This window comes from Cajanus cajan, chromosome 1 (assembly GCF_000230855.2).
Source record: "Cajanus cajan strain Asha chromosome 1, NIPB_CcT2T_4, whole genome shotgun sequence".
In the NCBI taxonomy this organism is placed as follows: Eukaryota; Viridiplantae; Streptophyta; class Magnoliopsida; order Fabales; family Fabaceae; genus Cajanus; species Cajanus cajan.
The window spans coordinates 62,220,709-62,292,797 of NC_138517.1; the positions used below are offsets into that span (position 1 = coordinate 62,220,709).

The 72,089-nt window shown below is 36.8% G+C and overlaps 1 protein-coding gene across 1 annotated transcript; it reads right to left on the reverse strand.

The window, feature by feature from the left end:
• Positions 1-16,617: 16,617 nt before the first annotated feature.
• On the reverse strand, positions 16,618-22,651 carry LOC109791459 (binding partner of ACD11 1). The gene is made up of 8 exons (XM_020350756.3): positions 22,451-22,651; positions 22,218-22,321; positions 21,624-21,699; positions 20,036-20,113; positions 19,895-19,957; positions 19,143-19,483; positions 18,080-18,203; positions 16,618-16,970 (listed from the first exon to the last, which is right to left on the reverse strand). The coding sequence occupies exons 1-8, from the start codon at positions 22,454-22,456 to the stop codon at positions 16,950-16,952; spliced, it is 813 nt and encodes a 270-aa protein (XP_020206345.1). The 5' UTR covers positions 22,457-22,651; the 3' UTR covers positions 16,618-16,949.
• Between the last annotated feature and the right edge of the window lie 49,438 nt (positions 22,652-72,089).

Consider the following 72,089-nt stretch of genomic DNA (forward strand, 5'->3'; position numbering starts at 1 on the left):
CTTCGGTGCTTGTGGTGTAATTTTTCTTCTTTCTCCTTTAATATTCGAATCTCTTCCTCTAAAGTAGCAAGTTGAGCCTCTCTTTCAAGTTTTTCTTTAAGTTTTTGCTTAGCTTCTTGCTTCTTCCAAATCTTAAGTGATCTTAATTCATGTGTTACTTTTGACAAGTCATTGTAATCACTTGAATTACTATCACTTTGAGGAGTAGAAAACTCTTCCATTATAGGAGAAAGTGGCTTTTTTAGAAATGATTTTTGAAAATCAATTGTTTTTATGCAAGGTTAAGACTAAGTACTTAGAGGATTATGTATACAAATTGAACTTTGGAGGGAGGTGAGCTACTAAGAGCCACTTAAAAACCAAGCCTCTTCAAGTAAAAATTACTAATCCCCTTTGTAGTTAATCTCTACCAAATTCTTTTCAATGAAAATGATTTTTTTTTTTTTGATGTTTTTGTGAACTATGATAAGCTAGACGTAAGAAAGCAAGTAAAACAAGGTTTAATCAACAAAAATTAAACTACCTAAACGTGTCCTAAGGTGAGAGCTTGAGAGATACCAAAGATCAATCAAGGACCACTCCCACCAAGTACTAACGAAAATTATAAACTTAAGGAGAGATGGTTGTGTACCAAAGACACTCCCAAGACACTCCTTGTAAAGGCCAAATACAAAGTACAAACAACAAAGAACAAGTGGCTGAAATGAAGTATTAAAAACAGCCACAAAGAATTAGTGATGGATTAGTGACCAAATTTTGCAAAAAAAATTCAAATTAGTAAGGTAAAATCGGTCACTAAAATCCGTCACTAATGCTTATACATTTTTTTTTTTTAAAGTCAAATACAATATTCAATTTAATCTCCAAGAATTCTCCACGGAAATGCTAGTCCAGCCACTTCAAATTTCCAGCCACAAGTGTTTGGTGTTTGATAGCCAAATCCGAAAGCCTCCTTTTCCTTTTCCTCCTCCTTTTCTTAGTCCTCTTTTGATGACCCTTGTAGAACTAGCTTCTAAGGAGATAAACTAGGTCAAGCATAGGTCACATTTGAGTTCCATGATGAAAACAAACAACACAAGTATGGAAGAGTTATAGGAAAGAAGATTAGAGTAGAAGAAGTGAATATAGATGACAAAGGACAAGATTAAACTAGGTCAAGGAAGAACAAACCTAAGAAAGGTTCTAGAGTAGATGCACAAAACCAAACACTCAAAAATAGGTGAGCTGAAAATTTCTTTGAATGAATCCAAAACAAGTAGAAACCGAGAAGAACAAATTGAGAAATTAAACTCCTTAATTTGGCTTTTTCTTTTCAAATTAGGTTTAGCATATTTTTTTTTTTTTAAATTCACTTTTGATTTTGAACTTTCTTTTTTTTTTTTTTTTTTTAAATCTTAGGAGTTGCCTTTTTCTTTAAAAGAACCTCACAAATTCTTGGTCACACCTTAAATGAAGCACCAAAACCGGATTCAAATTGAAATTCAAATGCCACACAAATTAGGTCAAAATGTAATGAACATATGACATGCTTTTGATGCTTGGTTGGTTTATATAGCACATGCACGGTTTTGGCTCCAATTTTCAAATTCAAATTACAATCCAAACACAATTTTCCAGCACACACTAATGAAACAAAATCAAACCTCACGGAATTAAAATTTTTGTGTAAGACATTTTCAAAAAATTTTGGAAGCCTAAAATTCTAAGAAAACTACTAATGATCTAGTAGTAGTTTATGAACTCAAAAATGAAACAAAATTCATGAGCTTATACCAAAGAAAAGAAATGGATCTCGGCCAAATCCAGAAAATTGTTTCAAGATGCAAATCAAAAATTAACAAGGATCAACAAGCATAGCTAAGATAGATGAACATATAAGAACTACACAAACCTACTAGACATGGATTTAAAAATAAAAGACTCAAGCATTTTCTTGACCGAATAAGATGCAAAGAAGACTCAAACAAAAGCAAAGGCTAATAGGCAGAAAATTCCTAATTAAACACAAGAAGAAATTAGCATGATTCATGAAAGCATATAACATAGGCGCATATGAATCATTCAAGCAATACAAACTAGATCCATCAAATTTTGAAACAAAAACTAGATCTAGGAAGGAATCAACTCAATAGTGACATGAACTCAAAAATTGAACAAGATGAACTCAAGATGAACACAAGAACAATTTGGAACCACGGATCAAAATTCAAGAAGATGAACTTATCTCTTGAAGACCGAAGCTCTTGATACCACTTGATGAGGTTCCACTTGGAAATCCTCAAGAATTCCCTCAATGCTCCTCGGTTCCTTGGAAGATTGACAAGGAATGGAAGCTCCAAGAAGCACCAATGTGACTCTAGCTTGCGTCTAGCTAAGTCCGGAAGAAGGAAGAATTTCCTAGCTCTACAAGTAGAGGATCTCAAGTAGGGTAGAGTTAGGGAGGGTGACTTTCGGATAGGCAATTTCTATGGAAAGAAATCTCATCAATATATCATCCAAAAGTGATTACACAATCCGGCCATAAAGGAATTTATAGTAGAAATTAGGTTAAGGGTTTAAGTTGGGTTCACCTAGAGTTAAGTAAAACCATGGTATGGTTAACTTAACTCTAGGCGCCAAAATTTGAATTCTAAATTCAAATTTTGGTGCCAACCGGCCACCCACTCCATGTGCTCTCATTTGGCATGTAATTAGGAGGCCATTTGAGTTGCATTTCGGATCACACCATGTGCATGTGTTGCACATGGCCGAAATGCACACCAAATGTGCTTCTAATTACATGCTAATGTAGATTAACATGTGACCTAATTACCTCTAAATTCACATGACCTCTAATGAAAATCCTATACTACAAGGCCGAAAATACAAGGCCCAAAAGAAATACAAGGCACTAAGGCCCAATCCTATTCTAACCCTAATCTAATGGGCTTGGGCTAAAACCCAACAAAATAAAGTGATGGGCCTTTCTTGGGCTTGGGCCCACTCTTCATGCATCCTTCTTGCCATTGCTCTAGTAGTTGGGCCCTTAGCCCATGGGCCTCCTCCATCACTGCACCACATTGAGGCGTGAAATGTGGGAACTCTATGAAGAAGAAAAAGCAAGGTTAATATTTTTTCAATCAAAACAATGTGGGAGGGTTTGCTTAACTACAGACACATGGACTTCAATCCAAAATCTAAACTACATGAGTTTGACAGCGCACATTGTTGACAATGACTAGAAGCTTCAAAAGAAAATTTTGAATTTTTCTCAAACAACAAGACATTCAGGAGAGCTCATTGCTAAACATGTTGAGGCTTGTTTGAATAATTGGGAGTTGAAGCGGGTCCTTAGTATCACTGTGGATAATGCTACAGCAAATGATGTTGGGGTCCAATATCTTAAAAGGAGGATGTTATCATGGAATTGTCTTGTCTTAAAGGGAGAATATGTCCATATGCGTTGTTGTGCACATATATTGAGTTTGATTGTGAAGAATGGTTTAAAAGAGATCAAAGATTCAATTTTGAAAATTTGAAATGCAGTTAAATATGTGAAGTCTTCTCCAGCTAGATTTGCTAGATTCAAGGCTTGTGTTGAGCAAGAGGGAATTTCTTACAAAGGTATTGTTTGCCTTGATGTTGAAACCAGGTGGAATTCAACTTACTTAATGTTAGAGGCAAGCTTGAAGTACAAATATGCCTTTGTCTTGCTAGATATGGAAGACAAGAAATTTGGTGTTGAAATGGCCAAAGGTAATGGTAGTGTGCCACTAGAAGAGGATTGGGAATATGCGAGGTCTGTTCTACCATTTTTAAAGATGTTCTATGACTCTACCATGCACATTTCTGGTACTTCATATGTCACTAGTCATATGTACATGAAGGAGGTGTTTGGAATTGGTAAAAAGATTCGACAATATTCTAAGAGTAGTGATGTGAGCATAAGGTTGATGGCATTGAGGATGAAGGGAAAGTATGACAAATATTGGGGAAATCCTAATGGAATTAATATCTTATTATTGATTGCTACTGTGCTTGATCCTAGGAGTAAGTTGGATTTTGTTAATTACTTCATTGACTATATATTTGAATCTGATATGGCTAGTCAATTGAAATCAAAATTGTTGTCATCTTTGAAAACACTTTATGAACAATATCAAGGTGTTGAGGAGGGTTCTCAAAGTCGCCAACAAGAATCACAACTAGATGATGAAGATGATGATCCTCATGGCATGAGTTTCTACCTAAGAGCTACTGGACGTAGATTTGATTATATATAAGAGCTTGATAAATATTTGAGAGAAGATCCTGAACCTTATACAAAGTTAGTTGAGCTTGATGTTTTACATTGGTGGAAAGTCAACTCAACTAGATTCCCTATCCTTGCAAACATGGCTCGCGAGGTGTTGGCCATTCCCATCTCTACTGTAGCATCAGAAAGTGCATTCAGCACAAGCGGAAGGGTGGTTAGTCTTTATCGTAGTTGCCTAATGCCTAAAATAGTGGAAGTACTTGTTTGCACCCAAGATTGGTTGAAAGGAACACCTTTCTCTATACTTTTTGATGAGGATCCTAAAGAGCTTGATAAATTTGAGCAAGGTGAGTCTATATTAAAAATCTATATATTTTTTAGTTTATATTTTAAATTTTTGAAAATGATAGAATATTTTATTTTTTTTGTAGAGATAACCTCTCAAGATGAAGTGGGACCTTCAAGTGTTATTCATTTGGATGATTGAAGATGTGCTTGATAAGTTTTATTTTATGATACTTATATTTGAAGATGTATTTGAACATACAACTTATAGTTTTATGTTTTTTTTTTTGTTTATCAGAAACCTATATAATTTTAGCTTGATTTCCATTTAATGACTCTCAAGACAAATGCTTCACCAATTACAATTTTATTGTTTTTTGTTTATGAGAAACCTATATAATTTTTTATTTTGGCTTTGAGTTCTCTCTTGTACATAATTGGGGCTTAGCTTTTTCCAATGATGGATTCAACATTTTTGCTCTCTGGGTACTTTTGAAGCCTGCATTCTTGATGGGACTTATTTTTACCAAATGGGCATGTGCATTCTTACTCTGCTATTGTCTCATCACTTATGGGGTATATTCAGGTAAGGTAAACTCTGTTAGCTCCTAAGTTTCATGCCTTATCCGTTATTTATTCTTCGAAAGCAATGCATTGAGTCCATTATCTAACTTATCTCTTGTGTTGTGTTGAATGGCCTTGTCTCAATGGAGGGTTTACACGGGAGTTCTAAAGTGAGAGGACTGAACTTAGGAGGGTGGCTGGTTATTAAAGGTTGGATCAAGCCTTCACTGTTTGATGGCATTGCCAATGGAGACATGCTAGTGAGCTACTTCACATTTTGTTTATTGATTCATTTTTTCTTTGAAAAACATGAGTCTTCTGGGGTGTTAATAACTCATTTGGCTGATCTATATGTTGATATTGAAAATACTAGTCATCAGCTTATGTGATAATCTGCTAGAGAATTGGTTCATTCTAATTGTTTTTCTATGTGTTTCTAGTAATGTTTTCTCATCAGATATGAAGTTTTATCTCAAAAACTTGTTTTACCTTTAATATAAATAATTATAATGCTGATGGAATTCCAATTCTAATACTATTAAATGATGAAGGAAAAAAGAAGGAAGAAAGAGAGTGTGAATCAAACGAATATTGTTTTTTAGCTAACGGTTGGTGCTACAGTCGCATGTGTTATTTATAGTTGATTACTGTTGAAGTAATCTTGTGCCCCTGGCATGGTTTTTGCAGTTTGATTATGATAGTTCTACTCCACCAGAACTTGGAGAAGGAGATTAAACGGCCATGCCAATCTTCTTAAAGAATTTAGAATAACTTTTATGGAAGCTATAAAAATGGCATGTGTTTTTCTCTAACTAACAGTGATTCACTAGTTTAATAATTTTCAAATTAATGTTATTCTATCTGTTCTGATTGTCAATTGTGTTTTAAAATTCCAGGTTCGACTAGGCACTCAAATTTGGTCATATGTTTAGGGAAGAGGCTTCTCATGGAAGGGTAAATTTCAAATTCTCCTTTATTTTTTGGTCATTCATTGTTCTCTGTGTGTGGATACACAAGATTAATATGTTTAAACTTAGGATTCCAGACTTCATTTTGTTAGCCTGATTTATGCAGAAAGCACCTATCGATCCTTTCACTAGAGAAAGTTACAAGCCATCTGCATCTCAAGGAGTTCCAATTGGAGGGATGAGGTATGATTTGTTCCAATTGAAAGCTACCAAATAATTGTTTGACTCACTAATAACCATTCAAATGGCTAATAGGTTACTATTTACAAATATGTTTATCTGTTGGCCATAACCTTTTTCTTCTTGTATTTATTTGAACATGACTATACAGGAGTGGCAGCATATCAAGAGGATTTAGGGGTGAGTTCCGACAATGGCAAATTATTCCTAGCTCATGTGAAGCATCACCAGTCATGGCCATTCAATTCTCTGTGAGTTCTATTTTTCCACTTACTATTGACCTGCTATAATCATCTCTAATTGCATGGATTTATTTCCCTGTGTCATATGTTTGTCACTGATGTGTTCACAATGTATCATTTGAAATGAATTATAGAGACATTAACCATTTCTAAGGAGCTATTGACTTTTATTGATCATGCAGTTTATTGCTGCTTGCAAGAAACCTCCTGTGTTTTGCATAATTACTAAATATTTGGCTGGTGGTTCACTAGCAAAATTCCTGCATCACCAACAACCAGATATACTTCCACTCAAACTTGTTCTGAAATTAGCCCTTGACATTGCAAGGGGAATGCAATATCTTAATTCTCAAGGGATTCTCTATAGGGACCTCAAATCAAAGAATCTCCTTCTGGGGGAAGACATGTGTGTAAAAGTAGTAGATTTGTATAGTTCATAAACAGTTCATAAACTGGTGGCATAGTTTAGAAGCAGTTCATAAATAGTCCAGTTCAAAAATAGTGCAGTTCAGAAATAGATTAAGGTGCATAGCAGTTCAGTTTAGTTCATATTATAGTTCAGTATAGTTCATTACAATACAGTTTAATAGAATAAAAAATAGTTCAGTTCAGTTTGTGTAATCTAATTTTCAGTTCAGTTCAGTTTAATTGAACTACTTTTCAGTTTAATATAGTTTTTAACAGTTCAGTTTAGTGCAATTTAATTTGCTCACCCCTACTTGGAGGTCACCTCTTCAGCGTCACGAGGGGCCGAGATCTCGCCAACTCTCTTCTCGCCCATCTTTCTTTTTCGGCGGGTCTCTAGAGGAGAAATCTCTTCCTCGCCAGGCTCGGAGACCTCGATCTCCTCCATGTTGTAGCGGGCTTTCAGCTCGTGCCACTTGCTTTTCCCCATTTTGCCTGCAAACACAAGAAGCCCAACACATAAGAAGAAGAAAAAAGATAGAGAGCTTGACAACTAAGTGTAGACACCCAATTTCGTCCGGGGGCCTACAAACAACAAGATAGGACATCAGAGGGCCCAAAAGCCCAAATCAACTATTTTTAGTGGCCCAGAACGGGCCGTTCCAAAATCAGAACGGGTCGTTCCCAAGTCCAGAACGGACCGTTCTTGAATTGGAATGGGCCGTTCCAGACCAGAACGGGCCGTTCCAAACCAATCAAAGGGCCTAAAAAACTTGGTTTGGAACGGGCCATTCCTAAACCAGAACGGGCCGTTCCGGCCCACATCTGATGCCTATAAATAAAAATCTTAGGCATAGTTCTCAAGGCCCCCAAAAATTTCTTCCAAGACTCCTTAGAGCTCGAAATTTCTCTCTCTCTCTCCCTCTTATTGTATTTCTTGATATTTGTGAGGCATATTGTAGTGTGAAAGGTTGCCATAAAGCACCTTCTCCATATTTGAAGATTCAATAGAAGCTCGTTCAAGAGGCATTTCAATCAATCTTCTTCTATATTTTATTTCTCATCTTTATCTCCATCTTTTATTTATAACAAACACAATCATATAGATATTTTAGGGTTAGTCGTATAATTTAAATTTTAAGCATGTAAATAATCATCAATAAAAGGAGTTTTAATATTTATATTATTATTTCTTATCACATTAACTTCATCATAGGGTACCGATTTAGGGCGCTGTAGGGGTGCTTAATACCTTCCTTACACGTAACCGACCCCCGAACCCAATTCTGGTTATCAAAGCCATTATTGGACCTTTTAAAAATCTTTTCTTTTTCCAATGTTTTGAGTAAAACATTGGTGGCGACTCCATAGAACCTATTTTCAAAATCATCAATTAAGGATTAGTTTGGTGTCCGGGCATTCCTTAATTGATGAGATCTTTAAAAGGATGTCTAAACCATAGGTCGCAAGATCGGAAATTTTCGGGTTACGATAGATGGCGGCTCCACTAGGGAATTTTAAAGAGGGTCAGGCCCATTTAATTGATGAAGTTAATAAAATAAAAATATAAATATAAATATTTTTCCCCTTTACTTTGTTTGTTTTATTTGCTTGGGTTTAATATTTGTTTTCCTGTTTAAATTCTGCACTTGTTGAAATACAAATTGTATACAAAACTTTTGCACACAACAGTTCCCCCTACACCTAGGGGCATGAGGGTATTAAACATAGGGAGTGGTTGACGTACGACCGGCCCAAGTTTGGCCTTGGAGCCTGCGAGCCTTGTCAGAAATCACACTCAAGGTGATAACCGGTTACTCTAGCCCAAAATACTGCGACAGACCTTAGAGTTTGCCAGGTGACGGCGATAGAGATACTGGGTCCCTATAATGGGGGCACCTTGGGGGCCTTAAAGACCAGTGAGATTAGAACTGTCCTATACAACGCACTTTTCTTGACAGGGACCACAGACCAAGGATTTGAACACGATCATTCGTGGGTGTACGTTGATTGAGCATGTGTGTGTGCATTTGTTTGTATTAAAAAGTAATAAAATAAGCAAACAGATAATAAAAAAAAATAAAAATTTTATACCCTTTCATACATTCTTAGGTCAGCATTCCACTAATATCATATAGGTAGTTTCCTTTTTGTAAAAAAAAATCAATAAAAGAAGTTTCTTCTTTACCATGCATCATTCCCTTTTAGATAATAGAAACATGATAACGATTAGGCAAAAAAACATGTCATGCATTCTAGATTAGCTCATTAATTTCATTCATTTTATTTTATTAGCTAAAGAGGATTAGGTTGCAGTACGTATAAAAAGTTAAGAAAAGTGAATGCTCTAATATACGACAGTACCTGCGCTCTAAACAAAAGCCCAAATCAATTTTAAAAAAAAATACTATGGTTGGGCCCTTGCTTTGATATGTTTGTTAAAGTAAGTCTTCTTAGAATCTAATATAGATTCTCGCTTAATACTGTCAAAATCTATTTGATCATTCACAGATAAACAAATCAATGAGACTGATATTTATTTTTCTCAACTTTCTCTACATTCTGCATTACATTCATTTAGAAAAAATCCCTCCTTGTAAAAGAATAAATGAGAATAAAAAGGGAAATTAACATATGTGCATTAGTCAAAAGTAATGGGATATAAGCCATATGCATAAAGAGTTTTTAAGATGCCAACTCTTGCCCCAAGAGGATAAAGCCGTGTCGTGCAACCATGAAATCCAAGTGGAATAGGAGAAACGACTAGGAATGGATGGATCCACACTCCTAACGAGTTGCAAGCTAATAAAGAGAATCTGAGAAGGACGAATCCCTCAAGGTAAAGTGAATCGAGCTTTCTCGAAAAGTGATTTCAACAAGAGAGAAATATTGCTTGTTAAGAAGCAATGTTTGTTCGAGCTAAAAATTGAGAGACAGCTTGAATGTTCCTCTTGAGAAGCAAGACTCCATGGAAAGCTCTATCATCGCTTCTACCCATTCCTACTTCTTAGGAAAGGCTTAGGATATGAGTTGAAAATGCCTTTACGAGAGAAGAAGCCAAAGGACCTCTCTCTACACGAGATCTTCTGAAGCGCCCTCCCTCTACACGAGATCTTCTGAAGCACCACATCCAAGCAAGTGGAGGACTAGCTCTATAGTTAGATGACCTAGGCCTCTCTAAGGGGCAACCTCCTTCTTTTTCTTTGTGTACGAATCACGAACTTGGGGCATGCCCGGGCGTTCAAGCTACATTAAATGGGCACACGTAAATTGAAAATTCTATTTTAATGTCATACACTTTTCTACTTCATTTTTCTTCTCCCTTTTATCTACTATGGGCCTCGTCAACAAACCTTAAATGAACAAGTACATTTGAAATAAGGACGTCATTAGAAACAATGGCTTAATACGCAATAAAAACACATAAAGATCAATCAAATTTGGCATGACTTGTGGATAAAAGTCCAAATGAAATCAGTGCAAGGGGCATCCCCCTTTAGTGAAGGAATGAAAGATGATCACAAATGCTGCAAAAACAAAAGTCCTGCAAGAAACCCATTGAGAGGGTAGCGCAAAGATTAGAGCAAGGTCCACTAGGAGACCCATAAACAAAAAGGGTAGCCTAGGCAAAAGTGACGATCAAAAGAAAATGTCCGCTAGGGAACACATCTCACGTAACCTAGGCAAAAGTCAGGACAAAGCAACATCCCGAGATGAAAATCGAAAGGCGGCTCGAGAAGATCATTTAATCAATATGCAATCCCAAGTCATCGCTTAACTTTGAAGGAAATAATAAGCCAAAGTGGAAAATGATTTCCTCACTTTGAATGTGCTTGTTTATCAGCCTAAACCACTAGCCTACCTCGACCAGCCATTCTTCTAAAATCATTTTTGAAAAAATCCTTTCTAACAAAACTTCTGCAAAAAATTATGTATATATCCTCTTCCTCTCTTTCCTCTTGACCTATATGGCATTAATATAAATTTGAGAGATACACAAAGTATGCATAATGAATACTCACAAGGAAAAATGGAGGTGTCCTAGAATAGAGTCTAGGTACACCTGATCTAAGGGCTAACATATCACATTCGGTACAAGCGAGAGGGCTGAACTACACAAACCTCAGGTTCAAGAAGCAACACTGAATTTGACAGGGCTAAAGGCTAACATTCCATGTCATTGATCAATGCGCATAGATTAATTTCTTGAAAGTAAAAATAAATTTTCATTTTAAGCATTAACATAGAAGAATCATTGCATAACATACATATGGCACAAGCGTGCACAAAAGGGTATAAGTTCATTTTAAAAAAAAAATTCAATCCATTCCTGCTTTGCATTTTCTTTTGCATTCTTGCATTCTTTGTGTGTGTCTATCCATCACTTGTTGGAGGAATCAAGAGGCCGAAGCACTCGTAAAAAAGATCAACAGCTAGACAGTTCCTTAAGAGTCAAGATCATGTCCAAAAAAAAATCTAGCCCCAACAAGGGCATTCCATACAAGTGGTTTCATATAGCCACCAAGAAAAGAAAGACACATAAATAGCAAGACGGGATAGAATCGGACAAGGAAGAATAATCAAGCCTATAAGCATGAAGAGGCCATCACGCCTTACTTCTTCACCAAGTGAAGGATAATCCAAGATAATGCCAAGACCACCAGGAATGGTTTCCTCACCAATGTAAGGAGTGGCTTCCAAAATAATACTCATCAATAAAGATTCAGCAAATAACATCATGGGAATAGATCCCTCCATCAATGATGACAACAAAAAGAAAAAACAACATGAGAAAAAGGCAAGCTTCGTAAATGTAGAAAAAATCGAAGCATTTATAAAAATAGCAAAAAAGGCAAGCTTCAACATGAAAAAGCCGAAGCTAAAAAATAAAATTCAGAAAAAAAATCCTACCACAAGCAGGCGCCTGGAGAGGCATCACAATACTCACATGGTAGGGGCAACACTAGAATCCCTGTCACCCATCAACTCCTTTGCCCACCATCACAAGGGCACCACCTACCAGCAATCCTCGTCTTCATCAGACGTCCTCCCAAAGAAAATGGGCACATCATCATCATAAGCAGGCAGCCTAGAGAGGCCAGGCATAATAATACTCAATATTTACTCCTTTTCCCACAATCACAAGGTCACCACCTACCAGCAATCCTCGTCTTCATCAGACGTCCTCCCCATAGAAAAGGGGCAATCACATCATCATCATCAGCAAGTAGCCTGGAGAGGCTAGGCATAATAATACTCATCATTTACTCTTTTGCCCACCATCACAAGGGCACCACCTACCAGCAATCCTCGTCTTCATCATATGTCCTCCCATAGAAAAAAGGGCAATCACACTCAGCATCAACAAGCATCCTGGAGAGGCCAGGCATAATAATACTCACCATTCAGCAAGCAGCTTGGAGAGGCCAGGCATAATAATACTCACCATTTAGCAAGCAGCCTGTAGAGGCCAGGCATAATAATACTCACCATTCAGCAAGCAGCTTGGAGAGGTCAGGCATAATAATACTCATCATTCAGCAGGCGGCCTGGAGAGGCTAGACATAATAATACTCACCATTCAACAGGAAGCCTGGAGAGGCCAGACATAATAATACTCACCGTTCAACAAGCAGCCTGAAGAGGTCAGGCATAATAATACTCACTGTTCAGCAGGCAGCCTGGAGAGGCCAAACATAATAATACTCCCTCTTAAACAAGCTACAAATAAAGGGACACATTATCACAAGAGAAATAATGGAGCTTCTACTCGAAAACTGAAGATCAGGTGTATAGTTTGTCAACCTTGTTACTCAATAGAGTACGCAATCAATGCTCAACTGCTCTAAAGGGTGAGGATACGAGCAAATACACCTGTCTAAGGGAAGCAACGTAGAAGCATCAACATAGAGACGAGAAGAAGACCCGGACGAAATGTCTACGTCTTTACTTGCCTTTCAAAAAGTAGCATAGCTATTCCAAAGGACAAGTAAAGAGGGACAGCTGTAGACACCCAATTTCGTCCGGGGGCCTACAAACAACAAGATAGGACATTAGAGGGCCCAAAAGCCCAAATCAACTATTTTTAGTGGCCTAGAATGGGCCGTTCCAAAATCAGAACGAGTCGTTCCCAAGTCTAGAACGGGCCGTTCTTGAATTGGAACGGGCCGTTCCGAGACTCCTAAAAGGCCTAAAAATCATAGGTTGGAACAGGCCGTTCCAGACCAGAACGGGCCGTTCCAAACCAATCAAAGGGCTAAAAAAACTTGGTTTGGAACGGGCCGTTCCTAAACCAGAACGGGGCGTTCCAGACCAGAACGGGCCGTTCCAAACCAATCAAAGGGCTTAAAAAACTTGGTTTGGAACGGGCCGTTCCTAAACCAGAACGGGCCGTTCCAAAAGGTTAAAAAGGCCTAACAAACCTAGTTTGGAACGGGCCGTTCTAGGAAGGGATATGAGTGTTAATTTGTACCCTAGAACGGGTCGTTCTAGGGTACAAAAATAGCACATAACGTTTGGATCTGGAACGGGTCGTTCCGAATCCAGAATGGGCGTTTCCAGCCCATATCTAATGCCTATAAATAGAAATCTTGGGCACAGTTCTTAGGGCCCCCAAAAATTTCATCCAAGACTCCTTAGAGCTCAAAATTTTTCTCTCTCTCTCTCTCCCTCTTATTGTATTTCTTGAGATTTGTGAGGCATATTGTAGTGTGAAAGGTTGCCATAAAGCACCTTCTCCATATTTGAAGATTCAATAGAAGCTCGTTCAAGAGGTATTTCAATCAATCTTCTTCTATATTTTATTTCTCATCTTTATCTCCATCTTTTATTTATAACAAACGCAATCATGTAGATATTTTAGGGCTAGTCGTATAATTTAATTTTTAAGCATGTAAATAGTCTTCAATAAAAGGGGATTTAATATTTATATTATTATTTCTTATCACATTAACTTCATCATAGGGTACCGATTTAGGGCGCTGTAGGGGTGCTTAATACCTTCCTTACACGTAACCGACCCCCGAACCCAATTCTGGTTATCAAGGCCATTATTGGACCTTTTAAAAATCTTTTCTTTTTTCCAATGTTTTGAGTAAAACATTGGTGGCGACTCCATAGAACCTATTTTCAAAACCATCAATTAAGGATTAGTCTGGTGTCCGAGCATTCCTTAACTGATGAGATCTTTAAAAGGATGTCTAAACCATAGGTCGTAAGATCAGAAATTTTTGGGTTGCGACACTAAGGAGGATGAAATACTCACTCTCTAAACCACTCTCCTTGTCTGCCAAGTTAGCAAGCGTTAGGACGAGCTTGCAATTCAAGGGACGAGGGAGCGCGGCCAGGTCGGCAATGGCAATAGTATCTGAATCTGACAGCTGGAGACTGCTTGACCCATTGAACTTGATCAGATTCTGCTGCCAGAAGAGTGGGAACCTCGACAACCCGCGGAAGTGGAAGACTTTTTCAATAAGTGGGTCAGCCTCAGCAGGCCGAACTCAGAAGAACTCCTGTTTGAAGCCCTTGTACGACTTGGAGTAAAGCGAAAACAACCCCCCAACCTTACTCCCATTCAAAGACACCCAACCCAGGGAGGCTCACCCAACTTGAGTTGGTAAAAATGGAGAAAAACAGGCAACGACAACCCTATCCCCAAGGCCTAGCACAAGACTTGAAAAACCCTCAAAAAACCCCAACTGTTGGGGTGCAGTTGGCAAGGGGCCATGTTGACAAAGTTCAAAAAATCACATTCAAACTGAGAAAAAGGCAGACACACACCCAAATCCCTAAAAAAGCATTGATACACGTAGAAAAAGGGGGTATTGGGAGTACCCCCATATACACACGCTCACCGGGCTGGCAAGGCTCAACCCGGATGAGCTTGGAAATGGACACTTGACAAATTCTATGCGATTTCCACATTGCATTGACCTCAAGAAATGATTTAAAGACACTCTGTAACTCTCCGATGTCCCCTCGGACCCACTCATATCCCGGGAGGGTAATGGTAGGGTGAGAATCCATAGGGTTATTCCCACCCCTCTTCTTTTCAGCAGCGACCGTCTCGTCGGCTACCGCCTTGCCGCGCGCGTTGCTCTTGCCCTTGGCCAGCGCAGAAGGTGCGGCGCTACTCTCACCAGCCATCAGGAGTTGAAAAGATTCGAAAAGGGGAAAAAAGGAAAGAAGAAGGAGACTGGCAGAGAGAAAGAACGAGGAAGAAGACAAAGTAGGGGAAGTACTTGGTACTCCTTAAATAATGACCTTAACAGCGACCTGATTGCCGGAAACGGCGACAACAGGGCACAACGGAGTCAATAAAAGAGAGTGGAGACGAAGGGTGAGCAAAAGTGTTGAGAACATGCCAGGGAAGAAAGAACAAAGTGAATGTGAGAGGGCGCGAAGGAGAGAGGGAAAAGGGGGTTTGCAAAATCAAAAACGGTAGTGACACGTGGCGGAAACGACAAAACTGAAGACACATTAAATGAGGGCCATTATAACGAGTGCGCCCCATCATTTTATAATCGTCACCTCCCATTAACACGCGGCCCACGCGTTTCGGGGAACGAGGTGACACTTATGACACATGGCGTCACGTCGAGGAAGCGTACACGAAGAGTTGTGACCCTTCGTCGAACTCGGCATTAACTCCTCGACTCACAGTCTTAGGAGCTCGGGGGGCTAGTGTACTATCCGTACTGCGAAGCCGAGCTTGAGCTCGACATCACAGCGCAGATTGACATCGGATATGTGCCACACGACATCGGCCAAGACAAAGGCCCACTACTTGAACAAATCATAACCGATCTCAGGCCTAAGGCCCAGATAAATCCTAATTCACACTAAGGTACGTGCATTACTTATACGAGACCCATACACCCACAAATACTAACTTTAGCATTGAAGTCTCTTTTGCAGGTACCACCGCCACTTTGGAACGGCGAACGTACCCATCGAAAGAGGTTCACCATTCTTGCCCAGAAGATCGTCTCCCTTGACTGATCTCTGGTAAGAACACTTTGATATTTTAGCCTTAGTGGATAATTGAATGTCAAAATATAATCTACCAACAATCGTTCTTAGGGATATCAATCAATCAAAAACCTACCTATGTAAAACAGTCGATCTAATCTTTAAATAAAAGAAAATCTTTGGTGTAAACAAATTTTTAAGACAATTTTATCTTTATATATAGCTACTTAGAAAATTATTTTTTTCTCTCTCCATAATTTTTTCTAAAAAAACTGGCCTTAGCATTATTCAAAGTTTGCTAAAATTTTAATTAACCGCTCATTTTTATTTTATTTATAGATTTTATAAAATACACAGACACGAAAATGCATTTTTTTTTACACTAGTGGACTATAAAGTACAAAAAAAATGGATCGACCCTCAACTTAGAAAGGTACAACTTCTAATAAAAGAAATAAAAAAAAAAAAAAAAACTTTAAAAATCAATAACCTAATTTGCAAAAAAAAAAAAATCTTTTATATTAACTACTCTAGAATCTAATTTTTAATTTATGAATTCTGTTAGTGTTAGGAGACCAACTTGATAACAGTTACCACCACCACAGTTTCAGATACACTTGAATATTTACTCAAATACTACGAAGGCTTCGCAAAAATCAATAAAGGGCCATAGATGTTGAGGAAACAAAGAGCAAATAAAGGAATTATAAAATAATGAAAGAACGATTTGTCAGCGGAATCTTCTCTAAGGAACATTGAAACCGATAAATAGAGGGGGAAAAAAGAAAAGGAAAATATTTATATCAGAGCTATAATTTCATTTTCACAAAAAGAAATACAAATATACAATAACACAAAAATATTAAAATACCACTGCAAAATTACAAAGCACCAAGCAAACCAGAATGAAAAAATAATATAAAAAATAGGAATAAATTGAATCACAATATTTGCCATATGCCGCTGTTGAAGAACCGAGAAAAACTCTGGTGTTGTATCCCAATCAAGAGTCTTCATAACTCCAATTTCTAAGATCAAATTCACAACCAATTATACCGAGAGATCTTCGTCAAGGTTGACCACAGATGAAAAAATTCTGGTTTATGCAGCCACTGGTGGTTCCTGCATTGGTGGATCACAAGATGCAACCGAAAAAAATTGACGATTTCAATCAAAGATTAAAAATTGGAGCACAAATATAATTCCTCTTTCAATAGAATACACTAGTTTTACTCAACCATGCAGACATAGGAAAATGGAACGAAAGCACAATACAAATAATTATTATTACAAACTAGTGGCATCTTGATCCTGGGGTCTCTATATTGAGATCTTGTGTGAAAGTTTGTTAAAAATTATTAACATTTATTAGATTAACTAGTACTATGCTTGGTTCTCGAACTTTGATGTCTCAGGTTTGTGTTTGTAAGAATAATTAATTTTTAATATTATTTTTTATTATTTAAAATTTAAGAGTAAAATCGTCTAAAAAATGTTTATACCAAATCAGACTATCATCTTTATATCTATAACATTAATAAAGGAGATAGCTTATTTTGGTGTTCATATTTTTTGGGCCTTTTTTACCTGTTAACTAATTTGTTGAAATACATTTTTTATCTTTTAATGAATTTGTATAACTACTCTACTATGTTAAAATTAACCACACATTTTCTTAATTTTATTATTTTTATTTTATTTTTTTTCATTCTTTGTTAGTATGTTGTAGATAACATTGGTACCCCGTGTAATTTTTTGAGATTGCACATTATTAACTTCCTTTACAAAGATACAGTGTAATGAGTTTTTTTCGGGTAACAGGGGTCAATGTCATTCTAAAATATTTCAAACAATTAAGGAAGGTTATTTGAGGGGTCAAAACACACAAGGGTATCGTGGATAAGTTTAGATAAACTTTTCCATAAGCATGTTAGAAGATGAAAATAAGGAAATATAAAATTAGCTTCTCCATAAATTAAAATAGTTTATGCATAAATTATTTTGGAGAAGTTTTCTCATATTAACTACTCCGAAATGTTTTTTTAGCTTATATATATAAGCTAATTTTAACTAACAGAGAAGTTTATTTTTGTTTTCTTCTCTTTGAAATGTTTATAAAGATGTTTATCCAAATAGACCAATGTATAATCTTAAGCAATGTGTAATTTTCTCATTATTACTATTATTTCTATTTAATCTAGGATGTTATAACAAGAAAAAAAAAAACCCACCTTTGCTGTCAAGTTTGATACAGCCGAATGGAACTTTTCTCTGGTTTTAGTACCAGCAACTTGTCCAACTTTTGCCACCTTACTGAAAGCACCATTTAACCATGTGGTTCCAGCAGCCACATATCTGCAGAGAACCAAGGACAGGAGGGCCATTATTAGCAACTAATAACATACAACCTATGTCAAGTTAAACCATATCCATCGTGCCAATGGAGGTGTAATTATACAAACATCTAAATTTCAGACATTTTGTTTCCTTATTGCAAGACCCAATTACAAAATCATTGCAATCACATGCTGAAATCCAAATGCAGAGGCAGAAATGGAAATCATTAAAGACTTTTCAGTTTAGCTTCTCGAGTACCAGCTTTCTTCAAAAATTCCTGCCAACAGTTTGGCCATGGGTTGCAAAAGTGTCCAACAAGAAAATTTAATCTGGCATATAATTTCACTGCCAGAGAAATTCATTGCCGTCGGGAGAAAACAAAAACATTCATATCAAGGAAGGTCCTATATACTACAATCAGTAGCATTTCAACGATATAGTATAATAGTACACAACACAACAAATATGAAGAAAAAAAGCATTCAAAGGATTACAAATTTTGTTGTAGGCACCATAATAGAATTTCTTTTTCTATGCCATGTCTATTAGGCTATAACAACGAACCTCAAGCAATCTGCAGTAAGCACACAATATACAGTCTAGCTGCCCAGGAACAGTGCTGCCTTAACTGATAATCTATTTTTCTTGTTATAATTCTACTCTGTATCTCACTTTATAAGTTCAGAAATCGGATGCAGAAGTTTCTCCTAAGAAAATTCCATCTGCCAGCTTGTTAATATGCAAACAAGCATCTATTTATTTTTCAAAAGCTCTCATAAAATTGACAAAAACAAGCAATTATTTCTTTTAACCAACCATGCCATAGGTTGATGGATTTCAACTTTCATCAGAAAAGTATTCTAATTAAGTATGTATGATAAGACTTACTTCTAAAGTAAATCTACACCCTATATATATAAATTAGATTACATTGTATTTATAAAAGACTTGGCTAACCTGCTTGTTTTGACAGCTGATCCAGTATCATTTAGTTTTCTCTCAGCAGAAAATATTGCTGCCATAGTCTTATCTGAAACATGCAGCCTCTGATCAACAGATTTCACTTTCTCATTCACCACAGAAATGCCAACTGTTAATTTCTCAGTCAGTCCTACTCTTTTGTCAAAAGAAATGACCTTTGCAGATGCATTTGCAGTCAACTGATGTTTTTCATCAAATGCTTTAGCTTTGCTCAAAGCATCTTGTCTTATTGCTGAACCTTTTGCCAGCACATTCGTAACTACATCTTGTGCTCTACTAATGTACACTCTTCCATTGGTGAGGTTAGCCTTGTCCACCTGAGAGATGTAGTACAGCAAACCATAAGTTCAATTTATGAAAGAAAATTTTATAACAATATTAAGTGAACAGTACCAGTAATATTTGCCAGCCTTCAAAATAATCGGAATGAGCTGTTTAAGATTATAAATAAATGATTCAAGACTGACACTATATGAGAAACCCTATAAATAGTTATTAATATAAAAATAAATTACTTAAGAATTCATAGTTGCAGCTTTCATCTCAAACAGTTATCTTAATTGCAATGTTGAAGTAATATGTGTATTAAAATACAGGCAGATGCATAGGCAAAACTTTAGTACACTAATGATATTTTTCACTCCTTTTTAACCTTATCTTCCCATGGAGAAGACTTTGTCAGGAAAAATAGATCATGCAAAACCTTAAATCTGGATTTTGGATTTTACCTCAACATTTGGTGAAACATTTTCAGAAGGAGCTACATTTAAAGCATTTTCTATCCTTACTTCCTGCATAAATTGCAATGGATCAGTTTTGAATTTCTAATCAATATGGATGTAAGATAATGAAGATTTTGACAAACTAACCTGCATCTCATCCTCATGTTTTAGTACGTAGTTTTCAACTGGAGTTATACTCACAATCTGGTCTACTATTGTTGCTCCCTGACAGAGACAACAGAAATTTAACTTTTACACATCAACAAGTGCAAAACCTTGTCTAAGTTGGGTAAGTTCCCAACTCAATATGAAAACCAAAATGCCAAAAAACAAGGCCACAGAGGAAAGGCATTTAAACCAAAATATTAAAAGAAGCAATTAAAAATATACATTGTTAAGTACTTAAGAAAATATAGCCCTCTTCTCTAATAATGTGACGACATCATACTTTGTGAATTGCAGTTGCAAGAAATTTGTCACTGCAAATGATAACCCTAGCACAAAGCCTAATATGCTAAGGCTATCATATAAGTTTTATTTTGATACATTTTTATGTACAAAAACAGAAAAAACCATAAAATGACATCTTGAGGATTTCAATCTCATCATTTCCAAGGGACAGTTCATGTTCATCCTACTGGCACCTCAATCTAGTACACATCATTTACTAGGAATCACTTTCTTTCATTTTCGTTAAGGTTCAGGTCCACAATGTTCATTATTCAAAAGACATGATTTAACAAACAAACTTCAGAAGTAAACAAGTTCACTTGACAAAACAACCACCATTTTCATTTAGTACAAGTTAAATGGAGTATATGTAAAATAAGATTAGCAAGAGTTATGCTAATTCTAGCTTCGGGTGAAAATTGAATACCATACACCATACCGAGATTCACATGATTTAAGTGTCTCGGATCCATCATACAAGATGTCAGGGAAGTAGAGGGAGATGTAAACCATAATATTTGTGCAAGATGGATGAAATGGAGGAGTGCATTGGGTGTTATTTGTGACAGAGTAGTTGTACTCGAGCTTCAGGGAAGCTTTTACCACAACTACTAGAACTATGATGTCATATGGGACTGATAGGGTGACATACAGCCAGCAACAAAATAAGCTCAATTTTCAAACATGAGAACATTACTATGAATTAGTGGACACACAAGACAAGATAGCGTTAAAAATGAATATTTTGAAGGGGAAAATGGGGTAGCACTGTAGCACCTATTGAGGAAAAGATCATAAAATCTAGCATTGGGTGGTTTGGACATGTGTGGAGAAGGCTTAAGAAAGCCCCAATGTGGAGAGTAGTGTAGATAAAGGGTAGTCCAATCGTTGCAGCTTCGGAGGTAAAAAGGGGGAAAAAAAAAACTATAGGCCAAACCATTAAGAAGGACATTATTTACAATAAGATTCAATTTAAATAGTTTGTAATTAGACATGATTTACAGTAGAAAAAAATGCCATTATTTGATACATGCAGCCGACACCACCTAGTTGGGCTTTTGTTTTTGAACCTAAAACTTAAATCGAACTTAAAAGTTCAAAACACTTCAGAGTCTAATCATCAATCTCAAAATTGTAACGAACCTCTTTCAAAATTTGACACACAAATGAATTAAACACCAACTGAAACTGAAAAGCAATTTCCCTCTTTCAACTCAGTCAAGAAGAAAATCATAACAAATCAAACTTGACACACCAACAAATATACAAAGCAAAAGAGACATACCGACAGCAATAATGCTATTTCAAGCGCTTTTGGGTCTTTAAATGTCACAAAAGCTGTCTTTGATTTCCCAGTTACACTGCAACAAACAGACACAAGCATCCAACCATAATAAACTGGATCGCTAACAGCAAGCATGAAGAAGTGAACTTAGGTTCAACATCTTAATTCAAAGCAATGAAGCATATAACTTTTTTCAACAGCAAGCATTTATTTCTTTAATTACATTTGCTAAGCTACCATCACTATGGATGCTAAGATATAATAATATAAGAAGCAATTTGAATGAATGAACTCTAGCAAAGCACTTTACATTACAATAATAGTTAAACCCGGCCCTTTTCTGCTATTTGTTTTAAATTTAATCCATGTGTGTGTGTATAAATAAAAAAAGTTGCATTTATCACACTGTCACATATATAAATCAAAAAGCACCCCATATTATGTCCTAATTCCTACCTCTCTAAGCACCCAATCAGAAATCACATTAGAACAAGCATATATTTTGTTCCATAAATTACAAAACACAGAAAATTATAAATCAAGAAATTAAGGCATATAAAAATTAAAAATAAAATAAAATAAAATAAAAACCACCTTTGGATCTGAATGTGCTCAATTTCTCCAGAAAAGGAGAAGAACTCGTGAATCTCTCTCTCACCAGCTAGATCCGAAAGTTGCTTCACTTGCACCGTTCTTGTCTGGAATAAGAAACAAAAACAAAAGAGAGACCCAGAAAAGGAAACTGAATAAGGATCAAATTTTGAATAAAAAAACAATGGTAAGAACATGAAGGAGTTAAGGTTTGAATTCAGTGAAAAGTAAGTAACCTGCATTGTAGTAATAGTAGTTTTGTGTAGCAGAAAGTGTTTGTATTATGAATTCTGAAATTTGGTGGCTGAGAGAGAGGTTGTGGGAGAAGACAGGTTGGAGTGATAGTGTCACCAAGCAATGTTTAGTTGCACAGACAACAAAATTATGAGGAAATCAAAAAAGTTAAATATTTTGGCTTTTAAATAAATGGGTTGAAAAGTGATTAGTCACCTATTTAGCAAAAAAAATTGTGTTTCATCTATGTTTTGTATCAAAATTTGTTGAGCTAATAGCCACAGAAGAATAAAACTGAAAATATGACAGGAAAAAGAAATGGTTTTGATTTTTTGAATACTGTGATAAATTTGATTTCCTGTTTATGTGTACCTGGAAGACTTTATTGAAGAAAAAAAAAGACTATTTATTTAGGTTTAAAAATAATTATAATATTTTTATTATAAATTAAAATTTCTAAAATTACAAATGTTGGTGAGTTTTGTTTTTTATTTAATAAATTTTCCTAATTTAGAAATACAATGTATCAAATTTGAAATTTTATATTTTAATATATTATTTCGAATAATAAAAATATTTGGAAAAAAAAATGTTGAAAGAGGAGTATATGAATGAGTAAACATGTGACTGAGTGAGGAATGTAATTATGATGTCGCACCTTACTTCAATAAAGAATAAAGGTGAAAAAATGCAAGCTGATGTGTAATTCCTCAAATGCCTCCGGTCTGCTTTTCAATTTTTTGATTTATTATTATTTTACATTAAAATAAAAGTTTTACAAGAAATTATAAAAGTTGAAAGATAGCTTACTTGTATAATAATTAGGAGATTATTAAATTGATACATTATCACTAATTAACCTTTAGAAAAATTCACCAATAAAGATATCTAAAGGAGATATTTTTATTTTAGTTTTAACTTTTCATTAGATCATTATATTTTTAACTCTTAAATTTTAATATATTTTTATAACTATTTTTTCTTTCAAAATTCCTAAAAGACAAATACATAAGGTATGGGGTTTCTCTTATTTCTACTAGTAAAATTTAGAGGAGAACGCTATTGTTATTTGTTATATTCATTACAATTTTTGTTTAAATACTTTTATATTAAAAAAATTATCGCTTAAAAGATTTATATAAATTGAATAAAATATAAATAATAATAAACACGTGAAAGTGATAATAAACATTCTCCGTCTGAGGAAGGATTTTATAACTTAAGCATAGACCATGATTTTGAATAGAATCTGATTAATTGATTTCAAAAAATATAATTTTTATAACTTATCGTTTTAAACATTTTAAATATCAAAATATATTGTGTTTAATTTTTATTTCATTTTTTAAAAAAATTAATCAATTATTTATTGCAATTAAAAATACTTTGGTTAAATTATTCACTTAATCTCTATAATTTTTCTAATTTTAGGTATTAGTTACTCTACAAGATTTAAAGCTATATGTTTTAATCTTTGTGCACTTTTGTTTATTGTGGTTTATCATAACTAAAAAAAATCTGTTATTTTTAGTTTTTACGCCATTTAAATTTTTTGTAACTTTAATGTATATGCGTATAAAAATTAAAAAAAAAATTAAATATGTTTTAGTCTCTAAAATTTAAGATAAATTTATTTTTAGGTTCTTCAAATTTAAAATTGCTCTTTTTAGTTTCTGTAATTTTTTTAAAAATTTTATTTTAGTCCTTATACTCAAATTTTGTTAAAGAATTTATCAAATACTTTCGCATAAAAATTACCTATTAGTGTTCCGATTAATGAAAATATCACATTAAATCTAATTGATACTTTATAATTGTCTTAATTTGTCACTTTCAAATATGTTATTGGTGACCTAATGGATTAAAATCTTATTTTTGAAAATTACAATAACTAAAACCAATGATTTTAAATTTAAAGAATCAAAAATAAATTTATTCTAAATTTAAGGAAATAAAAAATATTTAAGCTAAATTAAAACTTACAAGTTTTCGTATAGAGACTAAAAGTTAAAATGAAAATAATTATAGGGATTGAATATATAATGTAACAAATTCTTGTTTAAGAAAACATAAACAATCATATACATTTTTGTTTTTATGTCTAAAAATTTCACATTACTTAAGAATCGTGACTAAGGTAATTTATAAACAAAATTTCTTCCTGAGGTGTCCTTTAAAAAGAGAAAATTATGATGGTCTAACAAACATTGAAGGGAACAATACTTCATATGTGTTGATTCTAACGATATTAATAGGCATATGCTTAAAATATTAACGCTAAAAAAAGTTTAAATCACTCTTACCCCCTTCTCCACGGGGTATTGTTAAGGATGACTTATGATTTGAAAAAAAAAATTATAATAATTTTAATTAAAAAGATTTTCAAAAATTTTTTTAATAAAAATGTATCATATAAAACCTGGAATATTACATTTTTGTGAAAAATTAAAAGGATAGCAATCAAAAATGTTTCTGACTATATAATTTATTGAACTAGAATTTTAAATTTTTCATCAAAATGAATAATTAATTTTTTTTTATAAGTAATTGTTTTCTACAATAGTATCAAGTATCACACTTTTATGAAAATCAAATGCTTTTTTTTTTCTAACATAAAAAACAAATGCTTTTTTAGGTACGAATTCGAAACGATGAAACATTAAATAGGTGGTCCAACAGACGCATGCTATGCTACCCACCAAATTACGGATTTTATTAAAAGACAAAAATCATAACAATGACAGTTTGATGATAGATATCATATTTCTTGTTATACAGAACATATTTTTTTTTTTCCATATCTAGGAATCATGTTTTCAGAAATCACATTTGTACATGTGGGGCATACGCCCACCCCCTCTCGGTCACCACCAAGGCCAGAAACCCCTTCGGCCTTGGGCATAATGTATGACTAGGGCGCACGCTCAACTCTGCTCGGCCTTTAACAAGAGCGAAGAGCCCTTTAGCTAAATGTTTAGCTAAATGTGACCTCCCTGGATAATACCCAAACCGAACACCCCTGGTCGGTCCAGACAGAGGCCGAAGGGATAACAGTCGTTATCAAAAGAACACTAGGTATAGCCCGACGTAAAGATCAATCGAGTACCCCCTCGATCGCAAGGTCCGCCGAAGGGGTTCGCGGCATCCCAACGTTATTAAATTAAACGAATAATAAGGGCCACATCACATCAACGTTTTGAGCTTAGCGGAAAAACATATAAAAGGGAGAGTTAAATATGTATGTGTGTGAACAAAGGTATTTTAAAAATATTTTTGTAAGAGTAGTGCTCTTTGTCCACTGCATTTTTGAATATCAGACGTTTATGCAGAGTTTGTTTAACATACGATCAATGCGTCTGAAGGGTTTATCGTCCACTAGAGAAAATGTTTTGTAAAAATATTAATTGAAGTTCTTACATTTTCCTTTTCAAGATAGTTTCGTTTAAGGATAAGTAGCAGATGAAACTTTCAGTGTAATAAGTTTGTCAAGCAAAGTTTGTTAAGTCAAATGAAGACATTCTCAAAGAGGTTTTGAGTGAGACAAATATAATATATGTTGTTATCTCTAACAAATAAGTTAGTGTTTCAGAAAGACGTAAGAACAGGTATAAAGCAGCATCTGACGATACAAGACAAAAGGCCAACATAAATAAGACTCAAACGGAAGAAGATCAACGACCAAGAAGAAATGAAAAGACTAATCATATACCAGGTTGACTAAGACGAAAGAAAAGTCAAAATACTGAAGGTCAAGGCATTATACTACATGATGACTACCAGACGCAGACGAAGAATGACACATAATCACCTAAGAAGTCATGGTTCAAAAGAAACCTTGAACACCATCTACACTCATAAAAAGAACACACGAAGTCAGACGAATTATGACAAGAGAAGAAGAAAGAAGAAGAGGATGGTCAAACGCTAAATGATAAAAATGTTAGAAAAAGTACATCACTTTTTCAGTCAAGGACAAAAGCTCCACAACTATAAGATTAGAAAAAGGACAGAAGTTTCCTAGGACTCTGCTACATTCAAATACAGCTACCAATTGAACAGGAAAACTTCACGCATTGTCTATAAACAGGAAGCAACATTTAATGCAAGGATCAGAGCCTTAAATGAGAAGATTAAACTAGTCATAAACGACTATATCTGCTTCAACGGATATATGCAACGGAGCAGATTTTACAAGAGCCTATATATATCACTACCTCAAACCTTAAAAGGTTGGATTTTCCTGATCAAGAAATAGTGACATCAAGCCCAAGAAACTGTGATACCATAGATGAGCATTCAAAGTCATATGTACAATGTATTATTGTAGTTTTATCTCTATAGATTAAGGTATTCAAAATGTTAGCTATGGACAAACCTTAGTGAGTGTTGTAAACCTTTGTATCCTCTCCATGAGAGTAACCCAAACACTCAAGCTTAAGTCTCTGTAAAACTAGGATAGCAAACCTTAGTGAGTGTAGATCATATATGTATCCTCTCAGTGAGAGTAACCCAAAACACTCAAACTTGACTATACTTTTGTCAACATTGTAAAGCCTGAAGAGGCTAGGAAAAGAATACTTGTAAAACCCGGAGGGGCTTGTCAAAGAATACTCACTACCAGCCAGAAGTGGCTGATAAGAAAATAGTAGCATTGGTGAGCGAAGCCGACGGGCCAGAAGTGGTCGAGAATACTTGGAAAACAAGAAGTGGTTTAAGAATACTAGCGTTGGTGAGTGAAGCCGACAGGCCAAAAGTGATCGAGAATACTTGGACTAGAAGTGGTGTAAGAATACTAGCGCTGGTAAGTGAAGCTGGTAGGCCAGGAGTGGTCGAGAATACATGGACCAGGAGTGGTTGAGAATACTCATGTCCAAGAGTGGACGAAAATACTCATGTACTTCATTGCATATATAGTGGAACCCTTCAGTTGAAGGAGACTGAACGTAGCTCAGATTGAGTGAACCAATATAAAAATAATTGCATCATTTTATTTAGTCTTCAGACGAGAAAACTTCCTAATTGACAAACCATGTTGAAAACTGTGTCTAAAGTTTATTTCTCATTAACACCATTTTTCAGACGAAGACGCAAAGTTTGGTTACCAAACATACTATATTGGAAGTTTTATCTGCTGCTTATTCTCAAACGAAACTATCATGAAAAGGAAAATGCAAGTACTTAATCATTATTGTCATATAAAATATTTTCCTACAGCAGACGATAAATCCTTCAGATGTAGTAAACTTGTATTAAAAAAAATTTGTATCAACGTATGATATTTAACGAAGGAACTAGACGTAGATCATCACTTTTGCGAAAATGGTTTCAAAAGATATGAAATAAAGAACATTGAGTATTATCATCCACTCCTGGACCTGAGTATTCTCGATCACTCCTGGCCTTGAGTATTCTCGACCACTCCTGGCCCTGAGTATTCTCGACCACTCCTGGCCCGTCAGCTTCACTGACCAACGCTAGTATTCTTAAACCACTTCTGGTTCTCCAAGTATTCTCGACCACTTCTGGCCCGTCGGCTTAACTCACCAATGCTAGTATTCTTAAACCACTTCTGGTGTCCAAGTATTCTCAACCACTCCTAGCCTTGGGTATTCTCGACCACTCCTGGCCCGTCAGCTTCACTCACCAACGCTAGTATTCTTAAACCACTTCTGGTTCTCCAAGTATTCTCGACCACTCCTGGTCCATCAGCTTCACTCACCAACGCTAGTATATTCTTCTCATCCACTTCTGGCTAGCAGTGAGTATTCTTTGACAAGTACCTCCGGGCTTTACAAATATTCTTTTCCTAGCCTCTTCAGGCTTTACAATGTTGGCTATACAGTTTTGGTTGAGTGCATACATTACTCTCACAGAGAGGATTGGGAATTTCCTGCACTCACTAAGGTTTTCTACCTTAGTTTTACAGAGACTTGTGTTTGAGTGTTTGGGTTACTCTCATGGAGAGGATACATAGGTTTACAACACTCACTAAGTTTTAGTCCATTACTGACATTTCGAACACCTTAGTCTACAGAGATACGAATACAATATTACATTGTACATATGACTATGTATGCTCATCTCTGGTCTCTGTCTCGTGGACTTGATATCACTCCTTTTCTTCCAATCAAAAAGCCCAGGGCAAAGCATATAATCATTCTTGCATTGCTTCTTGCCTTACCTTTTTTTTAAGGTTTGAGGTAGTGATATATATATATATATATATATATATATATATATATATATATATATATATATTCTTGTAGAATCTGCCTATTGCTTGATTTTGAATATATCCGTTGACGCGGAGCTTTCCGTTGCATATGTCCGTTGACGCTAATATAGTCGTTCATGACTAGTTTGATCCTTTCATTTAATGCATTTGTCCTTGCATTAAATGTTGCTTCCTGTTCTTAGACATTGCGTGTATTCTTCTCTATCCGGTTGCAGCAGTATTTGACTTTATCGGAGACCAAGAAATTATTTGTCTTTTTCTAGTCATGCAACAATATAGCCGTTGTCCTTTTCTGAAAAAGTAATGAACTTTTTCTGACACATGCATGCTCTACTTTTGCGTGCTTCTCTTCTTCTTTGTTTCGTCACTTAGATCACGCGTTTTACGTTGAAAGCTTTTGTGTGGTCATAGACGATGTCTTGGCTTGTTTCTTGAGACGTGATTCTTTATTTGCTTGCGTGCTAGTCTTCATCTTCATCTGTTGGTCCTGTGTATTTCAATCTTTGACTTTTGCTTCAACATCTAAGTTTTTGACTTTTCTTTGGTATGATTAACAATGTGAATAGACAAACACTGTTTCCATCTAGAGTGTCTCTTAGTCTGTGATGTCTTTCATCTAATGCATAGTTGGCTTTCTTTTTGACCTTAGTCATATGCCTCGTCTGATTTGCGCTTTGGGATAGTTGTACTAGACACATTTTTGTCTGAGTATTTTATGATCATCTGGCGCATATACGTGTTCCAATTATTCTTCTCTTGACGCTAGGTTTCCTACATCACTTGCTTCATCTGTCTCAACTTTTCTGGTTCGTGTCTTGCCTTGACTATTCCTCATAGGCTTCGTTTGATACTTCAATGTCTCATTCTGATGGTAGTCCTCTTTTGTTTGTAAGCAGACTTCGTTTTTATGCTTGATTACCTATCATCTAATTCTTTCATCTAGTTTGTACAATCTTCATGGATTGTGACATTTAATGCTTCTGACTTTGCATTTAATGTTTGCTTGTTGAATCTGCGCTTATCGAGATCTTTTGTACCATTTGTGTGCTTCTATGACTGGCATTAAGATATCTTTGTACTTTGTTGGTATTGTAGCGACAGAGGCATTGTCCTTTACTGATTGGTAGGTGTACTTGCTCTGACACATGCTATTTTGATTTGTGGATAAGTGCTCGTCCATTTTTCTTATCTTCCTTCTTCTATTTTGATGTCTTCATGTGTTCTTCCGGAAGTGTGGATGCTAGATAGTTCGTTTCGTTGTGTCGTGTCTTCAGACGCAATATAGCTTTCTTGACCATCGTCTATGTATTCAAGTCTCCGTCTAGTTGGCTGTTGTAAGTACTTGACTCCGTCTAATGTTCTCTTGCTAGGATTTGCCCATTGTCCAGGGTCTTGTATCGTCTGAGTCTTCATCTGATGTATTCCCTTTGTTTGCTCAGCCTTTATCCAATGCTTGCCTCACATCTCCTTGATTCTGGTATGGATGTATATTCTCTATTCAATAGTTTACCTGTAATTGTATCTAAAACACTAACACACTTGTTAGTAACAACAATATGTATTATATTTGTCTCATTGAAAACCTTGCTAGGAATTGCTTTCATCTTCGTCTGACTTAACACGTTTAAGGCTAAACAAGAGGCTACAAATCTTAATTACACATATCCCAAGATAGAAGGCCTATCAGGCCCAAATACATCCTTATAAATACATGCGTGATGGGATAGAAAGAGGTACGATCATTTAATATTGCAACTACTTTTGCTCTATATCGAACACTTACTTGAGTGTCGGAGTACCTTTGCAGGTACCTTCCTCACAACTTGGAGAGAGGAGTCAGCCAACACATGAGACTTAGAGAGCCAGATAGCAGGAAAGACAGGAGGAGTGTTCATAACAGGAACATTTTGGCGCCCATCGTGAGGCCGAAACCAGAACGGTTTTCGACCCTAAATTGAGATGGTAGCAACCAGAAGTCAACAAGAAAACACAACCGTCCATAACCTCGGGATGCCTCGAGAACCCAGGTAGCATACAAATCAAACTGAGGGAGAAGGAATGGAAGAATCATATGAGGTCCGTTCACAACTGGCCGACCCACATCAGCCATAGAACAATTGAAGGCCAAAATGATGGAGTTGAGGAGACTTCGGAAAGGGACGCCCGCAAACTATTCGTTCTAAGAAAAGAAAATGCAGAACTTAGGAGCGACAACCGCTCGTGGCAACCATCGCAAAGCATCCCGAATACCAGGCCTACATATGATCAAGGTGAATCCTCAAGATAGTATAAGGAGCAAATAATTCCCAACCAACCATCTGGAGCAACGACAACAATGCTCGATCAACAAAGATGATAGGGGAGGACACCATTCACCCCCGAGATCACCAGTGCACGACTACCTGATAACTGGAAAAACTTGGCTCTAGAACGGTATGATGCAACTACCGATCCGGAGGAACACCTTGACACCTTTATCACCCAAGTCAGTTTATTCACGGAGGAAGACACCATCATGTGCAAAGTGTTTCCTACATCGTTGAAAGGACCCGCTTTAAGCTGGTTCACAAGGCTTGCTCGAGAATCAATAGACTCCTTCGCTACCTTATCGTCTCGTTTCAGCATCGAATTTGCAACAAGTCGACCTCATCGGCATACCTCCCTCGCCTTAGTCAATATCCAACAAGAAAAGAGGGAACCTCTAAGGGCTTTCATGGAATGATTCGAGAAAATGACATTAGCCATTTGAGATTTGGATCCAACAGTGGCCATGCACCACCTCAGCATTGCTTTGCGACCCGGACTTTTTGTAAATAACTTATGCAAAAAGCTGTCTATAGATCTTGACGAACTACGACAAAGGCTCACCAAATACATGTAAATGGAAGAGTTGGTAGAGTTCAGAAATCAATCACGACCCGAACCCAATAAGAGGGAAGGGGACAGAGAACACCCGAAAAAACCTCGCGTCCCAAACATCACAGATCACGAGAGGACCACCAAGAGACCGAGGTATGCACAATACCCGTCTCTTAATGCTAGCAGAGCCAAGGTATTGGAGCAAGCTCTTAATGCTAGCAGAGCCAAGGTATTGGAGCAAGCACAATACCCCATGTGGACAAGATGAAAACATGTCAATTCCATAGAAATAAGGGACACACCACGGAGGAATGCACAACTCTTTGGGATCGCATCGAAGATCTTGTGAAAATGGGGCACCTCTAAAGCTTCGTACAATCCTCGAACAAAAGGAGGTAAGACAGCTACCCCCACTAGGGAGACCAAAAGAGAAAGAACCAAGATAAGGCACCTTTGAGGTATAGGCACATGGAACGCAGCAAGTCACATGAATGAAATGATCAGCAGCGAGATAGGAATCTCTTGAGAAGGGTGATAAATACAATCGCCAGAGGATTCGTAAAAGGTGGAGGAACCTCTTCAGCACGTAGGAGACATCTAAGAGCAATTCATTTGATAAACATAGTAACACGAGCAGGTCTAGTTCCCATACCGCCTATCACCTTCACCAACAGGGACTTCCAAGGGGTTGACCCAATACAAGATGACCCTATGGTAATCAGCGTAGAAATTAACAATTTCCTAGTAAGGAAAACATTGGTGGATCAAGAGAGCTCAGCTGATATCCTATACTGGAAAATGTTCAAACGACTGGGTATTCCTGAACAAGAGCTAACACCTTACAATGAGCCCTTAGTCAGATTCTCAAGTGAGAGGGTAGACACCCGAGGAACTATAGACCTATACACCTACTTCGAGAGTGAGCAAGAAGGACGACGAGTCAAGGTGTGGTATGTGGTAGTAAATGCTAATACCTCCTACAATATCCTACTCGGAAGACCTTCCTTGAATAAGCTCCGCGCCATTGTGTCCACCCCACACTTGGTTATGAAGTTTCCATTCGAAACTGGTACGGTGATCACATTCATGTTGATCAGAAAACTACTCGTGAATGTTATTTTGCAAGTTTGCGAGTACAACCAATGCCTAGACCTTGACATGATGTTAATGTCATTGAAGATACTCACAAAGTCAAAGGAGACCCATGCCTGAAGCTAGATTCGCGTTCGGATGATGAGCATAGAGTTGAACCGGTGGAAACAACAATTTCGTTTTAGCTCGGGAAAGACAAGAAACAAGTCACATATTTGAGCTCCCAATTGTTGGCTACCGATAGTGAACGTATCAAGAAAGTACTGATCCGAAACTCTGACCTATTCACTTGGACAGCAACTGACATGCCGGGCATCGATCTGAACTTTCATTGTCATCGGCTTTCTATATGTCGAGATGCCAAACCTGCTGCCCAAAATAAAAGGAAGATAGGTAGTGAAAGAGCACAGGCGGTAAAAGAAGAGACCACCAAACTACTTGAAGCAGGGTTTATCAGGGAAGTCAAGTATACCACATGGTTGGCTAATATGGTAATGGTCAAAAAGGCTAATGGTAAGTGGCAAATGTGTACCGAATACACCAATTTGAACAAGGCATGCCCAAAGGATGCATATACTTTACCTCATATCGACACGTTAGTAAATGGAGCGACGGGCCACCAAATACTTATCTTCCTCGATGCTTATTCCGAGTACAATCAGATACCCATGTATCCCCTTGATGAAGGAAAGACATCATTCATCACAGAGATGGCCAACTTTTGTTACAAAGTTATGACATTTGGGCTAAAAAATGCAGGGGCAACCTATCAGCGACTTATAGACAAAGTCTTCCAAAAGCAGATTAGAACTTGCTTGGAGGTATATGTAGACGATATGGTGGTGAAGTCTAATTCCACAGCCGACCATGCCAGGGACATTGAGCAGGTGTTCGACGAGGTGAGAAAGTATCGCATGCGCTTAAACCCGGTGAAATGCACCTTTGGAGTCACGGGTGGAAAAATTTTGGGTTTCATGCTCTCTAAGAGAGGGATAGAGGCCAACCCCGATAAATGCCAAACCATTATCAATATGAGAAGCTCGTGCAACCTTAAGGAAGTACAGCGGTTGGCCGGGCGAATAACATCATTAGCTTGTTTCCTACTATGCATGGCGGACAAGTCGAGACCAATAATGTCACTATTGAAGAAAACCATCAAATTCCAATGGACTGAAGAATGCAAGTCATCGTTCCAAGACTTCAAAACGATGCTTGCCACACCATCGCTCTTGGAAAAGTTAGACCCCCAATTAGATCTGGTAGTCTACATATCGGTATCTAACAAAGCTATTAGTGCCGCCCTGGTACAAGACATGAAAGAACCAGTCCCAGTATATTTTATCAGCTGAGTCTTGCAAGAGGCAGAAACCTGGTACCAACTACTTGAAAAGATAATCCTAGCTTTGGTGCAGATGGCCTAGTTCCTACACCACTACTTCCAAGGCCACAAGATATTCATAAGGACAGACAATCCAATAGCCAAAGTCTTGTGCAAACCCGAACTGGAAGGCAAAATGGTATCATGGTCAATAGAATTGTCATAGTTTGACATTCGGTTCGAAGTGAGAGGCCCTATCAAGGCTTAGAGTATGGCTGATTTCTTAAATGAATTCCATCTCAAAAGCCCATCAAAAATGGCTATGTGGACATTGCACGTAGATGGGTCATCGAACCAGCAGGGCAGTGGAGCTGGAATCATCCTCAAAGCTGGACAATATGGTGATAGAACAATCACTATGCTTTAGTTTCAAAACTTCCAACAACTAAGCCGAGTATGAAGCCTTGCTAGCTGGTCTACATTTGGAAAGCGAGTTAGGGGTTACGAGAGTTAAGTGTTGAAGTTGTTAGAAAAGAATGGCACAATCCAAGAGGGGGGGGTGAATTGGATTCAATGACCCTTTAAAAATTTATCAGAGTATTTTGGATCTTAATTTCAATCAAAACTTTTCTATGACAGAATTTCCAAATGAAGCTCTTCTAAAGACTTGTTATGAAAATATGAATGCAATATGCTCACTTGATTACAACATAATGAGGTTCAAAAATAATGTTCAATTACAGATTTAAACCATCAAGATTCACATACACTTGTTAATCAAGTTTTATCTTCTTTAAGGTTCAACCAAGAAATTACACAATGTAAAAGATAAGGTAGAAGAAGATTGCACAAGTCTTTTATACTGGTTCAGCCACTCCACATGTGACCTACATCCAGTCCTTAATCAACACCTGATTAAGATTTGTTCCACTATCTTTAAGCAAGAAGGTTTACAAGCACACACACATGCATATACTTCAACACTAAAAGATAACCACTTTCTTGACCCCAAGAAAGCACCCCTTGTAGAACACTACAAGAAACCTTACCACTTGAGAAACCGTTCTCAAGATTTTTCACAAAGATTCACAAAGAATAAAAGGAACGAATTCACCTGGAATTCTTGAACAAATCTTTATCTTCCCCTTTCAAGAATATGATGATGATGATCTTCTACCAAAGCTTTTCACAAACGTTTTCACTCTTGGATTTCACAAAGAAAACTCTCCAAGATGTCACAAAGACTCACAAAAACGTTTTTCACAAATTGATTATCAGTTCTAACTCATGTTTGAAGTTTCTCAAAGTTCAAACTATTTATAAAAGTTTCAGACACAGATAATCAATTATTTTAAAGAATAATCGATTATTTTGTTCTTCAGGTTTTCTGGAAACCAACCAAGAACAATATAATCGATTATTTAGCTGGATAATCGATTATTCTAGAGAGTTGTTCCTGGGATAATCGATTATTTTGGCAAATAATCGATTATTACAGCAAGGCATTCCACTTAGCCTATTTGCTGAAATAATCGATTATATTTAACAATAATCGATTATTTTGAGTTAGTTCTTAAAACTTCATTTTAAGACTCAAAATAACTTTCCAATGTTTTTAACTCATCATCATATACTCTCTACTTGGTTTAGATAAGATTTGATTATGCACAAAGCATACTAAGCACACAAAATATAAAAACACATTCAAAACAATTTATTTCCTAAGCTCTATTACATAGCTCCATTTCATAGCATTTTCTTGACTCTTCTTTGCCTTTGTTTTTGTGCTCCAAGTTGTTGTTGTATACTTGTTGTGATCATCAAAACTCCTTAAAGATTCAAGCTCTCCTAAGCTCAACAATCTCCCCCTTTTTGATGATGACAACCCATGATTCATATTGTATCAACCCAGTGCTATTGTGCTTCAAACATTTTCATCCATTGTGCCTTCAATTCATTCCAACCTGCACAATACACATACACAAGCACAATACCTACAAAACAACTATACACACACCATACCATTTGCAAAAAAAACTATACACATACCATACCATTTCTCCCCCTTTGGCATTATCAAAAACAAAGTAAGCCAAGTTTTTCAAATATAAGCCATGTATAGAGTATGTCCAGCAATAACCAAAATGAAACTTTGATTCAGCAAACCAAACCAATCATATGTGCACCATTTAGCCACAGTTCAGACCAAATCAAGTCAAGGAAAACATTACCACAATATTAAAAACAGAGTATTCCAATCAAAACCAAAATAGCAACTCATATGCTCACAAAACAGAGCACTTTTGCATCAGTCAAGCACACCATAACATGATACCATATTCAGACCACCAAATCAGCAAAATAAAATCAAAATTTCATCAGAATGTAAATTGTTCAGAACAAAAAAACTTACAACCAAATTAAAATTAATTGTTCCAAAACAGAATTAAAAGTCCTAATTAAAACTAATAAAAAAAACAGAACACGGATCAATCCTCATCGTCCGGAATGCCAAGTTGGGTCTTGATCAGTCTCACTTCATAATCCAAATCATCAAATCTGTCAAGAATTCCAGAAAACAAGGACTAATGCCTTCTTAACATTTCCATCATTGCATCCATCTTGTTGATCATTATTTGCTCAAAAGGTGAGAATGGCTTCAGTTCTGGTTCAGACTCCCTTCCAGGCTCAGCTTCCACCTGTGGTGGCTGATCCTCATCTTGAGACGGAACACCGTCTTCATCTGTTGCCGGCTCCGGTGTAAGGGGTACATTAGCTTTAAACACCCACTTGTCTTCTTGCTTGAGCATCCCCATGTGATGCAGCGAAGACTTTTCTATCTTGTTCGAAGCATGCAACACAATTTTTCTTTCACCTGTCAAATCTACTCCAGCATTCTCAAAAATTTTAGATAGCAAAAGAGCATATGGAATCGGTTCGTCTTCCTTTCTCCTTGCTTTCCATATACAGTCATTTACTACTGACACCCAATCAATTTTAATTTTCTTCTTAATGACATGCATCAGCAAAATGTCATCCCTTGACATTTGAGCATGATTGTGTAACCTGGGTTTTAACATCCAAGCAATAATAAAAGAAATTAAACGAGAGTTCTTTTTCATACCTCCCGCCAAGAATTTCTCGTAATTGGTGTTCAAAGGGTTCCTTTGGCAATCCCGGAATGTGTTCAGCTCCTCAAAATCCCCAAAGTTGAAGGGTTGGGGTTTCTCCTTTCCGGTGTCGCTCAGACCCGTAGCCGCTTTCAATGTCGGTCCATCCAACCTGATCAGCTTCCCTTTGACCACAGATTGCATAACCCCTTCATTAGTTAAGGCAAAGCAGAGAAATAACCTGATTAACTCAGGATATTAGGGTCCATCCATCTCTAAAAATGCCTTTAGCTCCTGGTGCTCTAGAAAGGTTGGAAAGCTAAAACCCTCGTTCTTGAACCAATCAAACTTCAGGGTCTTCGGAGGAATGATTCTCCGACCGGCGTACCACTCAAAGTAGTATTCTTGAGCTTTCTCATCCGCAAACCACTTTGTAATCAGCTGCCCAGAGGGAAGAAGACGCTTGCTCCCCCTCACTTCAAGCTTTTTTTGTTTTTTGGATGAAGATGCCATGGATGGGTCTTGAAGAAAATGAAGAAGAAGAGAGATTTTGAGAGATTTTGAGAGGGTTAGGGTTTTGAGAGTTGAGAGAAAATGAGAGAATGAGAGAAGAGAGGTTGTGGGAGATGTTTTTATGCCCTAGCACGTTCTGGGTATAAGAGTAATGGGTAGTTTAAGAGTTGGCGCGTAGATAACCGTTTTAGGAAATTTTAAAAGTACCGCCAGATAATCGATTATTTATGCAAATAATCGATTATTTGCATCAGTAAAATCTCTTAAAAACGAAATCTGATATGGATAATCGATTATTTTCAAGATAATCGATTATTACATAGGGTAGTTTCTCCTAACACAACCCAGATAATCGATTATTTACACAATAATCGATTATTCCAGTGACTCCTCAGATTCCACTACTCAGATAATCGATTATTTCCCAAGATAATCGATTATTACAGTGACTCTTGAGTTCCTTCTTACCAGATAATCGCTTATTACCCAAATAATCGATTATTTCAGAGACTCTTGAAATTCTTCATGTTCCAGATAATCGATTATTACCTAAGATAATTGATTATTTCCATGAATTACTTAAGATAATCGATTATATCTTAAGATAATTGATTATTCCAGAGAAGTTTTGCTTCTCAGAAATTTTAGCATTTGTTAAATTTTACCAAGTCTTATTTGTCACTGATACTTTCTTCCACACATATCTTACTTCCATTCTCAAAGCATAATCAATTCAAACTTGATTCATTGATTATTCCTAATTCAATTCTCAATTGGTTGAATCTTTCTCTTGGTAGAGGTTTTGTAAAAATATCAGCTAATTGCTTGCTTGTTTCCACAAACTCTACAACACAATCATTCCTTTGAACATGATCTCTCAAAAAGTGGTGTCTTATTTCAATATGTTTTGTTCTTGAGTGCAACACAGGATTCTTGGTCAAATTTATTGCACTAGTATTGTCACACCTCAAAGGAATTTTGTTCAACTCAACTCCATAATCTCTTAGTTGTTGTTTCATCCAAAGAATTTGAGAACAACAACTTCCAGCAGCTATATATTCAGCCTCAGCTGTACTCAAAGCAACACAAGCTTGCTTTTTGCTATGCCATGAAACAAGTGCACTACCTAGCAAGTGACAAGTTCCACTTGTGCTCTTCCTATCTAGTCTACACCCAGCATAGTCTGAATCTGAGTAACCTATCAGACTTAGTGAGACTCCCTTTGGATACCACAACCCCACATTTGTTGTACCTTTCAAATACTTAAGAATTCTCTTCACACTCTTCATATGAGATTCTTTAGGATTAGCTTGGAATCTTGCACATAGGCACACAACAAACATTATGTCAGGCCTACTCGCTGTCAAGTACAAGAGTGATCCTATAATGCCTCTATACTTTGAACTATCAACAGTAATTCCTTTCTCATCTAAGTCAAGATTGCAATTGTTTGATATTGGTGTGGCAGCCTCCTTACACCCTTCCATACCAAACTTTTTCTGAAGTTCATTGCAATACTTGCTTTGACTTATGAAAATTCCATCATGCATTTGTTTAACTTGCAATCCTAAAAAGAATGTAAGCTCTCCCATCATTGACATTTCAAATTCTCCTTGCATGATTTTTGCAAATTCTTTACATAGAGAGGTATTTGTAGATCCAAACACAATGTCATCCACATATATTTGTACATACATTGTATCATTTTTAAACTTCTTGACAAACAATGTATTATCCACCTTTCCTCTTTCATAATCACTCTCAATTAGAAATTTTCTCAGCCTATCATACCAAGATCTAGGAGCTTGCTTCAAGCCATAGAGTGCCTTTTTGAGCTTGTACACATGATTAGGATTCTTGAAGTCCACAAAGCCAAGTGGTTGTTCCACATATACTTCCTCTTGTATAAATCCATTGAGGAAAGCACTTTTCACATCCATTTGATAGAGCTTGAAATTCTTTATAGAGGAGTAAGCAAGAAGTAATCTAATGGCTTATATCCTTGCTACAGGGGCAAAAGTCTCATCATAGTCAATTCCCTCTTCTTGATTATACCCCTTAGCCACTAGTCTTGCCTTATTTCTTAGAATTATTCCAGATTCATCAAGCTTATTTCTGAAAATCCACTTAGTTGCAATAATTGGATGATCTTTTGGTAATGGCACTAAATCCCACACTTCATTTCTTTCAAACTGATTTAGTTCCTCTTGCATGGCCATTAACCAATGCTCATCTTTAAGTGCTTCATCAATGTTCTTAGGTTCAACTTGTGACACAAATGCCATGGTGTTGCAAATATTTTTAATTGCACTCCTAGTTGAAACACCCTTACCAATGCTTCCAATTATGTTGTCCATTGATAAGTCTCTTGTGGTTTTCCATTCCTTAGGCAATTGTTCACATGTTTCCTTTGCTTTCTCAAGTGATTCACTCTCCTTAGGCACTTCATTAGGTTCATTCTCCAATAGGGATTGATCAAGCAACTCATTTAAATCTTCAATTTCAGTTTGCCTAGACTCTTGCTTATTTGACTCATCAAATACCACATGGACAAATTCTTCTACAACTAGAGTTCTCTTATTATAAATTCTATAAGCCTTACTATTTGTAGAGTATCCTAAAAAGATTGCTTCGTCAGCCTTTGCATCAAACTTTCCAAGTTGCTCTTTCCCATTGTTCAGCACATAGCATTTACACCCAAACACTCTAAAATATGAAATGTTAGGCTTCTTTCCTTTGTATATTTCATAGGGTGTTTTCTTCAATATAGGCCGAATCAGAACTTTGTTTAACACATGACAAGTAGTGTTAATAGCATCAACCCAAAAATATTTTGGCAAGTTTGTTTCATTCAACATTGTTCTAGCAAGTTCTTCTAAGGACCTATTCTTTCTCTCAACAACCCCATTTTGTTGAGGTGTCCTAGGTGCTGAGAAATTATGGTTTATACCATGTTCCTCACAGAATTTTTGAAACATCATGTTTTGAAACTCACCTCCATGGTCACTTCTTATAGAGGTGATGTTTGAGCACATCTCATTTTGAACAAGTTTGGCAAATTTTCTAAAGGCATTAAAAGCATCATTTTTGTTTGCAAGAAACATAACCCATGTGTATCTAGAATAGTCATCAACAATTACTAAGCCATAGTAGTTTCCGCCTAAGCTCATGGTTCTTGAAGGACCAAACAAATCCATGTGAATTAATTGCAAAGGTCTAGATGTGGAAATCTGATTTTTGCTTTTAAAGCTAGCCTTCACTTGCTTGCCCTTTTGACAAGCATCACATAGTTTGTCTTTTCCAAACTTGAGTTTAGGTAGACCAACCACTAATTCTTTCCTACTCAATTTATTCAAATGGTCCATATGAATATGTGCAACTCTCCTATGCCAAAGCCATATTTTTTCTTCTTGAGTTATTAGACACTTAGTGTTTGACATTGTTATAGAGTGTTTTAAGTCAAGCATATATATATTGTCAATTCTTTTACCAATGAATCTGATTTCTTTACTCTTTTTATCACATATCAAGCAACATGTATCATCAAATTCAATTTTAAAGCCTTTATCACTCAATTGACTAATACTCAGCAAATTATGTTTCAAGCCATCAACAAGCAAAACATTTTCAATCAATGTTTGAGAGGAGGGATTACCAACATTGCCATGGCCAAGAATTTTTCCCTTATTGTTGTCACCATAGGTAACATACCCTTCATTCTTCAATTTCAGATTTGTGAATTTTGAAGGATCTCCAGTCATATGCCTTGAGCAGCCACTATCAAGATACCAAAGTAAATTTTTGGCCCTCAAGCATTCCTACAACAAAAAATCAGAGGAAAAATTTAGGTACCCATGTGGAGGGTCCTTGTAGGTTAGTTCTCAGCCTTTGACTCTTCTCAACCCAAATCATTTCTCCATTTGGAACTCCATATTTCCTAGAATAGCAGTTCCTAATTGTATGGCCTCTTTTGTAGCAATAAAAACAAGTTGTTTGTCTAGAAAAATTGCTTTTGAATTTTCTAAAATTTTGATTTTTCACAAAAGCTTCTTTCTTTGACTTAAATGGCATGCTCATACCTTGGTTAAAACCAAGTCCACTCCTATCAAAAGTGTTTCTTTGTTTTCCCAAAAGAATGTTCAAGTTTTCATTTCCATTAGTGAACCTTGCAAGAGTTGATCTCAAATCAGCATTTTCTTTTTCAAAAATTTTGCAATGTTCACAAACATTCTTTGAGGAGTGAGATTCACTAAAGTTAAACATAGTTTGAAGATTTTCATGCTCATGCTTCAAATCTTCAAGCTCTTGTTCAACTTTAATTAAAGCATTATCATACCATTTCAGCTTGTTTTTCAACTTTGAATTTAAGGCACCTAATTTGACAGCTTCTTCATGAATTTGTATAAAAGCTTCTTGGAGCTGATCATAATCCGGATTGGATTCAAGGTCAGAGTCACTTACAATTGTGTCATGGTCAGTTCCAGCCATCAAACACAGGTTGTTCTCCTCACTTTCAATTTCTTCACTTGTTGTGCTTGAGTCATTGTCTTCCCAAGCAATATAGGCTCTCTTCCCTTTTCCATTTTTCTTAAATTTCTTCTCCTCTTGTTGCTTCTTCAAGAGATTTGGACACTCAGCTTTCATGTGTCCCGGTTTACGACATTCAAAGCAATTAAAGGAGGATGTGCTTGCTTCCTCTTTCTTGTTTGTCTTTTTATTGAATTTGTAGGGGGAATTCTTCTTTCTTCTCATGAAATTTCTGAACTTCTTTACCAGTAGATTCAAGTTCTCGGTTTCGGAATCATCGGAGCTTGTTTCTTCACACACCTCTTTACCTTTGGCAGATTTCAGGGCCTTCAATGACACTCCTTTGCCTTTCTTATCTTGCTGCTCATGTTCATCAAATATGTGCCGCTTTTGCTCATGCTCCCTCAACTTCCCAAAGAGAGTAGCTAATGTCAAGGAGGTCAAATCCTTTGATTCTTCAATGGCTGTCACCTTTGCTTGCCATGATCTGTCCAAGCATTGCAACACTTTTAAATTCAGCTCTTCCTTCTCAAATATCCTGCCAAGGTCAACAAGGTGATTTATCAAGTGTGTAAATCTCTTTTGAAAATCAGAAATAGATTCACCATTTTGCATTCTAAACAGCTCATATTCTCTTATGAGAGTATGCTTTCTTGATCTCTTCACATCACTTGTTCCTTCATGAGTGACTTGCAAAGTATCCCACATTTCTTTAGCAGATATGCATTATGAAATTCTAAAAAATTCATCAATAGACAATGCAGATGTTATAATGTTTTTGGCTCTCTTATCATGTTGGGCTCTTTTCTTTTCCTCATCACTCCACTCACTCCAATGTTTTTCCTTAAGCTCACCATCATCATCTTTTTTCATAGGAATATAGGGTCCATTTTCTATAGCATCCCATACAGCAATATCAATAGCTTCAATGAAAATTCTCATCCTAATTTTCCAATAGACATAGTTTTCACCATTGAAAACAGGAGGTCTATCAATAGACACACCCTCACCATAGGGTAAGTTGTTGTTGGCCATTTTTGAAATCTTGAATAACTCTCAAGAACCTTGCTCTAGATACCAATCCAAGAGGGGGGGGTGAATTGGATTCAATGACCCTTTAAAAATTTATCAGAGTATTTTGGATCTTAATTTCAATCAAAACTTTTCTATGACAGAATTTCCAAATGAAGCTCTTCTAAAAACTTGTTATGAAAATATGAATGCAATATGCTCACTTGATTACAACATAATGAGGTTCAAAAATAATGTTCAATTACAGATTTAAACCATCAAGATTCATATACACTTGTTAATCAAGTTTTATCTTCTTTAAGGTTCAACCAAGAAATTACACAATGTAAAAGATAAGGTAGAAGAAGATTGCACAAGTCTTTTATACTGGTTCAGCCACTCCACATGTGACCTACATCCAGTCCTTAATCAACACCTGATTAAGATTTGTTCCACTATCTTTAAGCAAGAAGGTTTACAAGCACACACACATGCATATACTTCAACACTAAAAGATAACCACTTTCTTGACCCCAAGAAAGCACCCCTTGTAGAACCCACTACAAGAAACCTTACCACTTGAGAAACCCTTCTCAAGATTTTCCACAAAGATTCACAAAGAATAAAAGGAACGAGTTCACCTGGAATTCTTGAACAAATCTTTATCTTCCCCTTTCAAGAATATGATGATGATGATCTTCTACCAAAGCTTTTCACAAACGTTTTCACTCTTGGATTTCACAAAGAAAACTCTCCAAGATGTCACAAAGACTCACAAAAACGTTTTTCACAAATTGATTATCAGTTCTAACTCATGTATGAAGTTTCTCAAAGTTCAAACTATTTATAAAAGTTTCAGACACAGATAATCGATTATTTTAAAGAATAATCGATTATTTTGTTCTTCAGGTTTTCTGGAAACCAACCAAGAACAATATAATCGATTATTTAGCTGGATAATCGATTATTCCAGAGAGTTGTTCCTGGGATAATCGATTATTTTGGCAAATAATCGATTATTACAGCAAGGCATTCCACTTAGCCTATTTGCTGAAATAATCGATTATATTTAACAATAATCGATTATTTTGAGTTAGTTCTTAAAACTTCATTTTAAGACTCAAAATAACTTTCCAATGTTTTTAACTCATCATCATATACTCTCTACTTGGTTTAGATAAGATTTGATTATGCACAAAGCATACTAAGCACACAAAATATAAAAACACATTCAAAACAATTTATTTCCTAAGCTCTATTACATAACTCCATTTCATAGCATTTTCTTGACTCTTCTTTGCCTTTGTTTTTGTGCTCCAAGTTGTTGTTGTATACTTGTTGTGATCATCAAAAATCCTTGAAGATTCAAGTTCTCCTAAGCTCAACAGGAGTGACTCCCAAATTGTCATAGAGCATATCAATGGTACATTTCAAGTCAGAGAGCTGACATTGCTCCAATACTTTTATGCTTTTCAGAAACTCAAGTCTACCTTTGAAGAAGTCCACATAAGCCATACCCCTAAAGAGCTCAACACGAGGGATGACAGGTTGGCCAAACTGGCAAGTGTCGCAACCTAAAAATTTCTGATCTTGTGACCTATGGTTTAGACATCCTTTTGAAAATCTCATCAATTTAGGAATGCCCGGAGACCAGACTAATCCCTTATTAATGGTTTTAAAAATAGGTTCATGGAGTCGCCACCAATGTTTTACTCAAAATATTGGAAAAAGAAAAGGTTTTTAAAAGTTTAATAATGGCCTTGATAACCAGAATTGGGTTCAGGGATCGGTTACATGTAGGGAAGGTATTAAGCATCACTACAACACCCTTAATCGATACCCTTATGATGATGAAGTTAGTATAGTAAGAATTATTAAGTTAAATATTTAATCCCCTTTATTAATGGTTATTAACATGCTTGAAATTTAAATTACATGGTTGATTCTAAAATGTGTACATGGTTGCTTTTATTATAACGTTATTTAAAATGAGGGAATAGAGAAAAGATAAGAGAATTGACCGAAATAACATTTAAGCAAGATTTACCGAATCTTCAAATATGGGATCTATTAGGTGCTTTTTGGCTACCTTTCACACTACACAAACTCCTCACAAATATCAAGAAATACAATAGGAGGGAAAAAGAGAATTTTTGAGCTATAAGGAGTCTTGGACGAAATTTTTCCCCCCGCCTGGAGCAGTGCTTGAGTCTGCTATTTATAGAAATCAAAAGTGGCCAGAACGGTCCGTCCAAGTTCTAGAACCCTTCGTTATGCGTTAATTTTGTATTTGGAACGGTTCGTTCTTAAACCAGAATGACCCGTTTTAGAGTTAAGTTTAACACATAACTTCTTGTGCTAGAACGACACATTCCAGACTAGGGTTTTAGACCCTTTTTAGTAGTCTAGAATGGCCCATTCCATTTTAAGAATGATCCGTTACAATTTGGGAACAGGCCGTTCCAGCTTGGGAATAGCCCGTTCTAGTTTGAAAACAGGCCGTTCTGGCTTGGGAACAGCTCGCTCTAGGCTACTAAATCAACTTTTGTTGGGCTTTAGGCCTCCTGATGTCATGTCCTGTTGGTTCCCTGCTTAGGAGCTCCTTTTCTTTATAAAATAGAAGTTTATTTCTCAATTTACTGGTCCGAATGAAATTAGGTGTCTACAACTACCTCTCTTTACTTGTCTTTTGGTATAGTTATGTGTTGCTTTTCCAAAGGCAAGTAAAGACGTAGACATTTCATCTGGGTCTTCTTTTTGCCTCTTTGTGTTGGCGCTTCTACGTTGCTTCCCTTGGATAGGTGAATTTGCTTGTATCCTTACCCTTTAGAGGAGTTGAGTGTTGGGTTACATGCTTTATTGGGTAACAAGGGTGACAAACTGTACACCTGATCTTCGGTCTTCGAGTAGATGCTCCATGCCATGTCTTCTCTTGTGATAGTGAGGTGAAGATCCGGGTCTTCACTTTTGTTTTGACAATAGATACCTTCACGTCGTTTCCTTCGGGTAAATGATGCTTACCTGTATCCTTGCCCCTTGGAGAAATTGAGTGTTGGGTTGTATGCTCTATCGGGTGTCAATAATGATAAACCAAAACATTTAGGCTTCAAGATCCATGTGAATGCTTCATGTCGCTTTTTTTGTTGCTGTGTCTGAATCTTCCCCTTTGCTTCAACAATGTAAATGCCCCCACATCATTTCCTTCGAGTAGATGGTGTTTTCCTATATCCTTTCCCTTTGGAGCAACTAAGTGTTGGGTTGTATGCCCTGTTGGGTGTTCAAGGATGGTAAACTGAAACATCTAGGCTTCTAGTCTTGATGTAGATGCTTCCTACTGCTTCTGCTTGTCTCATGTAGTGTGTTCTTTTATTTGTAGCTTGTTGAATAGGGAGTATATTTTGAGCTCAGCCTCTCCAGGATGGACTGACATTTAGGGCTTCAGCCGACCCAAAGGTGCTTATGTTGAGTACTGTCTCTCCAAACTTTTCTCTCATAACTTTGTCGTATATCGGATTGGGATGTGAGTACCGTCTCTCCAGACCTTTCCCTCACGACTTTTTCGTATACCGGATTGGGAGGTGAGTTCTGTCTCTCCAGACCTTTTCCTCACGACTCTATCGTATACGAGATTGGGAGGTGAGTATCGTCTCTCCAGACCTTTGTCTTACGACTTTGTCGTATACTGGATTGGGAGGCGAGTACCGTCTCTCCAGACCTTTCCCTCACGGCTCTATTGTATACTGGATTGGGAGGTGAGTACCGTCTCTCCAGATCTTTCCCTCACGACTCTATCATATACCAGATTGGGAAGTGAGTACTATCTCTCCAGACCTTTCCCTCATGGCTTTGTCGTATACCAGATTGGGATGTGAGTACCGTCTCTAGACCTTTTCCTCATGGCTCTATCATATAGTAGATTGGGAGGTGAGTATCGTCTCTCTAGACCTTTCCCTCACGACTTTGTCGTATGCCAGATTAGGAGGTGAGTACCGTCTCTCCAGACCTTTCCCTCACGACTTTGTCGTATACCGGATTGGGAAGTGAGTACTGTCTCTCCAGATCTTTACCTCACGGTTTTGTCGTATACCAAATTGGGATGCAAGAATGTTAAATGCTTATTTATGTAGGATGTTTTTTTTTTGAATATTTTGAATAATTCCCCTTTGATAAATAAATTTTTCTAAGTGTGTGAAATGCTTTTAAATGCATGCAATGCATGTTGATTTTAGTTTTTTAGAAGGTGGCTTACCTTTTCTCCTTCCCACAAATGGACTGTTTTGACTGGTGCGCAACACTAGTTGTATTGGCCATTTGATGTATTGAACCGTCTTGGGGCTCTCTTTTTTTTTCTCTTTTTTAGAAACCCTAATTTTTGCCTAGGATGTATCCAACAAGTATTTTTGCTCTTTTCTTTTGCCCTAATTTTTTTCCTAGGATGCCCTTTGCAGGTTTTCATCCCAGCGGGTCATTTTCATTTTTTTGTACTTGTTCAATTTTTTTACCACCATCAACAATATACGTCATTATGATTGGACAAGAAAGAAAGAAAATGATGATTTAGAAAGAATGGGTGGCTGAGGTAGGTTAGTGTTTGAGTTTTTAAATAAACATTTCCTTAATTATTATAATCATTCTTCTAATTATCTTGGACTACATGTCTGAGTCTTGGGCAAAGTCTTCATAAAATTTTGGCCTTTTGCGAGAGTATTCAAGCCTCCCATTGATTTTCAACTTGGAAAGTCATCACTTACTATTTTTGATCTTTTTAGATCCCTAATTTTTGCCTAGGACATATCTTAGCGAGAACTTTTGATTTTTTTATTTTATCCTTCTTTTGTGTCTAGGACGCCCTTTGCGAGTTTTCATCCTAGCGGTATTTTGCAAGTGATAATTTTTGGGCATAATACTTCTTCACTTTGAAAAAATTTCTTTCCATCCACGTCAGGGGGGAACCAGTTCCTTCAATGATTACACTGCCGCCATCCCATACACCAAGGAGAAAGATGCTACCTCGACTTATGGGTGTTGAAAGTTCTTTCATGGACCAAGATTTGTGCTTCCTTTGTCAGCCAAATTGAGTTGAAGTTTTTCGCAAGACTCTTCTTGTGCAATGAGAATCTTATGGTTTTGCATCTGATCACTTTGTTATCTTTATATGCTTCGAAGAAGTGTTCTCCTTATCTACCTTAGACTCAGATAATGCATCGTAGATGTTCGAAGCTTTGATTAATTTTATTATCTTAAGTCATGTCTATTTTTTTTTTGTTTTTTATTGTTTTGTTTTGGTTTTTGGGCGCTATGATTGGTTTTAGATTTTAGTGATAAAAAGGAGAAGGGAATGAAATAGAGATTTGTAGAAATGACATATTTTATTGAAGAATCTAAAAAACATATACAAGCCCTTATTTGATATGAACTCGTGACCGTGGGTGAAGGTCATAAGTTGAGCATGATTTTAAAGATTTTTTTTAAGAGAGAACCCTCAACAGCTTTTCAACAGACCATTCCAAGATTACTACTTATCATGGTCGTTCATTGATGTCTAGTGTGTTGGCCTCAAACCTGAGGCACCTAGTGTCGATAAGCTCTTGTACGCGAAGCTTCAAGGCCTTGCAATTTTCAATGGAATTCCCTGTTGTCCCGGCGTGATAATCCCAAGTTTCCTTGGGCCTATACCATAAGGGGTAAGGCGGTTGTTTCTTTCTTTGTGGTGGCATTTTTACCAACATCGAGGCCTTTAGAAGTTGAGGAAACAAGTCTCCGTAACTTATAGGAACTTTGTCAAAAGTCCTTTTTGCCTTCGACCCCATTTTGAGTTTTCGAGGAAAGACGGGGAGGGTGGTAGCACGAATTCCCTCTTCTTTCTTCCTCCTGTATACCCCTTTTGACTGACTATTATTGACTGTGAGGATTCTATGATTCTGCATATGAATGGGACGTCCTGCGTTGGACAGGCCTCGACCACTTCTTCATCATCATAATCATGTTTCTACGACTCTCAATCTTTCTTCTAGAGCGTTTAAACATCCTCTAGTATGGTCGATGTCGTGTTGCATTTTGGTCATGGTATCGATCATCTTAGCCATTTGTTGTTTGAGCTGTATGAACTCCATAAAAAGTACACAACTTTCTTCTTGTAAAGCTTCCATGACTCTTCCACCCTAAGCTTTGTGAGTATGGAGTGTTGAGGAGCCACCTTCGAGTGGCAATGAATAGTTTCCTATTAAACTATTTAAATGATAATGCATGAAGGGAGTTTCTAACAAAGACTTGATGGCTCATCCTTGTCGAGAGGTGAGTTATTGGTGTTTCTCTTCATAATATTTTATGATGTGACAGAGGTCACACTGATTTCTCATCTTTGGTACAAATCCCCTTGTGATCCTAAATATATGATATGCGTGTTCTCTTTTTTCTATTTTTTATTGTATTTTCCTTACTATTTTTCTTTTGAAAATGCATGAAAGGATGCATGCTTCTCACAGATTTTATTTTCACGCTAGGTTTTCCCTCAGGATAATGTATTTTTTTTATGTGTTTTTCTTTACCGGCGGGGGATTATAAAAAACAATTGAACGGTTTAAATAAACAAAATGCAACAAACATATGCTCAAACAAACAAGTCCATGAGCGACATAAATCCATGGTCTGGAGTCCCTTTTAAGAATAATGCGTTGTATAGGACAGTTCTAAACTCACTAGTCTTTAAGGCTCCCAAGGTGCCCCCATTATAGGGACCCAGTACCTCTGTCTCCTTCAGCTGGCAAACTCTAAGGTTTATCGCAGTATTTCAGGCTATAGTAACGGTTATCACCTTGAGTGTTATTTTCGACAAGGCTCATAGGCTCCAAGGCCAAACGTGGGCCGATCGTATGTCAACCACTCCTTATGTTTATACCCTCATGCCCCCAGGTGTAGAGGAAACTATTGTGTGCAAAGGGTTGTGTACAATTTTTATTCAAACAAGTGCGAAATTTAAACAAACAAACAGATATTAAAGCCAAATAAGTAAAACAAACAAAGTAAGGGGATAAGATATTTAAAAAATTGTTCTTATTATGCTAACTTCATCATTTGTTTAGGCCTGCCCTCTTTCAACTTCCCAGTGAAGTCGCCATCTGTCACAACCAAAAAATTTCTGATCTTTCGACCTATGGTTTAGACATCCTTTAGAAAATCTCATCAATTCAAGAATGCTCGGAGACCAGACTAATCCCTAATTAATGGTTTTGAAAATAGGTTCATGGAGTCGCCACCAATGTTTCACTCAAAACATTGGAAAAAGAAAAGGTTTTTAAAAGTCCAATAATGGCCTTGATAACCAGAATTGGGTCCGGAGGTCGGTTACGCGTAGAGAAGGTATTAAGCACCCCTACAACGCCGTTAATCGGTACCCTTATGATGATGAAGTTAGCATAGTAAGAATTAATAAGTTAAATATTTAATCCCCTTTATTAATGGTTATTAAATGGTTGAAATTTAAATTACATGGTTGATCCTAAAATGTCTACATGGTTGCTTTTATTATAATGATATTTAAAATGAGGTAATAGAGAAAAGAGAAGAGAACTAACTGAAATACCTCTTAAACAAGCTTTACCAAATCTTCAAATATGGGATCTATTAGGTGCTTTTTGGCTACCTTTCAAACTACACAAACGCCTCACAAATCTCAAGAAATACAATAGAAGAGAGAGAGAGAATTTTTTAGCTATAAAGAGTCTTGGACGAATTTTTTCCCCTGCCTGGAGCAGTGCCTGAGTCTGCTATTTATAGACATCAGAAGTGGCCAGAACGACCCGTTACAAATCCAGAATGGCCCATTTTGGAACCCTTTTTTATGTGTTGATTTCGTATCTGGAAGGGCCCGTTCTTAAACTAGAATGACCCGTTCCAAAGTCGAGTTTAACACATAACTTCCTATGCTAGAACAGCCCGTTCCAGCTTGGGAACAACTCGTTCCAGTTTAGGAATAGGCTGTTCTGGCTTGGGAACAGCCCTTTCTAGGCTACTAAATCAACTTTTGTTGGGCTTTAGGCCTCCTAATGTCATGTCCTATTGGTTCCCTGCTTAGAAGCTCCTTTTCTTCACAAAATAGAAGTTTATTTCTCAATTTACAAGTCTGGACGAAATTAGGTGTCTATAAAAAGTAGTAAAAGGATAAGCCAATTGCATAGTGTAATACAACAAGAAATTCAAAGTCCAAGCATTGTAGAGTTTGAATGCTTGCAAATCCAACAAGGGGGTGATAATTGGATGACTAGCATCGTGAAGTATCTCTTGACCGAAGAAGCATCGCCCGACCCCCTTGAAGCGCGAAGGATAAGGACAACCGCCGCCTAGTATAGCCTGGTATCAGGTGAGTTGTACAACAGAGGTGTCTCATTCCTACTCTTAAATTTCCTAACTCTAGAACAAGCACAGTATGTCCTCCGTGAAGTCCATGAAGGCATATGTGGAACTCATTCTAAAGGACAAACCATGGAAGCTAAGGTCCTCCGAGTTGGGTACTATTGGCCAACCCTAACCGCTGATTGTGCTAAATTTACCTAGCAATGCAAACCATGCCAACAACATGGACCCCTAGTACACCAACCTGCTGAGGAACTACATTTCATAACGACCCCATGGCCTTTCTCGGTGTGGGGAATGGATATTATAGGGCCCTTCCCGCCAGCAAAAGGATAGGTAAAATTCCTAATAATGGCGGTCGACCATTTCACTAAATGGATTGAAGCAGAAGCGATAGCAACCATTTCTGCCAATAACGTCCAAAAGTTCTTCTTTTAGAACATAGTCACCCATTTCAGAGTTCCCTATGCTTTGATCACGAATAACGGCTTGTAGTTTACAGACTGCTGCTTTAATGAATTTCTCGGGTGGCAGTAAATTAAGCATAGGATGACTTCCTTGGAACACCCCCAAGCCAACGGCCAAGCTGAAGCAACAAAAAAAGTCATTCTAAAGGAATTAAAGAGATGATTGGGACAAGCTAAGGGCTTATGGCCTGATCAGTTACCAGAAATCCTGCGGGCCTATAGTTGCACTCCACAAAGCTCTACTAAAGAGACTCCCTTTCAGTTAACATATGGTATAGATGCCATGATTCCGGTAGAGTTATGAGAACCCTCTTTGAGACGACAACAATTCAATGAAGAGGCCAACGCCTAAGCACTTAACGTTGAAGTCGATTTGATCAATGAAGTAAGGGACCAAGCGCTCATCAACATGGAAGCATGTAGAACAAGGGTAGCTAGTAAGTTTAATTAGGACCAAAGTTAGGCCACATGAATTTCAATCGGGAGACCTAGTCTAGAGAGTGACTGAGGAAGCAAGAAAGAACAGAGAACAAGGAAAGTTAGCTGCCAACTAGGATGGACCCTTTTCGCGTAATGAGTAATCTAAACAATGGAGCTTACAAACTAGAAGAACTCAATGGACGAAACATCCCACGAACTTGGAACGCGTCGCATCTAATGCACTATTATAGCTAAAATTTTCCAAACATGTATATTTTAGTGTACTCTTTTCCTGACCTAGGTTTTTCCCTCTTAAAAGAAGAAATATAAAAGTGGTTTTATTGGGAAGGTTTTTAATGAGGCACCATACCAATGAAAGTCAACTTATTTGGATATTTTCAATTACCTTCTCAACTAAAATCGATTCCCTCCCGAGCACCTATGCTCGGCTAAGGAAGTGAATAAAGTCCCTCCCGGGTTCCCCCACTCGGCTAAGGAAGAAAAATTGATTCCCTCTTGAGTACCTATACTCGGCCAAGGAAGTTAATTCCCTCCCAAGTATACAAACCTGGCAAAGGAAGAAAAATAAATCCCTCCCGAGCACCTATGCTCGGCTAAGAAAGTGAATAAAGTCCCTCCTGGGTTCCCCCACTCGGCTAAGGAAGAAAAATTGATTCCCGCCCGAGTACCTATACTCGGCCAAGGAAGTTAATTCCCTCCCAAGTATACAAACATGGCAAAGGGAGAAAAACGATTCCCTCCTGAGCACCTATGCTCGGCTAAGAAAGTGAATAAATTCCTTCCTGGTGATGATGGAATCAGGCTTAGGAAGGCAAAGGGTGACATCTTGAAGGACCCAAGAGGAATGGGCTAGACATGAAGATTTGGGCTAGTCAAGGCTCAATGGGCCCGATGGGCTTGGAAGGCCCAAGTTGAGCTTCACATGGGTCATACCTTGAGATACTCATTTTCTTATATTTTGTATATATTATATTAGCATAGATTTCATATATTTTGATAATGTATTTTGGATCACATAGGGTAGCATTTTTGGGCCATAGGCTTATTGGGCCTAGTTTTGGGCTTCATGGGCCTTTGGGCTTTTGGTACCCAATATTGGGCTCATTTTCATTCTTGTAATTTTTCCTTTACATTGTATTTTCTTGGCCATTGTATTTAGGCCATTAGAATAGGAATTTACAAGGAATAAGTATTAGGCATAAATCATAGAAATCTAATTACATTTAGGAGTAATTAGAGTTGCATTTAAGTCACATGTTTTGTGCCAAAGGTGGCTACACATGTGATCACTCAAATGAACCCTAAATTACACTTAAATGTAATTAAGGTTTCTAGAAGGAGGGGCTGCACATGGGAAGCCAAAGTGGACGTTCAAAAAATGAATTCAAATTCAAATTTGAATTCAAATTTTGGCCCCACTTTTGTGTCTTAGGAGTTGGCGCCACTTTCTTGATTTCAATGCCTATATATGCTTAGTTCCTTCCATTTTGTAAACACTTTGATGATATATGAGAATTTTCTGAATACACTTGTAGACACCCAGTTTCGTCCGGGGGCATACAAACAACAAGATAAGACATTAGAGGGCCCAAAAGCCCAAATCAACTATTTTAAGTGGCCCGGAACGGCCCGTTCCGAACGGGCCATTCCAAAATCGGAACGGGCCGTTCCCAAGTCCAGAATAGGCCATTCTTGAATTGGAATGGGTCGTTTCGAGGCTCCTAAAAGGCTTAAAAATTGTAGGTTGGAACGGGCCGTTCTAGTCTAGCACGGGCCGTTCCAAGAGGTTAAAAAGGCCTAATAAACCTAGTTTGAAACGGGCCATTCTGGGAAGGGAATTTAGTGTTAATTATACCCCGGAACGGACTGTTCTCATTTCAGAACGGGTCGTTCTGGTTTCCTAAATGGACCGTTCTGATTTCAGAACGGGCCGTTCTAGGGTGCAAAATTAACGCATAACGTTCGGATCTGGAACGGGTCATTCTGAATCTAGAACGGGCCATTTCGGCCCACATCTGATGCCTATAAATAGAAATCTCAAGCATGTTAGAAAAGAATGGCCAAATCCAAGAGGGGGGGTGAATTGGATTCAATGACCCTTTAAAAATTTATCAGAGTTTTTGGATCTTCACTTTCAATTACAAACTTTTCTATGACAGAATTCTCACTTGAAGCACTTCTCAAGACTTGTTATGATAATATGAATGCAATATGCTAACTTGATTACAACATCATGAGGTTCATCAACAATGTTCAATTTACAGATTTAAAACATCAAGAATTACATTCACTTGTTAATCAAATTTTATCTTCCTTAAAACTCAATCAAGAAATTACAAAACAAGAGATAAGGTTGAAGAAGATTGCACAAGTCTTTTATACTGGTTCAGCCACTCCACATGTGACCTACATCCAGTTCTTAATCACCACCTGATTAAGATTTTTGCACTATCTTTAAACAAGAAGGTTTACAAGCAAACACACATGCATATACTTCACTACTAAAAGATAATCACTTTCTTGACCCCAAGAAAGTACCCCTTGTAGATCCCACTACAAGAACCTTAATCACTTGAGAAACCCTTCTCAAGATTTTCCACAAAGATTCACAAAGAAACAAAAATGAAACGAATTCACCTGGAATTCTTGAACAATTCTTTGTCCTTTTCTTTCAAGAGTATGATGATGATGATGATTTTCACAAGTTCTTTCACAAATGTTTTTCTTCTTGGAATTTCACAAAGAAACCTTTCCAAGATGTCACACAGACTCTCTAAAGTGCTTTTAGAAGTTGATTATCAGTTCTCACTCAATTGTCTTATGTTTCAAAATAGTTCAAGTCTATTTATAAAAGTTCAAACCCAGATAATCGATTATTTTAAAGAATAATCGATTATTTTGTTCTTCAGATTTCTGGAAATCAACCAAGAACAATTTAATCGATTATTTAGCTGGATAATCGATTATTCCAGAGAGTTGTTTCTGAAATAATCGATTATTTTGGCAAATAATCGATTATTACAGCAAGGCATTCCACTTAGCCCATTTGCTGAAATAATCGATTATATTTAACAATAATCGATTATTTTGAGTCAGTTCTTAAAACTTCATTTTAAGTCTCAAAATAATTTTCCAATGTTCTCAACTCATCATCATCTACTCCCTACTTGATTTTAGACAAGATTTGCTTAATGCACAAAGCACACACACAAGCACAAATATAACAATTCTTTTAACACTTTATTTCCTAAACACTATTACATAGCTATACTTCAAAGCATTTTTCTTGAACTTCCTTGACTTTGTTTTTGTGTTCAATGTTGTTGTTGCACACTTGTTGTTTCCGGCTGTTGTGATCATCAAAACTCTTTTTCAGCTCTCCTAAGCTCAACAATCTCCCCCTTTTTGATGATGACAACCCATGACAACCCACGGACAATGATATCAATCCATAATGCACTTTGTGCCTGCTTCTTATTGTGTCATGAACCAAAACCTGTACAACACACACACACACAAAGCACAATACCTGCACAAAGCACAATACCTGCAACAAAAACTCAACACACAATACCATTTCTCCCCCTTTGGCATTATCAAAAACAAAGTAAGCCAAGGTTAACAATTATAAGCCATGTATAGAATTTTTCAGCAGCTCAAACCAAATCAGTTGCTCATTATTCAACCATACTTCAAACCAAAATAAACCAATGTGTGATGCCAATTGTGCACCATACCACAAACCAAATCAAATCAAGTCAAGATATCCATTATCTCAGTACAAAAACAGAGTATTTCAAATAATCACATTACAACATATATGCTCATCAAAAACAGAGCATTGTGCACCAGCATTCCAAAATAACCTTTGGAATCAAAATCAAGCCAATCACATAAGCAAACCAAACTTCAAATTCATCAAACTTAAATTGTTCAACATCAAAAACAATAAACTTGTTCAGGAATTAAAATCATTACAACCCAATTGAACTTATAAATTGTTCCAAACGTAAATTTAAAAACGACACAGAATAACAAAAACAGAAATCACTCCTCATCCTCCGGAATTCCAAGCTGAGTCTTGATCAGCCTAACTTCGCGATCCAGATCATCAAACCTGTCAAGCAAACCAGAAAACAAAGTCTCATGTCTCCTTGACATGTCCATAACAGCATCAATCTTGTTAATCATGATCTGCTCAAAAGGTGAGAACGGCTTTAGTTCCGGCTCAGCTTCTCCAGGCTCAGCTTCCACCTGTGGTGGCTGATCCTCATCATGAGAAGGCACACCGTCCTCATCTGTAGCTGGCTCCGGGGTAGGAGGAACATCTCCTTTAAACACCCACTTGTCTTCTTGCTTTAGCATCCCCATATGATGCAAAGAAGACTTCTCTATTTTGTTCGATGCGTGCAGAACAATCTTTCTTTCACCTGTTAAATCTACACCAGCAATCTCAAAAATTTTTGACAGAAGCAAAGCATAAGGAATTGGACCGTCTTCCTTTCTCCTTGCCTTCCAAATACAATCATTCACAACCGCCACCCAATCAATCTTAATTTTCTTCTTAATTACATGCATTAACAAAATGTCATCCTGAGACATCTGAGCATGGTTGTGCAACCTTTTTCATACCTCCCGCCAAGAACTTTTCATAGTTTGTGTTGGATGGGTTCCGTTGACAATCCCGGAATGTGATCAGTTCTTCAAAATCTCCAAAGTTGAATGGCTGGGGTTTCTCTGCTCTAGTTCCACTCAGACCCGCAGCAGCTCTCAATGTGGGTCCGTCCAGCCTGATTAACTTCCCCTTAACCACCGATTGCATAACCCCATTATTAGTGGTAGCAAAACAGAGGAATAATCGGATGAGCTCCGGATAATAGGGTCCGTCCATCTCGAGAAACGCCTTCAACTCTTGGTACTCCAGGAGGGTTGGAAAGCTAAACCCCTCATTCTTGAACCAATCAAGCTTTAGGGTCTTCGGAGGGATGATTCTCCGACCGGCATACCATTCGAAGTAGTATTCTTGGGCCTTCTCATCGGCGAACCACTTCGAGATGAGTTGCTCCGAGGGAAGAGGGCGCTTGCTCCCCCTCACTTCCAGCTTCTTGGGTCTCTTGGAGGAAGATGCCATGGTTGGGTCTTGGAGAAAGATGAAGAAGAAGAGGGATTTGAGAGGTTTTGAGAGAGTTAGGGTTTGGAGGGTTTGGGAAATAATGAGAGAATGAGAGAATGAGATAATGAGAGGTTCTAAGAAGATTTTAAGGTGTTTGCACGTTCTGGGTATGGAAAAAGTGGGTAGTTTTATGAGTTGGCGCGGAGTTAACCGTTTTAAGAAAATTTAAAAAAAACCGCCCAAATAATCGATTATTTGTGCAAATAATCGATTATTTGCATCAGTAAACTCAATTTGAACCATTTTCTGATATGAATAATCAATTATTTTAAGGATAATCGATTATTACGGAGGGTTCATTTTCCTTGTACTCCCCAGATAATCGATTATTTTTGGAATAATCGATTATTCCAGTGACTGTTTATATTCTCATTCCTCAGATAATCGATTATTGACTGAAGTAATCGATTATTTCAGTGACCTTTGAGTTTCTTCTTATCAAATAATCGATTATTACCCAAATAATCGATTATTCCAGTGACTTTTGAGTTTCTTGCTTACCAGATAATCGATTATTACCCAAATAATCGATTATTTCCGAAACTCTTGGAATTCTTCATGTTCCAGATAATCGATTATTTCCTCAGATAATCGATTATTTTCATGAGTCACTTTAAGATAATCAATTATATCTTAAGATAATCGATTATTCCAGTGATGATTTGTTTCACTGAAAATTTTAACTTCTCAAATTTCACCAAGTCGTGTTTGCAACTTCCAAATATTATCTTCCACACATCTCTTGTATTCATTCTCACAACATAATCAATTCAAACTTGTTTCACTAATTATTCCCAACTCAATTCTCAATTGATTGAACCTCTCTCTAGGTAGAGGTTTTGTGAAAATATCAGCTAGTTGTTTGGTTGTCTCTACAAACTCCACAACACAATCATTCCTTTGAACATGATCTCTCAAAAAGTTGTGTCTTATCTCAATATGCTTAGTCTTAGAGTGCAAAATTGGATTTTTGGTGAGATTTATTGCACTTGTGTTATCACACCTCAAAGGAATCTTGTTCAACTCAATTCCATAGTCTCTTAATTGTTGCTTCATCCAAAGGATTTGAGCACAACAACTTCCAGCTGCTATATACTCAGCTTCAGCTGTACTTAAAGCAACACAAGCTTGCTTTTTGCTATGCCATGAAACAAGTGCACTACCTAACAAGTGACATGTTCCACTTGTGCTCTTTCTGTCTAGCCTGCACCCAGCAAAATCTGAATCTGAGTAGCCAATTAGACTCAATGATACTCCTTTTGGATACCACAAACCAACATTAGTTGTACCCTTCAAATACTTAAGGATTCTCTTTACACTTTTCATATGAGATTCTTTAGGATTTGCTTGAAATCTTGCACATAGGCACACAACAAACATTATATCAGGCCTACTTGCTGTCAAGTATAAGAGTGATCCTATGATACCTCTATATTTTGAATTATCAACAGCAATTCCTTTCTCATCTAAGTCAAGATTGCAATTGTTTGATATTGGTGTGGCAGCCTCCTTACACCCTTCCATACCAAACTTTTTCAAAAGTTCATTGCAATACTTGCTTTGACTTATGAAAGTTCCATCATGCATTTGTTTGATTTGTAATCCCAAAAAGAAGGTAAGTTCTCCCATCATTGACATCTCAAATTCTCCTTGCATTGTTTTGGCAAATTCTTTACAAAGAGAGGAATTTGTAGATCCAAACACAATATCATCCACATATATTTGCACATACATTGTATCATTTTTAAATCTCTTAACAAACAATGTATTGTCCACCTTTCCTCTTTCATAATCATTCTCAATTAGAAATTTGCTCAACCTATCATACCAAGATCTAGGAGCTTGCTTCAAGCCATAGAGTGCCTTTTTGAGCTTGTACACATGATTAGGATTTTTGAAGTCCACAAATCCAGGTGGCTGTTCCACATACACTTCCTCTTGTATCAGCCCATTGAGGAAAGCACTTTTTACATCCATTTGATAAAGCTTGAAATTCTCAATTGATGAATAAGCAAGAAGTAGTCTAATTGCTTCAAGCCTTTTTCCTATGAATCTGATTTCTTTACTCTTTTTATCATAAATCAAGCAACATGTGTCATCAAATTCAATTTTAAAGCCTTTATCACTCAATTGACTAATACTCAGCAAATTATGTTTCAAGCCATCAACAAGCAAAACATTTTCAATCAATGTTTGAGAGGAGGAATTACCAACATTGCCATGGCCAAGAATTTTGCCTTTATTGTTGTCACCATAGGTAACATACCCTTCATTCTTCAATTTCAGACTTGAGAATCTGGAGGGATCCCCGGTCATGTGCCTTGAGCAGCCACTATCAAGATACCACAGCAAATTTTTGGCCCTCAAGCATTCCTACAAAATAAATTCAGAGGAAAAATTTAGGTACCCATGTGGAGGGTCCTTTTTGGTTAGTTCTCAGCCCTTGACTCTTCTCAACCCAAATCATTTTTCCACTTGGAACTCCAAATTTTCTTGAGTAACAGTTCCTAATAGTATGACCCATTTTACAACAATAAAAACAAGTTGCTTGTTTAGAAACGTTACTTTTGAGTTTTCTAAAATTTTGACTTTTCACAAAAGCTACTTTCCTAGACTCAAATGGTATGCTTGTGCTTGGATTAAAGCCAAGTCCACTCCTATCAAAAGTGTTTCTTTGTTTTCCCAAAAGAATGTTCAAATTTGCATTTCCCTTTGTGAACCTTGCAAGTGTGAATTTTAAATCAGCATTTTCCTTTTCAAAAACTTTGCAATGTTCACAAACATCTTTTAAGGAATGAGCTTCACTAAAGTTAAACATAGTTTGAAGATCATCATGCTCATGTTTCAAATCTTCAAATTTTTGTTCAGCTTTAATTAAAGCATTTTCATACAATTTCAGCTTGTTTTTCAATTTTAAATTTGAGGCACCTAATTTGACAGCCTCTTCATGAATTTGAATGAAAGCTTCTTGAAGTTGGTCATAATCAGGATTTGATTCAAGGTCTGAGTCACTTACTATTGTGTCTTGTGCAGTTCCAGCCATCAAACACAGATTGTTTTCCTCACTTTCAGATTCTCCACTTGTTGTGCTTGAGTCATTGTCTTCCCAAGCAATATAGGCTCTTTTTCCTTTTGCATTTTTCTTAAACTTCTTCTCCTTTTGTTGCTTCTTTAAGATATTTGGACAGTCAGCTTTCATGTGTCCAGGCTTTCCGCATTCAAAGCAATTGAAGGAGGAGGAGGATGCTTCCTCTTTCTTGTTTGGCTTTTTGTTGAACTTATAGGGAGAGTTTCTTTTTCTTCTTATAAACTTTCTGAATTTCTTCACTAACAGGTTGAAATTTTCGGTTTCGGAGTCATCGGAGCTTGTTTCTTCATATACCTCTTTTCCTTTGGCAGTTTTTAAGGCCTTCAATGACACTCCTTTACCTTTCTTGTCTTGCTGCTCATGTTCATCAAATATGTGCAGCTTTTGTTCATGCTCCCTTAATTTTCCAAAGAGAGTAGCTAATGTTAAGGAGGTCAAGTCCTTTGATTCTTCAATGGCTGTCACCTTTGCTTGCCATGTTCTATCCAAGCATTGCAGCACTTTTAGATTCAGCTCTTCCTTTTCAAATTTCCTGCCAAGATCAACAAGGTGATTTATCAAATGTGTAAATCTTTTTTGAAAATCAGAGATGGATTCACCATTTTGCATTCTAAACAATTCATATTCTCTAATTAGAGTATGTTTTCTTGATCTTTTGACATCACTTGTTCCTTCATGAGTGACTTGCAAGGTGTCCCACATTTCTCTAGCTGATGAGCATTGTGAAATCCTGAAAAATTCATCAATAGACAATGCAGATGTGATTATATTTTTTGCTCTCTTATCATGTTGGGCTCTTCTCCTTTCCTCATCACTCCACTCACTCCAATGTTTCTCCTTAAGCTCACCATCATCATTCTTTTTCATTGGAACATAGGGTCCATTTTCTATAGCATCCCATACAGCAATATCAATAGCTTCAATGAAAATTCTCATCCTAATTTTCCAATAGACATAATTTTCACCATTGAAAACAGGAGGTCTATGTATAGAGACACCCTCACCATAGGGTAGGTTGTTGTTGGCCATTTTTAAGTCTTGAACAACTCTCAAGAACCTTGCTCTAGATACCAATTGTTAGAAAAGAATGGCCAAATCCAAGAGGGGGGGTGAATTGGATTCAATGACCCTTTAAAAATTTATCAGAGTTTTTGGATCTTCACTTTCAATTACAAACTTTTCTATGACAGAATTCTCACTTGAAGCACTTCTCAAGACTTGTTATGATAATATGAATGCAATATGCTAACTTGATTACAACATCATGAGGTTCATCAACAATGTTCAATTTACAGATTTAAAACATCAAGAATTACATTCACTTGTTAATCAAATTTTATCTTCCTTAAAACTCAATCAAGAAATTACAAAACAAGAGATAAGGTTGAAGAAGATTGCACAAGTCTTTTATACTGGTTCAACCACTCCACATGTGACCTACATCTAGTCCTTAATCACCACCTGATTAAGATTTTTCCACTATCTTTAAGCAAGAAGGTTTACAAGCAAACACACATGCATATACTTCACTACTAAAAGATAATCACTTTCTTGACCCCAAGAAAGTACCCCTTGTAGATCCCACTACAAGAACCTTAATCACTTGAGAAACCCTTCTCAAGATTTTCCACAAAGATTCACAAAGAAACAAAAATGAAACGAATTCACCTGGAATTCTTGAACAATTCTTTGTCCTTCTCTTTCAAGAGTATGATGATGATGATGATTTTCACAAGTTCTTTCACAAATGTTTTTCTTCTTGGAATTTCACAAAGAAACCTTTCCAAGATGTCACGTAGACTCTCTAAAGTGCTTTTAGAAGTTGATTATCAGTTCTCACTCAATTGTCTTATGTTTCAAAATAGTTCAAGTCTATTTATAAAAGTTCAAACCCAGATAATCGATTATTTTAAAGAATAATCGATTATTTTGTTCTTCAGATTTCTGGAAATCAACTAAGAACAATTTAATCGATTATTTAGCTGGATAATCGATTATTCCAGAGAGTTGTTTCTGAAATAATCGATTATTTTGGAAAATAATCGATTATTACAGCAAGGCATTCCACTTAGCCCATTTGCTGAAATAATCGATTATATTTAACAATAATCGATTATTTTGAGTCAGTTCTTAAAACTTCATTTTAAGTCTCAAAATAATTTTCCAATGTTCTCAACTCATCATCATCTACTCCCTACTTGATTTTAGACAAGATTTTCTTAATGCACAAAGCACACACACAAGCACAAATATAACAATTCTTTTAACACTTTATTTCCTAAACACTATTACATAGCTATACTTCAAAGCATTTTTCTTGAACTTCCTTGACTTTGTTTTTGTGTTCAATGTTGTTGTTGCACACTTGTTGTTTCCGGCTGTTGTGATCATCAAAACTCTTTTTCAGCTCTCCTAAGCTCAACAAAGCATAGTTCTCAGGGCTCCAAATTTCGTCCAAACTCCTGAGATTCAAAATTTCTCTCTTTCTTTCTCTCTCTCTCTCTTTTGTATTTGTTGAGATTTTGTGAGGTATATTGTAGTGTGAAAGATTGCCACAAAGCACCTGAAATCTTCCTATTTTGAAGATTCAATAGAGCTCATTCAAGAGGTATTTCATTTAATCTCTTTCTCTTTTTTTTTATTTCTTATCTATAATCAATATTGTTATAATAAAAATAATCATGTAGACATTTTAGGGTTAATTGTATAATTTAAATTTCAAGCATGTAAATAGTTATTAATAAAAGGGGATTTAATATTTCTATTATTATCATTTATAATGCTAACTTCATCATAGGGTACCGATTAAGGGCGTTGTAGGGGTGCTTAATACCTTCCCTACACGTAACCGACTCCCGAACCCAATTCTGGTTATCAAGGCCATTATTGGACTTTTAAAAATGTTTTCCTTTTCCCAATGTTTTGAGTAAAACATTGGTGGTGACTCCATGAACCTATTTTCAAAACCATTAATTAGGGATTAGTCTGGTGTTCGACCATTCCCTAATTGATGAGATCTTTAAAAGAATGTCTAAACCATTAGTCGCGAGATCAAAATTTTCGTGTTGCGACAGATGGCTACTCCACTGGGGACGTTTAAAGAAGGTCAGGCCCATTTAATTGATTAAGTTAATAAAATAAAAATAATAATTTAAATATTTTTCTCCTTTACTTTGCTTGCTTTATTTGTTTGGCTTTATTATCTGTATGCTTGTTTAAAATCTGCACATATTTGAATTAACAACTGTACATAAACCTTTGCACACAACAATTTCCTCTACACCCGGGGGCATGAGGGAATTAAACATAGGGAGTGGTTGATGTACGACCGACCCAAGTTTGGCCTTGGAGCCTGCGAGCCTTGTCGGAATTCACACTCAAGGTGATAACCAGTTACTCTAGCTTGAAATACTGCGACAAACCTTAGAGTTTGCCAGGTGACGGAGACAGAGATACTGGGTCCTTATAATGGGGGCACCTTGGGAGCCTTGAGAACCAGTGAGATTAGAACCGTCCTATATAATGCACTTTTCTTACAGGGACCACAAACCAAGGATTTGAATACGATCGTTCGTGGGTGTATATTGATTAAGCATGTGTATGTGCATTTGTTTGTATTATTTCTTGTAATAAGAGTGGATTGGAATTTTAAACTAAGCAAACAAATAATAAAGAAATAAAAAATAATAATAAAAATTTATACTCCTTTGTACATTCTTCGGTCAGCATTCCATTAACATCATATAGGTAGTTTCCTTTCTTTTTTTTTTTTTTTTAAATGAATAAAAAGAAATGTCATCTCCATGCATCATTCCCCTTTAGATAATAAAAATATGATAAAGATTAGGCAAAAAAAATGACATGCATTCTAGATTAGCTCATTAATTTCATTCATTTTATTTAATTAGCTAAGGAGGATTAGGTTACAGTACACATAGAAAGTTAAAAAAAGTGAGTGCCCTAATATACGATAGTATCTGTGCTCTAAAGAAAAGCCCAAATCAATTTTTAAAAAATATTATGGTTGAGCCCTTGCTTTGATATGTTTATTGAAGTAAGTCTTTTTAGAATCTAATATAGATTCTCGCTTAATACTATCAATTTCTATTTAAGCATTCATAGATAAGCAAATCAATGAGACTGATATTTATTATTCTCAACTTTCTATGCATTCTGCATTACATTCATTTAGATCATATCCTTCTTTGTAAAAGAATAAATGGGAATAAAAAGGGAAATTAACCTATGTGCGTTAGTCAAAAGTAATGGAAGCAAAACTCCATGGAAAGCTCTATCATCGCTTCTACCCATTCCTACTTCTTAGGAAAGGCTCAGGATATGGGTTGAAAATACCTTTACGAGAGAAGAAGCCAAAGGACCTTCTACACGAGATCTTCTGAAGCGCCACATCCATGCAAGTAGAGGACTAGCTCTACAGTTAGATGACTTAGGCCTCTCTAAGGGGCAACCTCCTTCTTTTCTTTGTGTATGAATCATGAACTTGGGGCATGCCCGGGCCCTCGAGCTACATTAAATGGGCACGTGAAAATTAAAAATTCTATTTTAATGCCATACGCTTTTCTATTTCATTTCTCTTCTCCCTTTTATCTACTCTAAGCCTCGTCAACAAAACTTAAATGAACAAGTACATTTGAAATAAGGACCTCATTAGAAACAATGGCTTAATATGCAATAAGGAACACATAAAGATCAATCAAGTTTGGCATGACTTGTGGATAAATGTCCAAGAAAAATTAGTGCAAGGGGCACCCCTCTTTATTGAAGGAATGAAATATGATCACAAATGCTGCAAAAGTAAGAGCCCTGCAAGAAACCCATTGAGAGGGCAGCGCAAAGATTAGAGCAAGGTCCGCTAGGAGACCCATAAACAAAAAGGGTAGCCTAGGCAAAAGTGAGGATCAAAAGAAAATGTCTGCTAGGGAACACATCTCAAGTAACCTAGGAAAAAGTTAGGACAAAGCAGCATCCCGAGCTGAAAATCGAAAGGCGGCTCGAGAAGATCATTTAATCAATATGCAATCCCAAGTCATCGCTTAACTTTGAAGGAAATAATAAGCTAACGCAGAAAATGATATCCTCACTTTGAATGTGCTTGTTCATCAGCCTAAACCACTAGCCTACGTCAGCCAGCCATTCTTCTATAAACCATTTTTGAAAAAAATCCTTTCTACCAAAACTTTTACAAAAAATATATATGTATATATCCTCTTCCTCTCTTTCCTCTTGACCTATATGGAATTAAGAAAAATTTGAGAGATACACGGAGTATGCACAGTGAACACTCACAAGGAGAAGATGGAAGTGTCCTAGAACAAAGTCTAGGTACACCTGATCTAAGGGCTAACATATGATATTCGGTACAAGCGAGAGGGCTGAACTACACAAACCTTAGGTTCAAGAAGCAACACTGAATTTGACACGGCTAAAGGCTAACAATCCATGTCATTGATTAATGCGCATAGATTAATTTCTTGAAAGTAAAATCAATATGCATTTAAGCATTAGCATAGAGGCATCATTGCATAGCATGCATAGGGCACAAGTGTGCACAAAAGGGTATAACTTCACTTTTAAAAACAATTGGAAAAAATCCAATCCATTCCTGTTTTGCATTTTCTTTTGCATTATTGCATTCTTTCTGTGTCTATCTATCACTTGTCAGAGGAATCAACCGAAGCACTCGTACAAAAAGATCAATAGCTAAATAGTGCCTTAAGAGCCAAGATCATGTCAAGAAGCCTAGTCCCAACAAGGGCATTCCATACAAGTGGTTTCATATAGCCACCCAGAGAAGAAAGACACGTCAACAGCAAGACCAAAAATGATCTAAAAGAATGTGAAGACCAGAAATGGCTCCCTAACCAAAGCCAGGAGTGGCTTCCAAAATAATACTCATCAATAAAGAGCAAAAGCAACAACATGAGAAAAAGGCAAGCTTCATAAATGTTGAAAAAAGCTAAAGCATTTAGAAAAATAGCAAAAAAGGCAAGCTTCAAACATGAAAGAGCTGAAGCTAAACAAAAAATGAAATTCAGAAAAAAAAAAACCTACCACAAGTAGATGCCTGGAGAGACATTACAATACTCACATGGCAGGCAAAACACCAGAATCCTTATCACCCATCTATCGCCCATCAACACAGGGGCACATCAAGTACATCTTGCCCATCCTCCTTGGGGCATTTTCCATCACAAGTCAACAACGAGGGTACCGTCGAGTACCTCAAATCGAAAAGGAATCACCATCAAGTATCTACCCAAGACTTCAAAGGTCCTCCTGCAAAGGATATCAACAACCATCCAAGTTGAGAGCCGCCATCGAGCTGCTCAAATCAATGAATGACAACGAGGGTACCGCCGAGTTCCTCGAAGTCAAAACCAGGACTACCACCGAGCTCCCACTCGGTTAAAGCCTTAAAATCAGCCAAGCTTGATCGAGAGCCGCCATCAAGCCGCTCAAATCAATAAATGACAACGAGGGTACCGCCGAGTTCCTCGAAGTCAAAATCGGGACTGCCGTCGAGCTCCCACCGTAGGTCGGTTGAAGCCTTAAAATCAGCCAAGCTTGATCGAGAGTTGCCGTCGAGCCTCCTAAATCAGTGAATGACAACGAGGGTACCGCCGAGTTTCTCGAAGTCAAAAATTGGGACTACCGCCGAGCTCCCACCGTAGGCCGACTAAAGCCTTAAAATCAGCCAAGCTTGATCAAGAGCCACCGACAACGAGGGTACCACCGAGTTCTTCGAAGTCAAAATCGGGATTGTCGTCGAGCTCCCACCATAGGTCAGCTGAAGCCTTAAAATCAATCCAGCTTGGTCGAGAGCTGCCGTCGAGCCTCTCAAATCAGTGAATGACAACAAGGGTACCCCCGAGTTCCTCGAAGTCAAAATCGGGATTGCCGTCGAGCTCCCACCATAGGTCGGCTGAAGCCTTAAAATCAGTCCAGCTTGATTGAGAGCTGCCATCGAGCCTCTCAAATCAGTGAATGATAACGAGGGTACCGCCGAGTTCCTCGAAGTCAAAATTAGGACCGCCGTCGAGCTCCCACTAGTGGTCTAGCTAAAGTCTTAAATGTCAGTCCAGCTTGGAGAGGCTGAGCTCAGAATATACTTCCTCTTCAACAAGCTACAAATAAAGGAACACATTATCACAAGAGAAACAATGGAACTTCTACTCGAAGACTGAAGATCAGGTGTATAGTTTGTCTGCCTTATTGCCCAATAGAGTATGTGACTGCTCAAAAGGTTGAGGATACGAGCAAATACACCTATCCAAGGGAAGCAACGTAGAAGCATCAACACAGAGATGAGAAGAAGACCTGGACAAAATGTCTACATCTTTACTTGCCTTTGGAAAAGCAACACAGCTATTCCAAAAGACAAGTAAAGAGGGGCAGCTATAGACACCCAGTTTCATCCGGGGGCATACAAACAACAAGATAGGACATTAGAGGGCCCAAAAGACCAAATCAACTATTTTTAGTGGCCCAGAACGGGCTGTTCCAAAATCAGAACGGGTCGTTTCCAAGTCCAGAACGGGCCGTTCTTGAATTGGAACAGGCCGTTCCGAGGCTCCTAAAAGGCTTAAAAATTATAGGTTGGAACCGGCCGTTCCAGACCAGAACGGGCCGTTCCAAGAGGTTAAAAAGGCCTAACAAACCTAGTGTGGAACGAGCCATTCTGGGAAGGGAATTTAGTGTTAATTTGTACCCCGGAACGGGCCGTTCTAGGGTACAAAATTAACACATAACATTCGGATCTGGAACGGGCCGTTCCGAATCCGGAACGGGCCATTCTGGCCCACATCTGATGCTTATAAATAGAAATCTCAGGCACAGTTCTCATGGCTCCAAATTTCGTCCAGACTCCTTATAGTCAAAATTTCTCTCTTTTTTTCTCTCTCTCTCTTTTGTATTTCTTGAGATTTTGTGAGGCATATTGTAGTGTGAAAGGTTGCCACAAAACACCTAAAATCTTCCTATTTTGAAGATTCAATAGAGCTCATTCAAGAGGTATTTCAGTTAGTCTTTTTTTTTTATTTTTTTTATTTCTTATCTATAATCAATATTGTTATAATAAAAATAATCATGTAGACATTTTAGGGTTAATTGTATAATTTAAATTTCAAGCATGTAAATAGTTATTAATAAAAGGGGATTTAATATTTCTATTATTATCATTTATAATGCTAACTTCATCATAGGGTACCGATTAAGGGCGTTGTATGGGTGCTTAATACCTTCCCTACCGATTGGATTCTGGATTTTGTGTGTTCAAATTGTCATATCTTGAGTCTCCTTTGTGGATCTATATTTTTTGAAACCAATTCTTGATAGATCCAAGTGTTTGATTGCAATTTGTTCAAATCCGCAATCAACAAGGTGTTAGGATTCAACTTATGCCAATTTTATTTTACTTGAGTCATTGTTCATTATTTGATTTCTTGATTCAGTCATTTTGAGTCATATGCATGTGATCATTTTAAATTTCTAAATCAAAGTTTGTCTAAGTCATGTTTAGTTCTTGAAAAAAAAATGTCTACAACATTCCAAGTATGCTTGTAAACTTGTGCTAATTTTGAGTCATTTTTGAGTTTGGCTGAAACTCATCTTCACCATATGTTCTTTGCTTGTGTGCTTTTCTCTTTGCATATTTGAGTTCATACTCATCATTAGATCGTTGATGAATTCCTAGAGTTAGGTTTCCATTGTGTTTGAAGAGTTTTCAAATTTCAAATTCCAATTCAAAAATCTTAATTCAATAATTGTTTCTTTGAATTCTTAAGTGATACATCTATTTCTAGTGCATTGTTTGGTTTGGATTCAAGTTTTGGAAAATTGCTTGCTGAAAATAGAGAAAATACAGGGAAAGTTGAGTCAAAGGATTTAGAAAAAGAAGAGAACAAAATACAAAAAAAGAATCCAAAACAACTTTCATCATTAGTGCACTCACTACAAAAAAAATGTTTAATAATAGAGGTTATTTTGCGGAGATTTTAAAAACCTCCTTAAATTATTAAATTAGGTGAAAATACTGCAATTTTTTTAATTAATTTATGGAGGTTTTTAACCTCTTATAATTAAATAATATTTTCCCGCTTAAATCCCATTTTTCTCTAAAATAAAATATTTTTCCACTTAAACCCGCGCGCCTCTCTCTTATCAAAAAATCAGAATTCTCTTTTGTGAAATGAGAAAACCCTAAACAACGTTTGAGTGGCATTCATAGTGAAGCATGGTGGTACCCAGCACTTACATCTCCGTGGTCACCCTGCTGTTGCATTTTGTGCTGAGTTGGGTGGTTGTCTACAAGTTGGGGTTTGGGCTGATTGGGTTGTCTTTGACGCTGAGTTTGTCTTGGTGGATTTGGCCCAGTTCTTGTACATGCTTACTGCCCCAAATTTGTTTCTTTCTCAAACGATTCTTGCGCACTGCTGTCTTTTAAAAGGTAAATGAAAACCCTTTTTTGTTTTCTATTCAACGTGATTGCTTTTTCCCTTCGGAGTAGACATGAGGGAGGTCTCATGGGCCATTTTGGGGTTGATAAAACCCTAAGCCTTTTGAAATCTAAATTTTATTGGCCACACATGAGAGTGGACGTTCAAAGGCATTGCTCCAAGTGTATCACTTGCCTTCAAGCAAAATCAAGAGTAATGCCTCATGGACTCTACACCCCTCTTCCTATAGCTAGCTCCCCTTGGGTTGACATTAGTATGGACTTTGTGCTTGGTCTCCCAAGGACCTAAAGGGGGTTTGATTCTATCTTTGTGGTTGTGGATCGTTTTAGCAAAATGGCTCATTTTATACCATACCACAAAGTAGATGATGCTAGCTATATTGCTAAACTTTTCTTCAAGGAGGTGGTCCGTTTGCATGGGTTACCCAAGACTATTGTGTCCGATAGGGATGCTAAGTTCCTTAGTCACTTTTGGAAAATTCTTTGGGAAAAACTAGGAACAAAGCTTGTCTATTCCACTACTTGCCACCCACAAACCGATGGGCAAACCGAAGTAGTGAATAGGTCCTTATCCACATTGTTGAGGGTCATTTTAAAAGGGAATAAGAAAACTTGGGATGAATGCCTCCCCCACATAGAGTTTGCCTATAATCGAGTAGTCCACAAGACTACTAACCTTTCTCCTTTTGAGGTTGTATATGGCTTTAATCCCCTTACCCCTCTTGACTTGATTCCACTCCCTAATACTACTTCCGTGGTCACCCTGCTGTTGCATTTTGTGCTGAGTTGGGTGGTTGTCTACAAGTTGGGGTTTGGGCTGATTGGGTCGTCTTTGACGTTGAGTTTGTCTTGGTGGATTTGGCCCAGTTCTTGTACATGCTTACTGCCCCAAATTTGTTTCTTTCTCAAACGATTCTTGCGCACTGCTGTCTTTTAAAAGGTAAATGAAAACCCTTTTTTGTTTTCTATTCAACGTGATTGCTTTTTCCCTTCGGAGTAGACATGCGCATTGATTTTATATTCACGTTGATAGTTTATATATTTTTATGTTAATAATGGTTAAAAATTAAACTCCTGCCGGTATATTTTTCTGTATTATTTTTGTTGACTCAGAGTAGAAATGCGCGTTGATTTTATATTCGAGTTTGAAATCCTTCTTCCAAGTTATGAAATTATTAAAGGACGAGGTATGGATGAAGAAAGAAAAATTTTAAACCTACACTTCATTTTTTAGTATATTTGTGGAAGAAAAATTTTCTTTTTGTAGCATTTTAATTGATTATAAGATTAACGTACATGTGAATTTGGTGATTCTTTGGATTCTGTAACAGTTTTTCTGTAGTTTCAAGTTGTGGAGTTTTCTTAACAAAGCTGTGACATAATGTATAGCTGATTAACTTTGTATTCTTTATTAACACTCTCAACAATGTACCATATCTTTCTGCATTTATGAAACAAGCGAATATATGAAGAAAAAAAACAGAGCAAAATCGCTTCTACAGTTCTACCTAAAGATCTGTACTACGTTTTCGTACATGAAGGTGTATGCGTCATTACCAAAGCATTTTATGCACGATCACTTTAAAAACCTTTTTGAAATGTTAATATACGTGTATGTCACTAATCACTAAACATGTATTGACAAATTCATTATCACATAGATATAAAATCTCTAGTAGTTTATACTTTGTTGACATTTTTAGCTAGTGCTTCTATTATGCTGCCAACTCAGAATAATTGCCAAAGTGAAAGGTTCAACTAAACTAAACCAAAATTAACAAGTGCTCAAACTTTAATTAATTTATTGAATGTATATCAGATGAGCTTGTGTACCTGGACCATCAAGATTAACAATTAGTTATAAAATATATTACTGATTAAGAGAACTAACCGTTTTTAGTTTAATTGATTTGATTAGACTAAAAAGAGGTTAAAAAACGTGACAAAAGAGTAGATTATTGTGTCAAGTTTAGTCTTTTT

Bases quoted from the DNA above. Each gene is read 5' to 3' on its own strand.
- LOC109791459 (XM_020350756.3), bottom strand. The intron at 20,114-21,623 runs GTATGTCTCTTT...TGTCTCTGTCAG, and splicing joins AAATAGCATTATTGCTGTCG to GGAGCAACAATAGTAGACCA. The intron at 19,484-19,894 runs GTAAAATCCAAA...TACATCTCTCAG, and splicing joins ATGTTTCACCAAATGTTGAG to GTGGACAAGGCTAACCTCAC.